Source organism: Schistocerca piceifrons, chromosome 10, assembly GCF_021461385.2.
Source record: "Schistocerca piceifrons isolate TAMUIC-IGC-003096 chromosome 10, iqSchPice1.1, whole genome shotgun sequence".
NCBI lineage: Eukaryota > Metazoa > Arthropoda > Insecta > Orthoptera > Acrididae > Schistocerca > Schistocerca piceifrons.
Window position 1 is genome coordinate 46054908 of NC_060147.1, and position 72089 is coordinate 46126996.

General features: G+C 40.1%; 1 protein-coding gene across 1 annotated transcript; it reads right to left on the reverse strand.

Annotated features, from left to right (window-relative positions):
- Nucleotides 1-15199: 15199 nt before the first annotated feature.
- On the reverse strand, nt 15200-59313 carry LOC124718865 (cyclin-dependent kinase 2-like). Its single transcript, XM_047244499.1, has 5 exons — nt 59042-59313; nt 38529-38724; nt 25004-25276; nt 21087-21290; nt 15200-15543 (listed from the first exon to the last, which is right to left on the reverse strand). Exons 1-5 carry the CDS (start codon nt 59155-59157, stop codon nt 15424-15426), a joined length of 909 nt encoding a protein of 302 aa, XP_047100455.1. The 5' UTR covers nt 59158-59313; the 3' UTR covers nt 15200-15423.
- Nucleotides 59314-72089: the final 12776 nt, after the last annotated feature.

Genomic DNA, 72089 nt, shown 5'->3' on the forward strand with positions numbered 1-72089 from the left:
GACTGTGTACATCACATTTCAGTTAAAACTGATTTTTATTATCAGCAATTATTAGGCCAACACAATGAGAGATGTAACTAAGGGCATAACACACAGAGCTGAGCTTCTAGGTTAGTTTATCCATGTGCTGATTCCATTTTAACTTCTTATTAAGCTGGACCCCAAGAAGTTCAGTGTATGACCAGTAAAGTGTGTTTCCAGTGCTAAAGGTCACTACTGCTTGAGAACGAAGTCTTTTGCCACAGCACTGTTGTACAAAACATTCTCAGGCTTCTTGCAGTGTCAGTTCAGAGTAAAACCTCGAGTTTTCAACGATTACCTCCATCATCGTCATCAGGAGCAACTGACTGTCAAACCTGCAGCTGTGAAGGCCTTCTATAGCCCATAGACAGCTTCTGATCCATCAGCAATTACACAGCGCTGTTGCAGACGATGACAACGTCTATACTGGTGGCGCCACCGCTCCTGCTGTAGCATAAACATTGCGACGAACATCTCTGGGTCTTCTCTGCATCGAAAGCTCGCTTTTGTGCACTGCTAAGTTTACATCTGCTGTCACAGTTGAAGTTCTTGTCTACAGCTTCTTAATTACAGAATCCCAGTGTGTAGGAGCCTGAGACAAAACTTTTATTTCATCAAACAATATTTTGTGTTTGTTTGTGAGGCTGTACTCAGCAACTGTACATTTCTCAATTTTTAATATGCTTTTGATGCTCTGCACATTGGTCAGGAACGGGACAGATGGATTGACTGTGCAATTGCTTCCACACTCGCACAGAATGTTGCAAATCCCAGGGACACTGAGCTGAGTCTGTCCTTAATGGGTTGTATCATGTCATTTATCTTCTTAGGAGGTTGGAAAATAGATCATATAGCTCGTCTTCCCAGGACTCTGCCTGTTTTGCTGAAAGGAAGGAATGCTGTCAGTGGCCATCACATGTATATTCATTTTCACATTTCCTTTCCTTGGAGAACACTGACTTCATATAATGTTACCTGTAGCCGTTCTTTCAGACCATGTTCTTCAGGTGATTAATTTTGGAATCCTCATCAGAAACAGTTTTTGCTCTGTGTATTAGTGTCTTTCAAGCTGATCTCCTCTGAACTCAATGGTAAAAACTCTGGGCATTAAGACAGAAAGGACTGAATTTTGCTCCTACACCATGCACTGCACATATCTTGGAGTTCATTAGTGAAGTGGAACAGGCAGAGCAGCATCTCTCACAGATGACACCGATAAGGTACAACTTACTGCCAATAGCATTTAAGCCTCCGCCAAGCCGCCCAAACCTAATGTCAGCAGAGCAGAGACAGAGGGGCTCTGTGCATTGTAGGATGTCATAAAAATCCTTAGAGCATGAGCTTCTAGAGCGCCTAGGCAGTACAGACTACCCAAAGACCCCGTGAAGGAATTCTATTGAGGCCAATTGTTTGCCCTATTGGTTCTCCTTCCTATAGGCCGGCCAAATATTAAACTAAGTTGACGATTCCGATAGCTGGCTGCTGTGAACATCACATCAAAAACTCTCAGATGTTCGATGAGAAAATGAAACAAGTTAAAGTTGTCCCAAAAAAATATTTTAGTCTGTCTGGATGTGGTCTCAACATTTACAAAAGTTACTGTGAAGGACACATTGAAACTGTTGGGAGAGCATTTTCCACCTGAAACAGTAAAGTTGTTCTTGCATGTTATGACCACCTACTCCATGTATGGGAGAAAATATTATGAAATAACAGAGAGAATGGCTATGGGTTCTCCGTTGTTGCCAGCAGTGGCCAAATTTTTAAGGAACATTTTGAGGAATGTGCATTAAATTTGGCTTCCCTTCATCCACCTACATTTTATCATGACATTGATGACATGTGTATCATCCTGGCCACACAGTGTAGAAGGTCTTGAGCCCTTCTTGAACATATGAGCAGTATACACCCAAACATCCTGTACACCCTAGGGACAGAGAGAGAAGAAAGGCTGTCATTTTTAGATGTTTCAGTACAACAGAAGTTGGATGGACGTCTCAGCCAATCAGTGTACTGCAAGCCAACACACACCAATTTATACCTTAGTGCCTAGAGTTTTCATATCCAGTTCAGAAGAGAGCAGTTTTAAAGATATAAACAGAGAAAAAAAATTGACGAGGACCACTTGGATTCCAAAATTAATCACCTGAAGTATGTATTCCAAAAGAAAGGCTATGGATGAAGTCAAGTGTTCTCCAAGAAACATTCGCGTGGTGAACCACAGACAGCATACCTTTCTTTCTGCAGCACTATGTCCAGCAAAACAGGCAGTCTTGGGTATACGATCTAGTTTCCAACCCCCTATGACATGCTACACCTCGTTTAGGACGTCTTGGCCTCAGAATCTCTGGAATTTATAACATCCCTCGTGAGTGTGGACGCAATTACATCAGTCAGTCCATCTGTACTGTTTCCGACCACTGTGCAGAACATCAATGGCGTTTTAAAAACTGAGAACTGGAGAAATATGCAGTTGCTGAGTACAGCCCCACAAAGAAACACAAAACATTGTTTGATGAAATAGAAGTTTTGTCCCAGGCTCCTGCATACTGGGATTCTGTAATTAATGAGGCTGTAGAAATAAAAAAATGCAAGAATTTCAACCGTGTCAGTGGAGATAATCTTAGCGGTGCTGGGAAGTGAGCTTTCGATGAAGAGAAGACCCAGAGATGTATGAACGCATGCTTTCATGGCAATATCCATTAATAAAACATTCTCCGGTTTCAAGCTGCATCAAGTGGTTTACTGCCCAAGAAGTTTCGGCAGAGATCTCCTCTGCCATTGTCAAATGGACGACTGTCCTGTGGTTGTCATTGCCGTGCTTTTATAGCCGCCGTCGCTCGTGACGTCACTGGTGCTCAGTACCGCACCATATATGGTGCGACCAACGGACCCCCGCTTCAACTCCCTCAACACTGGATTCCACACTGTACCCAGCTGCAATCCACCGTCTCTATTGAAGCTGTTGTCAGAAATTCTAATCTCTATAGCTTCATTTATCATGCTATCCCAGAAGCCATTAGTCCGTTTAGTGAGAGATGTCTCATCGAATTCAATTCGGTGTCCATTTTCCAGCACATGTTCTGCTACAGCTGACTTTTCAGGATTGCACAGACGGTAGCACCTTTCATGTTCTATGTGGCGCTGTTCAATAGTGCGAACAGTCTGGCCGACATAGAACTGCCCACACTCACACAGTATCTTGTAAATTCCTGGCATTCTGAGGCCTACATCATCTTTCATAGATTTATTAGTTGCCGGAGGCCTGAAGATTGTGTCTATTTCACGTCTCTTCAGGAGCCGACTAATCTTCTCTGTTGTTGAACCACAAAACAGTAAGAATGCAACCTGCTTGGTGTCTTCTTCAGAGGTCGTCTTCCTTTGAGGCTTGGATGACACTGCTTGTGAGATCTGTTTGTTGTTGTAACTGTTTTCCTTAAAAACTTTGCGTAAGTGGCTCAATTCGTGGGTTGGGTTGTTTGGGGGGAAGAGACCAAACAGCGAGGTCATTGGTCTCATTGGATTAGGGAAGGACGGGGAAGGAAGTCGGCCGTGCCCTTTGAAAGGAACCATCCCAGCATTTGCCTGGTGCGATTTAGGGAAATCACGGAAAACCTAAATCAGGATGGCCGGACGCGGGATTGAACCGTCGCCCTCCCGAATGCGAGACAGTTTCAGCTCGATGTACGAAGGTCCTCAGAACTGACTCTTTCTGTGCTGGGTGATTGAAGCTGGTGTCGTGCAGATACCGATCTGTATGGGTGGGTTTGCGGTAAACGCTATGACCTGGAGACCCATTGGGAAATCTTCTAAATTTCGATTACACGATAAGTTGCACAAATATGAAGGCTGTAAATTCAAATAAATACTTAGGGATTACAATTACAAATAACTTCAATTGGAATGATCACATAGAAAATGTTGTGGATAGAGCAAACCAAAGACTGATTCAAAGGTGCAACAGGTCTACTAAAGAGACTGCTTACACTACACTTGTTCACCCTATTCTGGAGTACTGCTGTGCGGTGTGTGATCCGCATCAGGTGGGACTGATTGATGACATTGGAAAAGTACAAAGAAGGGCAGCTCGTTTTGTATTATTGTGAAATTGGGGAGATAGTGGCACAGATATGATACATGAACTGGATTGGCAATCATTAAAACAAAGGTGTTTTTTGTTGCAATGGTATCTTCTCATGAAATTTCAATCACCAGTTTTCTCCTCCGATTGCGAAAACATTCTGTTGGCACCCAACTACATAGGGAGAAATGATCATCACTATAAAATAAGAGAAATCAGAGTTTGCACAGAAAAATTTAAGTGCTTGTTTTTCCCGTGCGCCGTTTGAGAGTGGAACGAGTGAATAGCATAGTGATCATGTAGATATAGATGTAAATGAGTATCATGTCCATAGTTCATAGGCCACATTTTTTTTTCTTTTGTTTATTGGGCATGCAGAATTATGACAGCAAGTACTACTTTAAAAATATGCTTTATACTGAAGTTAATGTGGCTGTTGGACAGATATTATTGACAGATTCAACTGAACTTCACATGGACTATTTGCTTCCATCCGAAAAATGAATATTATGAGTAAGCAACTATTCTCATTTAAACTGTTTTATATTTTGACTTTGTATGTTTGTAATTTAAAGAATGTTTTTCTTTTTATAAGTGGAAAATAAAATTTGAAGACAATGCCCCAAACACCAGCACCACCTGTCAGCTAGAACTTACATCTTTGTGTACATTTTGAACCTGTTGTCAGTTGACATTGCAGTTAGGGATAGGTTTTAATATTGCAAGTTTAAATTTTTTTGGTGAATGAATTTCCTAAATATATTTATTAACTTGTTAATTTTTTGTAGCTTGATGTTGCATAACAAATGCCTGCCACTATTTATGTTCCTTTAATCTTAACTGCAGGTATCTCATGATGGCAGGAGACGAAATAGTATAACAAATAATGAACTTATTTAGCGGTCCAGGTTGTTTCACTCACAAAATATTCACAATGATTGCGGACTCGTATAGGAAAACTATTTCCTTTCTTAACAGAAAAAACCAGAAGTTAACATTTGGCAAAGAAAATGGTAATGTTTCTTAAAAGACTTAATAGTCGCCTTTGACTGTATAAATATTTATTATTACGATTGCAATTTTGGCCTTAGTACCATTTTCAAAAATGGTTCAAATGGCTCTGAGCACTATGGGACTCAACTGCTGTGGTCATAAGTCCCCTAGAACTTAGAACTACTTAAACCTAACTAACCTAAGGACAGCACACAACACCCAGCCATCACGAGGCAGAGAAAATCCCTGACCCCGCCGGGAATCGAACCCGGGCGTGGGAAGCGACAACGCTACCGCACGACCACGAGATGCGGGCGGTACCATTTTCAAGTAACACTGCAAACGTTACCCTTTTAGTTCGCTTTGCTGCTGTAGATGTCGTCTTAATTTTGACATTGATATAATTAGGAGTTACATTGTTTGCTTTACATTTCTTATTAAATTTCATATGCTCTATTGTCTTCAGTAGTTTAATCTTGGTGTGTTGGTAATGGTTGGAGCTCATGTTGTCAGGATATGAGATGGAAAACAGTAGCAATTTGCCAGTATACATTTTATATCTTCTCTACTTCGACCAACATCAGTTATTTTGCTCCCCAAATAGCAAAACTCCTTTACTACTTTAAGTGTCTCATTTCCTAATCTAATTCCCTCAGCATCACCTGACTTAATTCGACTACATTGCATTATCCTCATGTTGCTTTTGTTGATGTTCCCGGTGAACTTCAAAGTTTTTATTTCTTCTCCATGGATTTTAATACCTACTCCGAATTTTCCTTTTGTTTCCTTTACTGCTTGCTCAATATACAGATTGAATAACATCGGGGAGAGGCTACAACCCTGTTTCACTCCCTTCCCAACCACTGCTTCCCTTTCGTGCCCCTCGACTCTTGTTAACTGCCATCTCGTTTCTGTACAGATTGTAAATAGCTTTTCGCTCCTGGTATTTTACCCCTGCCACCTTCAGAATTTTATTCCAGTCAACATTTTCAAAAGCTTTCTCTAAGTTTACAAATGCTAGAAACTTAGGTTTGCCTTTCCATAATCTTTCTTCTAAGATAAGTCGTAAGGTCAGTATTGCCTCATGTGTTCCAATATTTCTACAGAATCCAAACTGATCTTCTCCAAGGTCGGCTTCTACCAGTTTTTCCATTCGTCTGTAAAGAATTCGCGTTAGTATTTTGCAGCTGTGACTTATTAAACTGATAGTTTGGTAATTTTCACATCTGTCAACACCTGCTTTGTTTGGGATTGGAATTATTACATTCTTTTTGAAGTCTGAGGGTACTTCGTCTGTCTCATACATCTTGCTCACCAGATGGTAGAGTTTTGTCAGGACTGGCTCTCTTAAGGCCGTCAGTAGTTCTAATGAAATGTTGTCTATTCCCGGGGCCTTGTTTCGACTCAGGTCTTTCAGTGCTCTGTCAAACTCTTCACGCAGTATCGTATCTCCCATTTCATCTTCATCTACATCCTCTTCCATTTCCATAATATTGTCCTCAAGTACATCACCCTTGTATAGACCCTCTCTATATACTCCTTCCACCTTTCTGCTTTCCCTTCTTTGCTTAGAACTGGGTTTCCATCTGAGCTCTTGATATTCATATAAGTAGCTCTCTTTTCTCCAAAGGTCTCTTTAATTTTCCTGTAGGCAGTATCTATCTTACCCCTAGTGAGATAAGCCTCTACATCCTTACATTTGTCCTCTTAGCCATCCCCACTTAGCCATTTTGCACTTCCTGTCGATCTCATTTTTGAGACGTTTGAATTCCTTTCTGCCTGCTTCATTTACTGCATTTTTATATTTTCTTCTTTCATCAATTAAATTCAATATTTATTCTGTTACCCAAATATTTCTACTAGCCCTCATCTTTTTACCTACTTGATCCTCTGCTGCCTTCACTACTACCCTCAGAGCTACCCATTCTTCTTCTACTGTACTTCTTTCCCCATTCCTGTCAATTGTTCCTTATACTCTCCCTGAAACTCTGTACAACCTCTGGTTTAGTCAGTTTATCCAGGTCCCATCTCCATAGGTGAATGGGATGGTAAGAAATCGAAGAAACCGTAATAATTGGTACAATGGGATGCAAGTAGAGGCACAATTTGACTGCTAAAATATTAAGCTTTCGGACAAAATCATCCTTCTGAAATAGAACACACACACACACACACACACACACACACACACACACACGGCCGCTGTCTGGGCACTGGAGACTGACTGTAACTGCATCTGATGTGAGCAGCCATCTGCTGGGGTGAGTAGTGGGGGCAAAGAGGCCAGGGGAGGAAATGGATAGCAGGACAGGGGTAGGGGGAGATGCTGTGCTGCCTGTGGAAGCACGGTGGGGACAGGGTAGGGCTGGTAGACGCAGAGTTCAAAGGCTGCGCTAGGGGTGGGGAGGATGAGAGAAGTGAAAAAGACTAGTAAGAGTGTAGGTGGGAGAGAATGCATGTGTAGTGCTGGAGCGGAAGCAGAGAAGGGTATATGTAGATGGAGGACAGGGACTAGCCAAGGTCAAGATCAGGGGGCTTAGAGGAGCGAAGGATACCTTGTAAGGAGTGTCCCCACCTGTGTACTTCAGAAAAGCTGGTGTTAGTAGGAAGAACACAGCTGGCACAGACTGTGAAACAGTCATCAAAGTGATACAAACAGTGTTGGAAGGCATGTGGAGAAATGGGAGGTCCAGCATTTTCTTGGCCACAGATTGTCAGCAGGGATTCATGCACACGACGGCTTGTTACTTGTCATGCCCATGTAAAAAGAGGCAGTCGTTGCAACAGTTTCTAGATCACGTGGCTGCTTTAACAGGTAGCTTCGTCTTTGATGGGATACGTGATGCTTGTGACTGGTCTCGAGTAGGTGGTGGTGGAACGATGTATGGGACACCGTCTTGCATCTAGGTCTGTTGCATGGGTATGAGCCATGAGGCAAGCTGTTGGGAGCATGAGTGGAGTAGGGACGGGCGACGGTATCGAGTAGGCAGCAGGATACCACATTGGAGGGATAGAATATTCCTCGTTTAAGGGGACGACGAGAGGTTGTCAAAACCCTTATGAAGAATGTGACTCTGTTGCTGCAGTCCTGGGTGGTACTGAGTCTTTAGATGAGTGTCCTTTGTGGCTGGACTGTGGAAAGTGAGAGATGGCTGGTGACTGGAGAGACAAGGCACAGAAGATATGTTTCTGAAGAAGGTTGTGAGGGTAATTTTGGCTTGTTAAGGCCTCAGTGAGATCCGCAGCATATTTGGAGAGGGACTGTATTCACTATAGATGCAATGACCATAGTTGGCTAGACTGTATGGAAGGGACTTCTCAGCATGGAATAAGTGGAGTATCGAATAGGTGGCAGCTGTTGTTAGTGATCGGTAAGTTCGGTGTGGACGGAGGTACTGATGCAGCCATCACTGAGGTGGAGGAAGATAGCTTTTTGTGCTGAGGAGAACCAGGTGAAGTGAATGGGATAGAAGGTGTTGAGGTTTTGGAGGAACGTGGATAGGGTGTCTGCACCCTTGGTCCAGATCACAAAATGTCAACGAACATGAACCAGATGAGATTTTGAACTCTGAGAAAAAGACGAGACATTAGTATTAGCACTAGCAGGCACTTTTTTGGCATTAACCCCTACTCCTAGTAATCATTAATTGGCTGCTAAACAAGGAAGATTTCAGCCCTAAGGCCTTCTTCTGAATTAGGAAAACATACGCATACACATTCACATAAACCCAACTCACACACACACGATGACTGTCGGCTGCCAAAGCCAGACACCCACCTTCAATTAATCTGACACCCAACCAGAGATGGGTGAAAAGCTTGGAAAACATCTCTGCATAAATAAAGCTGTGGAAAAATTGGCTCGGAACTAAGCTATGCAAGTACTGCACTAATGAATATGAACCACTCAAATTCTTTTCCTTGTGTGTTACAAGGAAAGTTTACTTCAGAAAACCACATGAAATTACAAAGGCAGAGACTAGCTGAGTAACAGTTACCTTCACGATGCACAATTCCAATACTAATGAGAAAAATATTTTAGCTGAGAAAGATGTTTCAACCCTCTAACCGCGGGCAATTTTCTGCACAAAATCATGGTGCATTTTTATTCGATAATTAATATAGTTGTCATGCTAAAATTATAGGAATGTGACAATAAAACCATAAACTTACTTTGAAGTTGATTTTTAATTGACATTTAACGTGAATAATGTGGGAAATGCAAAAATTGCATTCAGCGGTATAAAAGCAGAATAAAGGTACTGATAAATTTTCTGAGTGTTAAATACAAGGTGTGATCAAAACGTAAGAATAATTTTTGTTTTTCTTAAAGAAAATTTTTTTATTCATCAATATCAACTTTATACCTTTCAATGTAGTTCTCTTCAGATAGAATATACTTGTGCCAGCGCTTTTTGCAATTTCGGAAGCACTTCTGGAACTCACTTTTCATCATGGTGTTCAGTTTCTAAAGATTCTGTTTTTATATCATCAGTGGTGGCAAAACGACATCCTTTCACGAGTCTCTTTAGCCTCTGGAATAGAAAGGAGTCACAAGGGCCATGTGTGGAAATACAGTGGCTGAGGCAACGATTTTGTTTTTTTTTCCCCCAAAAAATCATGAACTCACGAGGCATGAGCAGGAGCATTATCGTGATGCAATCTCCATGAGTGGTTTTGCCACAATTCTGGTCTTTTCTTTAGACACCTTGAAGCAAACAGCACTTAACTTCCAGGTAGTATTCCTTATTGACCATACGACCAGAAGGCAGGAACTCATGATTCACTATCCCATTATAATCGGAAAAAAACCAGTGCGAGGAACCTACACATGAGATTGAACTTGTTGAATTTTTTTTTCAGTCTTGGGTCTTCAGGCAGTTTCCATTGGCACAATTGGGCCTTGATTTCCACATCGTACCCACGTCATATCCTTCTGGATCATTGTTGAGTTCATTCAGCGATTCCTCAGTGACGTCTATGTGACACTAACAGTGTTCCATAAGGTTAGGCTAAACCCAGTTGGCAGTGGCGTGTTTTTGTCGCTATTAGAAGTAGTTTATCTTGTTGCAAAATTGATGTAGATAGTTCCTGTGAGCTAGTATGGGCAGAGGTCATTCTCGGCAATGAGAATAAAGTAATAATGGGGTCCTTTTACCAACCTTCCAACTCTGATTATACAATTGTGAAAACACTTAACCTCTTAGCAACAAATAATCTTGAGCACATAACAAGCATCCAAATGGAAACAGGGATTAGTGAACGCAGGGTTGTCTTAGTGAGACTGAATATTGTAACTCACAAATACTCTTCCAATAAACGAAAAAATTACCTATTCAAAAAAGCAGATAAAAATTCACTTGACACCTTCCTGAGAGACAATCTCCGCTACCTCAAAATTAACAATGTAAATGTGGGAACCAGTTGTGGCTCGAATTCAGAGAAATAGGATCAAGTGCAATTGATTTATATCAAATAAATTAAACGCTGGAGCTAATCCTCTTTGGTACATAAAATGGGTCAGAACACTGTTCCAGAAACAACGAAGCAAGCACGCCAAATTTAAACAAACACAAAATTTCCAAGATCGGTGATCTTTTACAGAAGACTGAAATTTAGTGTGGACATTAAAGCAACATGCTTATAATAGTTTCCACAGTGAAACTTTGTCTTGAAACATGGCAGAAAATCCAAAGAGATTCTGGTCATAAGTAAAGTACGCTAGCGACAAGACACAATCAATACCTTTTCTGTGCGATATCAACTATCAACAACAGTGCTGCCAAAGCAGAGTTGTTGAACACAGTGTTCCAAAATTCCTTCGCCAAAGAAAACAAAGTAAATATTCCAGAATTTGAATCAAGAACATCTGCTAACATGAATAACTTAGAAGTAGATATCTTCAGAGTAGTGAAGAAACATAAATCACTTAATAAAAGCAAATCTTCCGGTCGAGACTGAATATCATTTAGGTTCCTTTCAGGGTATGCTGATGTAACAGCAATCATGTACAACCATTCGCTTGACGAAAGATCTGTATCCTAAGACTGGAAAGTTGCACAGGTCACACCAATATTCAAGAAAGGTAGTATCAGTAATCCACTAAATTACAGGCCCATATCATTAACATCGATATGCAGTAGGATTTTGGAACATATATTGTGTTCGGACACAAAGAAAGGTCTATTGACACAAAGATTTAGAAAACATCGTCCTGGTGAAACACAACTAGCTCTTTACACACATGAAGTCTTGAGTGCTATTGACAAGGGATTTCAAATTGATTCTGTATTTCTAAATTTCTGTACAACACGATATGCTTGCAGTGAAATTATGTGCTTATGGAATATTGTCTCGGTTATGTGACTGGATTCGTGATTTCCTGTCAGAGAGGTCACAGTTCATCAAGTGAAACAGAAGTCATCTCTGGCGTTCCCCAAGGTAATGTTGTAGGCCCTTTGCTGTTCCTTATCTGTATAAATGATTTACAAGACAATCTGGGCAGCCATCTTAGGCTGTTTGCAGATGAAGCTGTCATTTTATTGTTTAGTACAGTCATCAGATGAACAAAACAAATTGCAGAAAGATTTGGACAAGATATCTGTATGGTGCAAAATTCGACAGTTGATCCTAAATAACAAAAAGTGTGTCATCCATATGAGTGCTAAAAGAAATCTGTTAAACTTCAGTTACACTAGAGATCAATCAAATCTAAAGGCCATAAAATTCAACCAAATACTTACGAATTACAATTATGGACAATTTAATTGGAAAGAACACATGGCAAACCACAGACTGCGTTTTATTGGCGGGACACTTAGAAAATGTAACAGATCTACTAAAAAGACTGCCTACACTACACTTGTCTGTCCTCTTCCAGGTACTTCTGCAGCACATTTTGTATTATATTTTAAAGAAAGATGTTTTTCGTTGCAATGGAATCTATCTTCTCATGAAATTTCAATCACCAACTTTCTGCTCTGAATGCGATATTATTTTGTTGACACTGACCTAGACAGGGAGAACGATCTATATCATAAAATAAGGGAAACCAGAGTTTGCACAGAAAGATATAGGTGTTTGTTTTTTCAGAGTGCTGTTTGAGATGGAAATAATAGAAAATTATCGTGAATGTGCCAAGCACTTAAGTGCGATTTGCAGAGTATCGATGTAGAATTATTATTGGCCGAAATTCAACATTTTCGGAACAAAATTTGTTGTTAGATGTTTCATGCCTAAAAAAATTGCTTGGCATGAGCCAATGGGTATGCTCGCATCATCAACAACCTCTCCGATGATGATCTGGTGGTTTTTCAGAACCAGATTTATTTACTTCTTCCACATTGTCTTCAGTAATTAATGTACTAGGGCATCCAGGGTGGTAGTCATTTTCATCTCATCCCTCTTTGAAATGTTTTTACATCATGTTAACTTTTGTCTTGCTCACAGCAGATTCGCCAAAAGCCACAGTCAACACTTCAAATGTTGTACTGCACTGTTTTTCATCTTTCAAATAAAATTTAATTCAAACCAGCGAACCTGGCAATACTTTGCAATTACTAATTACATATCGAAGTTGGATAAATGTCACGATATCCTTCTTCCCCCTCTCCATCTCTATCCCTCTCGTCTCCTCCTGCCCCGTGGTGAAACTTTGTGAATTGTTGATGTTTCTCTGTGTGATGTATTTGTGTATGGGATGTGTGGTTCAAATGGCTCTGAGCACTATAGGACTTAACATCTGAGGTCATCAGTCCCCTAGACTTAGAACTACTTAAACCTAACTATCATAAGGACATCACACACATCCATGCCCAAGGCAGGATTCGAACCTGCGACTGTGGGGCGTGTGGCGCAGTCAAAAAAGAGATCGGTTAAAACCTCGTTCTTCAATAATACTCTCTCCAAATGATGTCAATTGGAAGGAACTTTTGTATGCCCTGCAAGAAATGCTTCAAATCAAGGTTCTTGGCCGGAAAGCAATGATGCCAGTGCCAGTTGTAGTAGTTTAATGTTACTGCTTGCACAACATAATCCTGGTGGTTCGTATTGAAAATTCAAAGCATTGCATTGCTGACCCACATTATTCATTGTCCTGAAGTCTGTCAATACATCCACGGTTGTTGGATCGTATCTGAACGCCAAACATTCAGTTTGAATTGTCATGTTTGGCCATATGGTTTACTGACATTCCAAATTATTTTGTGCATAAGCTTTAACAGAGCTACTCGAAATCTAATACCTGTTATTCCAGAGTTATAAGGGATTGCATCCATCATAATGGATCACGCTCGAGGCTTTCTTATTCAATTTGCCTCCAAATGCTGTCCATGCTCTTTGTCAGTCTCATTGACTCAACAATAGTGTAGTTGGCCTGCGTTTTGCATACGCTGACCAACATTACAATGCCTCATTGGTGGAAATTTTTCCAAAACATTAACCACAACCTGAATTAAATTTAATGTTTCCATCACACCAAATTACCACGAACTGACAATTCAATCTTTCCAACACACCAAACATATGATCACCATTGATAACACACTGAAATATCGCTTTCAATTGTACTCTTTTTCACAAAATACTAACATTCAATATCAGCCAAATCTGTCAAGGCATTCTCAAGAAGTATATTTCATACATATGGCAATTGTTTTTTGATTCATCTTCTTCAAAAGTAAAAATTCAGCAAGCTCTCGAAAACACGTTTAACCTTTTCGACTGTCAACAATTAAATACTCAAAACAGCTGAAAACACAGTCAGTAACATGCGTACCAACAAGATTAAAAAATAAAAAAAAAAAAAAAAAATAAAAATAAAATTGTAAGTTGGACGTATAAAGTGCACAAAATTAAAAATTTCCTTCACTTTTTGATCACACCTCTGATATTAAATAATAATGCTTATTAAGACAAGTCACTGAAGTGATTTTCTTCGTCTTTTCTTTCTATATTCAAACTTGCGAATATGGGTACAAAATTTTGCCCCAAGACGCTACACGCGTAAGCACGTGAGTGGGACTGCAGAATGCGAAAAACACGACTGATGTTGCAGAACAACAGAAAATGATTTAACAGGAAAACAGCAGCTTACTGTGTTAAAGAGCAACAGAAAAACATTTGATGGGGAAAATCTTGACATCATTTGTGTAGACATAGCAGAAATTACGTGATATGATAACTACATTAAATTGTCAGAGAAGAGCCGAAACCAGATCTGTGGCTGGAGGGTTAAAGCAAAAACACTAATCATTGCTTCTGGTACTCTTACTTCCTTTCTTATTGGGAAAGAGAGGGATCGGTGAAGGTTAGAAAGGAAAGGCAGAGGCAGGTCACCCAAAGCTGTGGGAGTAAGAGGGCCTCACCTGTTGTGAGGACAAAGGGTAACAAATCTTTCTTCCTAATTTCTGTTTTGCAATCACACTACTAAGTTCCAGAATGTGTTGCATTATCTGTAGTTTTAATCCTGACCACATTTCTGATTCATCCTGCATGTGGCCAAAATGTGAATGAAATAGTTAATTGATCTCTTCTGTTGTGCTTATTAAGACAAGTCACTGAAATTATTTTGTTCACTTTTTCCCTTCTAAATTTCTATTTTTGTAATCCTAAACCTCATATGAAACTAAAGAGGTTTTATTTTCCTGAGGAGTAATACTACCTAAATATGCACTAGTACACAACTCGTCTCTCTCTTCTAAATTGAACCATTCAGTCTAACTTTGCAAACTTGATAATTGACAGAGATAGAGGGAAATACCTAATTCTGAAATTAAACAATGCAAAGCTTGCATTGTTGTTAACTTTGAAATTAACATTATCAAAACTTCGTGACTTTTTAATACAGCAGTCAATTTCAATAACAGCTACCAAAGATAGCCAAAGTAAACTGTAGAGTTCATTTTTTAAACAGTGTAGCATTTGAAATTCTTTAACAAAAATTGAACAATTTGTATAATTTTGGAGGACATTAAGAAAGAATTTTATGAATAGTTGTGTGCATGCAGTACTAAATAGAACGTTCAAAAATCGTTTAAATGTGACAAACCAATTCCACAATTACTGAAAACTCATTCTTTGGGAATAAGTGAAAGCTTAATGAAATGAGTAGTTAATAAACATTTATTTAAAATTACATAATATATTAATATCTCAAACATTTCAAAATATAAACAAAAAAATCTTGATTCACGTATGTCCTTGCACACAACAGATCACTCCAAAAGAAATTTAAGTGCCACAAGTGTTCCACTGCACAACAATCACAGAGGCAAAAAATACTGACTCCTCAGACTTCACATGTTTGCACTGACACTGTGTTTCACACATCAGCCTTTACTCTTCACCTTGACTTCTGGTGGAATAACGAGATGCACTCCTCTGAAATATGGGTGCTGCAGAGCCTGTCGAGCAGATATCCTCTTCCGAGGATCGTAAGTCACCAGTTTCTGTGAACAAAAAATGTGTTAACAATTACAATCTGTGACTGTCTGAATACTAATGAGTTACAGTATTATTTGGCAAACATGTTGGGGAAACAGAAAATTGTTACTGTTGTTGTTGTTGTTGTTGTTGTTGTTGTTGGGGTGTAGGCCTATGGTCGAGCAACGGTGAGGAGATTATCAGCAACCTTAGAAATGTTAAAAGAAAAGAATATGGTGAAAAGTGCTAAAAAACATTGGCACACTCACTCACTCCTACCTTATTTGTATTGACCCACACAATCACTCAATATCACAAGCCACAAAACACCGGAGATACAGTGAAAGGTACTAAACATGGGATGAAAACAGAAATAATACAACAGAGGGGTTAAAACCATGGCACAGGGATATGTATCTGGCTGACCATGGGTGAGCCAGTAAACCTGCTAACATTAACAATAACGTCTCCCTAAAATTTTTGGAACAAATCAGACAGATCACAAAACATTAAAAAACTCTTAGTCACATGTGTTTCAGTGTCACTGAGGGCAGATCTGCTGGCAAATCTGCCACTGCCCTCTGGTCCGAAAATAAAACAAAGTCTAGTAAAATGTGGCGCACAGTGATTTTTATGCAACAATCGCCACACATTGCAGGGGCCTCTCACTGGAGCGAGAAGCCAGATGGCTGAAAGGAGATATGCCATGACTGGGTAGTGGGCTTTACTACATGCAGCTTATTGTATGTCACTTCCAGTGGATTGTATCACTAAAACACATCTCCTTTCACAACGCCTGTACTTGGGGCTGAGCATCCTTGATATTCTGGACTACTTTATCCGCTTAGTACAAGTGTTGTAGAGAATGAAGGTTACTCATAAAATCTGAACAGACAAGGAATTTAGCCCTCAAAGCAGATCTCATCTGCTACAGTGCACCCAAGAATCTCATCTGCTACAGTGCACCCAAGATTGCACATAATTCCATGTCAAAGACAGTAAAGTCCTCGAGGACATGACCAGGGAAAACGACTGAGCAACCAACGGAGTCTCCCTGTTTCGACCCAAAGGCACATCTGTAGCTGCATGACTGCTCTGCTGAGAGGCCCAGACACTCACCACTTTGGTGCCTCTGCTGTCACACAACTACACCCACGCCCCTGGCCAGGCTCACAGACAGTGCACTTCTCATACCACACACACCTCAGAATCACATCTTTACACAATATTAACCTTTTGCTGCTACACATGCGCTCCCTGCGTTCCATGCTGAGTGAAGCTTTGTCTTTGCTGTATTGCTCACCAAATAGTGCTATCCTTGCTGAGAGATGGTGTTCCGGCTATAGAAATACTTATCTGATTTCAAGAAAAGTTCTCGGTGAAAAAAATTTGTTTTTGCACACTGTATGGTCTGGTAGCTTTGCTTGATGAAGGAAAATTTCTTTCCTTATCTGTCATAGTCACTGTTCGGCATCAAAGTAAATAATGCACAGCAAAATTTTAAAGATTTTGCAGAGGTAAAAAAAGCATTGTATAAACTATGCCTATGGTTAATTTTAGCACAAACATTGATGTGTATGAAATATACATCAGGTACCAAAATATTATTCAAAATTGAGATCATAAGAATATCTCATTTTGTTCTCGAGATACCAATTTTTATACCCAGTGGACGGGCATGAGAGATGTGGTCATAACAATCGTCACATTTCATAAACAGTTCAACACATCGAACCGAGTTTTTCTGCAAATGATAGCACGCAAAGAGGCAGGTGTGTTGTATGATAAACACTCTGAACTTAATTTTGTTTTGTTAACTGTGATGTGGAAATAACTTGCCTGCCTTAGTGAGGGATCAGCACAAACAGGACATAAAAAAACGTCAATAGCATTCGAAGAATACCCAGGAGCCGAATTGAAACAAGTTCTCCTCACCTAGTGAGTGGTGAGTGTGCTGAGTCAACTCACCCACAGCAGTCAACAAGTTAACAATGATTTAACATGTTATCAGTATGTTTATTATGTTCTCAACTAGCCCTTCAAACTATTCTAGAGACATTCAGCACATCTGCCTTTCACTGTTGCTAATAGATGTGAACAATGCATTCTTAAGTCCTGTAGCCTTTTCTTTTCGAATCACAACTGTGCCTTTTCTTTTCGAATCACAACTGTGCCCTATAAGAAGTGGCCAACTTGTTTATTCATGGTTTTTACTTCCTCTGCCAAATCACTGAAACTGGCTCTTTCCCTTTTGTGATAGGTTTGCAAATAGTGTGCATTGAGCTAAGTGGTGTCTATGAGGAAGGTGACTTGCTAAACTTTACTGATCACTACTGCATCCTGTCAACTGCATTCAATTCTTTCATCTGTTATTAAGCTGCAATTCCCATAAATTTTGAATTTGTCATATCTTACAACAAGGGAAAGGATAATACCTACAATGCTGCATGGAAGGAAGTCTCATTATGGCATACTGTCGCCCTAGGCTTTAAGTGAATTATGTTGGTGATATGCTTTTCATTCTGATGTTAATTCCCTCTACTTTATATTTTGGATTGCCTGATGAGGATCAAGGCATCTTTTTTACATACAGCTTCGGTTTATGAGCAGTAAATGCTTTTGATGGGTAATGTTCAGTTTTATGCATTACAAGTCCTCATTGAAGAAGCCGGAAAAAGTTTTAGGTTGTGTATATCAATTCATAGGCTCAACCACCACCATCCTCCATCATAAAACACATTTTTCCCTAGAAAATCATGTGAAACATCTAGTTGAGGTGATATTTTCTCAGGTGCCAAACTACTTTCATCTTCTCACTGCACATTTTCTTCCTTTCCTGTCTTGGATTTCTTTATTTTTCATTCACTTTCCAGTTGAGTATTTTGAGCAATTACTACTACTATTGAGTGAAACAACTGCCAGAAACTGTGGTTGTGTGTGTGAGTGGTGTTTCCGTGAGTATGTGTGTATGTTGTCTATTTTTGACAAAGGCCTTCTTGACCGAAAGCTAACTTTCCAATTTCCAATAGTCTTTTTTGTTGTGCCTTTCTGTGATTCAGCATCTCCACTATTTGGCGAGTAGCAATTATCCTTTTCATTATTTTGTTACATTCCACCCTGGATTTTTCACTGTTTAATACTTTGACCTGATGTACGCGATAGTTACGTATCTCCCCCCCCCCCCCCCCCCCCCCCCCCCCCCCATTGCAGCTATGGATTCAGATAAATGCTACAGGAAGACACTCTGAAAGAATTACATGTTGTAATGGACAACAAAAAGTGTATTTTAGGTCAAAAGGCTACGAACTTTCATCAATGTACAAAGAATATCGTGTCTGGTGAGCTAGATAATAATATTACCTGACAATAGGGATCTTGTGGAATAAGTTAATGTATTTTTGATCTGAAACAAAATGTAGCTTAGGTTTAGTTTATCAATTACTGGAGAATTATTTCATATGTATGTTTTTATATATAATAAATGTCTAATATTCCATATGAATCTTTGTTTAAATCAAGGCCTACATCATCACACTGCTACTCAAACTGACATATTTTTCATTTCCATTCACAGCATTTCTTGCTCACCACATGAGTCTGAAAAGAACTGTTTGGCTCAGCAGCCACATACTGTAAGTAAATGTGGGATGTTAAGAGCATATCACTAAGTACTAGCATGGCCATAACTCCTTTCATAGCCAACACAATAAGGAATAATGTTGAATGAGAATGGTATTTACCTGCAGGAGGCAATCTGTTTCCTATTGATAATGGGAGGTCTATTAGTTAATGAACAGAATCACGAAACGTGGTATCCCAGGGTTGCTGCACTCAAAACTTTTTTTTTATATAAACAACAGGATTGATAAAAAATCTACTCACCAAGTGGCGGCAGAAAACACTCGTAAAAGGTTGTAATTAGGCAAGCTTATTGAGTATGTGGCTCCTCCTCCAGGCAGAAGGGTTGAAGGGGAAAGAAGAAGAGGGAAGGAAAAGGACTGGAAAGGTCTAGGAAAAGGGATAGACACAAACAACCACAAGTCAGGAGAGACTTACCGCACAGGATGAGAAGAAAGACTGATTGCTGGGGACTGCACCTGACGAGATTTCAAAACACACAAGCTTTAAGGTGGAAGACAGGGTAATATGCAAGACAGAGATTACTGCTTAAACATCATGCATAAGTTAATAAGAGTGACAATCTAAGCACGCTGTACATAACAGAGGCGGAGGGGGGCAATGAAAAACAAGACAGGTAAAACAGTGAAAGTCGCAGAAAACGAAAACGGCAGGAAGACTAGTTACTGTCTGGAAATGCTGAGACAGAAGAAATTAATGTAAATTAAGGACAGGTAGGTTGTGAGAACCAAGGACATGTTGTAGCACTAGTTCCCACCTGCGGAGTTCAAAGAAACCAATGCCTGGGAGAAGAATCCAGATGGGGCGTGTGGTGAAACACGCACGGAGGTCTTGATTGTCGTGTTGTAGAGCACGCTCTGGAACTGGATATTGCGTGTTGTCAGTAAACACCCTCTGCCTATGCCCATTCATCCTAATTGCTAATTTGGTGTAAGTCACGCAGATGTAAAAGGCCGAAGAGTTTACGTAACAGTTGGTATACGACGTGTCGTTTCACAGGTGGCTCTCCCTTGGATAGTAAATGTTTTGCCAGTTACAGGGCTGCTATAGGTGGTGGAAGGGCAAATCTTGCAGCAGGGACAGTCACAGGGGTAGGAACCAGAGGGTAGGGAGATGGGTGCAGAAGGAGCACAGGGTCTGACAAAAATATTGTGGAGATTGGGAGGGTGACGAAAAGCTATTCTAGATGCGATCGGCGGAATTTCAAATAGAATGAATCTCATTTCAGGGCATGGCTGGTGGGGTAATTAAGTGCAGCGAATGCTGAGGTGAGAATGGTGGTGTATTGCTGAAACAGTCTGCAGTGGAACAATTATGTTTGCTATATGGGAGAGAATGTTTGACATGGAAAGGATAGCAATTGTCAAAATGTAAGTACTGTTGTTTGTCGATAGGTTTAATGTGGATGGAAGGGTGTAGCTGTCCTTCGGTGAGGACGAGATCAACATTAAGGAAAGTGCCATGGGATTCGGAATAGGACCATGTGTAATTTAATAGGGAGAAGGTATTTAGAGATTTCAGGAATTTTACCTGGTCAGTCTCACCATGACTCCACATGGTGAAGATATCATCAATTTGTGTGTGTGTGTGTGTGTGTGTGTGTGTGTGTGTGTGTGTGTGTGTGTGTGTGTCCGTCCGTCCAATCTTAGGCGTTTGTGTGTTTGTGCAACAATACAGTGATGTTTCCACAACATCATGGGTTTGTGCTGTGACTGACCAACACAAGCAAACTGAGCAGCCATCATATTGATTTAAGTGTTTGCGAAGCTGACATGTTTTAGTTGGTGGTTCTTATATTTACATTTGTGTATCACAAAAATATGCAGTGTAAGTGTGAGATACTGTGCGTGACTTTACAGTGTGTTTATAGATTGGGAAAAATTAATATAGAACGCTTACACATCATTAATTATTAAGTGAAAGCACTTACTAGGAAAAGCTCTAGTCCATCATTAGGCATTCTAGGTAGGATGTCCTGCAGATCTTGTGGTTCCCACCGTGGAAACAAAGGTTTGTAATCGGGCAACTGTGATACACCTGGCCAACCCTCCTCCGTCGGTGTACCCAAAGTGCGAAATATCCTGAAAAGCTGATCAATCTCTGAATCCCCAGGAAACATTGCTCGCCTTGTCGTCTGAAAGAAACATCAATGTTTAACAGTAATTAATATTACGTCAAGAACTGAAATGGCTGGTACTTCAGTAACAGAGATATTTGCACAGCTACAGGAGAAAATATAAAAACTAAGTTTACTGCAAATTTTGTACAAAAAATGTCGAACACCAAACCATTTAAATTTAAAAGTTTCTGGGTGTGTTGGATACGAGACATTATTCAGAGTGACTGAAAAATTCAGACAATCTCCTGCATTACCAAGCAATTAAACTGAAAATTTTCATTTTTGTCTTTAAAATTACGTATTTCAGCTTCAGGTTTTATCTGTGAGTAACTTCTCAAAACACTGCACTTTGTTGATAACTTTATTGAGCTTTCAAGGGAGTGGTCAAACTTAACATGTCGAAATCTGCCATAATTTTTGGTATTCACAGTTAACACTACATTAAATATAAACCATCTGTATCTGGACACCAACTAGTGGACATTAATGCGGAGTGTGTCCACCCTTTACCTGTAAAACGGCTCGAACTCTGCTGGGAACACTTTCAATAATGCGTTTTATGTCTGTGGAGGAATGACAGCCCATTCTTTCTCAAGAGCCAAAACCAGTAAAGGTACTGCTAATACTACTGAAGTCTAAGGGATGTTTTCATCATAATTCATTCTAAAGGGTCAGGTCAGGACACTGGAGAGGCCAGTCTATTTAAGTAATGTTCTTGACCACAAACCACCCCTTCACATATGCTGCTTCAAGTAATTTCTTGCTGATCAAAGGAATCAATCTCCGAAAAGTCCTTTACTCTACACACTACACAATGCCATAAAATATGTTCATATCCTTCCGCATTTAGTGTTTTCTTACGTGTTACACTCCCATACCATAAAACCATCTCGTCCGTATTTCACTAATGACAATATACGTGAGGACAGGTAACATTCTTCAGGTAATTAGCATACCTAAACACTGCTGTAGTATCGCCACAGGGTATAGTATGATTCATCACAAGTCCTCTACAGTCCAGTGGCTCTCTTCACCACCTCAAATGCCGCTTAGCATTGACTATAGAAATGTGTGGTTCCAAAACTAGAAAATTCTCTGCTGAAAGTGTTTCGTTATTAATTATGTGTTTCGTGTAGTATCTCTAGGTTATCTGTAACTAGAATCTTGTTACATAACAGTGTACTCACGAGCCTATGTAGCACCAATTAATGAGATAACTAAACTAATGGTGAGAAATACAGTGATTCACTTGTCTCAAGCAGCAGAGACCACAACAGTCTAAACTAAAAGTCACCGATATGGTGGCATTAAAGTGACAGCTGCGACTGTCAAATATAAATGGAGGAAAGCCTGATTTGGCAAGTGAAAACCTCTATTTAAAAGTGTAAAATTACAACATTAATAAATTAAATCTGTATGAGCACAGGATTACGAACCAAAAAGGAGCTCATCAAACCATGGCAATATGTGGTGCGAAGGTAGGATAGCAATCATAGCTCTGAACCACATGGTAAACAACTACTGCTCTAGACAATGTATATGGTGAAGCAAGCCCAAAGCCCGCAAGATGCATAATATATTGACCTTCTGAATCCATCCCTTAGCATCCTTGCAAAGTTGGGTGCATGATGGTAGCCAAATGGCCTCTCTGTGGGAAATTGTAGCTCTGGTCTTCATGTTGCGGGGATTGTGAGGGGGGACTGAGAAGGGCTGCATATTGACATATCCCTTTCGAGGTTCCTCGACCAAATGAGCATGCGTCTGGGGATTTTGGGGTTGCTTGCCTACGACTGTGATTCGTGGCTGTGGGCAACTAACCATTTTTCACCCTGCATATTGCCATGGTTTAGCGAGTTCCTTTTTGGTTCCTAATCCGGCACCCACACATATTTCTTCTTACATTAATGTTTTATTTTCACACTTTTAACTTAAAGATTTTCATGTGCCATTTCAGGCTTTCCTATGTTTATATTTGACGACTACGGCTTTCACTTTAACACCATCATATCAATGGCTTTTAAATATGACTATGCAGTTTCCGCTGATTAGGGCAAATGTATCACTTTACTTCTCATCTTTAGCTTAGCTATCTCACTGATCAGTGCTACATAGGTTCACGAATAAAATTATGTAACAAGATTGTTATTACTAATTACAGATAATTTAAACATGCACTAATCGTGAGAAACACATCATTATTAATAAAACACCTGCAGCAGAAACTGTTCTCTATTTTTGGAACACTGAACCACTGTTGCTGCATCAGGCCAAAATGGAGTGGAGTACGCGTTCAGAAGCGTGTGGCTTAAGAGGAGCTCCCTGACCGTTATATCTCATTCTTTTTAAGTCCCTGTGCAGAGTCCTTGTGCTATCTGGACTTCGTCACTTTAGAATCACTGTCCAAACAGCTGACTCCTGTTGAAATATCCATGACAGTTTTGTTACTCACATGACATCAAAGTCCACATCCAAAGTCACTGAACTCACCTGATTGGCCCATTCTGATGGTACTAATTTTCCTCTACTAACCAAGTGATACTTTCCCGCCTCCTTTTATACTGGCACACCTGCTTCTCGACATATTTTGTTCAATTTCACATTACATAAAGGTCTCTATCGGTCCACTATGGCCAGGTGACATTGGCTTGTACATATTTCTCGATTAAAAAAACTTTACCAAAAGCTGTATATTTTGGGTTATTATATATATATATATATAAAATAACCCAAAATATACAGCTGTTGGTAAGGTTTTTTTAAACGAGAATTACATGAAGATGTCTGAATACCTCCGATCACACAGTGTACAAGCCATATGTCAGATACCAATACACTCTGGAAGAGCCAGAGGAGAGAAATTTGTTTCCTGGCTTGGAGAGAGGTGAATAGCCTTGGATATTGCTGCCTGTTGTTACAGCATGCGCACAGCGCACAGCTCAGGATAAGAGAATTGTGGTAGTCATTGTTGGTGTCACACTCACTTAAGAGAAATGTCGTTTCAAGGTTTTGATAAAAACAGAACCTACTCTTTTTTTTTTTCAATACTTTCTTTGGAAAAGTTTCAGTATCACATTGTTCCAACCAAATTTTGTACTTCAAAAATTTATTCTGCATGATCAATCTCAACATGCAAGTGATGGTAACCGAGTGAATGGTTTGCTGCTCGCAATGTAGATATGCAGCAATCGCCTACTGATGCCACTGATAGCAAATGTATGAAGATTATAATTTGGGTAAAATGGTAACTGAACTTTGAGACAACCATTTAAATAGTGTAACAACTACAGCATAGTTTTTGACATATTTTGCTATCAACAGACACTTGTGTGTAGATCATGTTCTTTTATTGTAAATGACAAATTTTCTTTATAATTAAAGTTTAATTTTGGTGTTATTCTTTTGTTTATGCTTTAATGATGTAGTAGTGGGCTAAAGTAAAATTCTTTGTTAGAGTATCAGTTCTTACCAGTCAAAAGCACAACATTTTAACTGGAAACTAAGACAATGAAAAATTCCCAGACTTCCAAAACATTCTCAGGATTTTCCTGGATGAAAAAATTCCCTACTTTTTCCCAGATTTCCCAGGCGTATACGCCCTGTGTGTACGATTTTCAAAATAATGCTGATGTCTACTAAAAATCCACACCAATGCCCACAGAAAAGCAAGAGACTTAATATTATTCTCTAAAACATCTCATTAGAACTGCCAAAAGAAAGATATATCTCACCATCTCGGCAAAGATGCAACCCAGACTCCAAACATCGACAGCTGTCGTGTAGAGCTTGCTGCCCAGCAGAATTTCTGGTGCGCGGTACCACAGGGTGACCACCTCGTGGGTGTACGTGTGCACAGGTATGCCGAACGCCCGCGCCAGTCCAAAGTCCGCCAGCTTGATGTAGCCATGCTGGTCTATCAGCAGGTTCTGAGGCTTCAGGTCCCTGTGAAGAACACAGCAGCCGTGGCAGTAGGCCAGGCCACTGAGCAGCTGGTGGGCATAGCTCTGCAAAAAGAGGTGCTACTCATGTAATAAAACATTACTTTTTTTCACAACTTCATCATATCACAATAAACACATCAATGGAAATTCACTTCAGACAACGTGGTAGTGTAAATAGCCACATACTGTGAAACTTCTAAAGACAGTTAATCAAGAATGGTGAGTATAAACCAAAATTGGTGCATGGTGCGCGCACACACACACACACACACACACACACACACACACACACACACACACACAGAGAGAGAGAGAGAGAGAGAGAGAGAATAGATCATGACTTCGTTGTTTTAACTATTGCTTCTACTGTCCAAGAGGAGTTGAAATTCTAACTTAGCATTTATAATTTTCAACTTGTGTCTGCATTTAAATGACCTAGATATGTATATACATGTTCTAAACAACATATGCATACAAAATTTTTACCTTAAAGTTTTTTCTCTTCTTTTCATTATTCACACTTTTACAAATTAACTAAACATTACACCGTAAAGGTTTAATTAAGAGTATGCAATTCCAGTGATGCCACACCTGGCATAAAAATAAATAAAAAACTTGTAGCATTACTCCTATTTCAGAAAATCTCCTTCAATAATTACAGGGGGTGTGTGTTGCAGTAAAGAATACAGCAGACAAAATTAGCCTTTCCCAAATTCAAGCGACCAACTTGTGTTAGCTACTTTCCTAACAAAATTTTCTGTCCTTAACACAAGAATGCTGTATTTATATACTGACAAGGAATGAAGTGAATAAAGGAGAAGCAAAAGAATTAATAAGTCTCAAATTCAGAAATTCTACACTACTACAATTTCACTTGAAAAAAAGGTATAAAATACACTGTTCAAAATTATCTAGTAAAATTCTGTAAACTGCAGACGGTGATCTACTAATTTATCTCATATTTGACGGGTATAAATACCTCATACTTTGTTTAGTATTCACTTTTCAATTATGTATAATACAGCAGAGACGAATCTCATTTTATCTACTCACTGATAATTTGGGAGTGCAAAAATGTGTGTTGTCTAGCATACATGTAGTTTTTTAAGTATTTGTTTACACTCTTAAATTTTCACTTGTGTCATCTGTATGTGGTGATTTCACATATAACTGCATATATATTAGTATAATAGAAGGAAACATTCCACGTGGGAAGAATTATATATAAAAACAAAGATGAGGTGACTTACCGAACGAAAGCGCTGGCAGGTCGATAGACACACAAACAAACACAAACATACACACAAAATTCAAGCTTTCGCAACAAACTGTTGCCTCATCAGGAACCATTCCCGATGTCCAGGCGGAGCTTCAAGGAATCCTCAGAACCTTAGGCCCCCTGCAAAACCTTTCACCTGACTCCATCAACCTCTTGACCCCACCGACACCCCGCACCCCTACCTTCTTCCTAAAATCCACAAACCCAATCATCCCGGCCGCCCCATTGTAGCTGGTTACCAAGCCCCCACAGAACGTATCTCTGCCTACATAGATCAACACCTTCAACCCATTACATGCAGTCTCCCATCCTTCATCAAAGACACCAACCACTTCCTTGAACGCCTGGAATCCTTACCCAATCTGTTACCCCCGGAAACCATCCTTGTAACCATTGATGCCACGTCCTTATACATAAATATTCCGCACGTCCAGGGCCTCGCTGCGATGGAGCATTTCCTTTCACGCCGATCACCTGCCACCCTACCTAAAACCTCTTTCCTCATTACCTTAGCCAGCTTCATCCTGACCCACAACTTCTTCACTTTTGAAGGCCAGACATACCAACAATTAAAGGGAACAGCCATGGGTACCAGGATGGCCCCCTCGTACGCCAACCTATTCATGGGTCGCTTAGAGGAAGCCTTCTTGGTTACCCAAGTCTGCCAACCCAAAGTTTGGTACAGATTTATTGATGACATCACAGTGAAGAACAACTCCAGAATTTCCTCACCAACCTCAACTCCTTTGGTTCTATCAGATTCACCTGGTCCTACTCCAAATCCCATGCCACTTTCCTTGACGTTGACCTCCACCTGTCCAATGGCCAACTTCACACGTCCGTCCACATCAAACCCACCAACAAGCAACAGTACCTCCATTATGACAGCTGCCACCCATTCCACATCAAACGGTCCCTTCCCTACAGCCTAGGTCTTCGTGGCAAACGAATCTGCTCCAGTCCGGAATCCCTGAACCATTACACCAACAACCTGAAAACAGCTTTCGCATCCCGCAACTACCCTCCCGACCTGGTAGAGAAGCAAATAACCAGAGCCACTTCCTCGTCCCCTCAAACCCAGAATCCCCCACAGAAGAACCACAAAAGTGCCCCACTTGTGACAGGATACTTTCCGGGACTGGACCAGACTCTGAATGTGGCTCTCCAGCAGGGATACGACTTCCTCAAATCCTGCCCTGAAATGAGATCCATCCTTCATGAAATCCTCCCCACTCCACCAAGAGTGTCTTTCCGCCGTCCACCTAACCTTCATAACCTCTTAGTTCATCCCTATGAAATCCTGTAACCCGGAAGGTGTACACGATCAAAGGCAGAGCCACGTGTGTGAAAGCACCCACGTGATTTACCAATTGACCTGCCTACACTGTGAAGCTTTCTATGTGGGAATGACCAGCAACAAACTGTCCATTCGCATGAATGGACACAGGCAGACAGTGTTTGTTGGTAATGAGGATCACCCTGTGGCTAAACATGCCTTGGTGCACAGCCAGCACATCTTGGCACAGTGTTACACCGTCCGGGTTATCTGGATACTTCCCACCAACACCAACCTATCCGAACTCCGGAGATGGGAACTTGCCCTTCAGTATATCCTCTCTTCTCGTCATCCGCCAGGCCTCAATCTCCGCTAATTTCAAGTTGCCGCCACTCATACCTCACCTGTCTTTCAACAACTTCTTTGCCTCTACACTTCTGCCTCGACTGACATCTCTGCCCAAACTCTTTGTCTTTAAATATGTCTGCTTGTGTCTGTATATGTGTGGATGGATATGTGCGTGTGTGCGAGTGTATACCTGTCCTTTTTCCCCCTAAGGTAAGTCTTTCCGCTCCCGGGATTGGAATGACTCCTTACCCTCTCCCATAAAACCCACTTCCTTTCGTCTTCCCCTCTCCTTCCCTCTTTCCTGATGAGGCAACTGTTTGTTGCGAAAGCTTGAATTTTGTGTGTCTATCGACCTGCCAGTGCTTTCGTTCCGTAAGTCACCTCATCTTTGTTTTTGCATATATATTAGAGACAATAAGAGTCCAGTGCCCATACATTAAGGTGTTTTAGCTCTTAAAAGTAATAAATTTTGCCAAAATATACTAATTTTAATAAATTTTGCTAAAATACAGAGATTTTGCATTTCATCACACTTTAAAATCTACTTAAAGCACGACACATTGGAGTAACAATTTTTTACTCTGTAAAACATTTCGCACCACTTATAGTGTAAGCAAATTTTCCATAGCTGTACTGACACCGAACTCTCTCATCGAAAGCATCTGGGAACCTCTAGGTAATGCAGGACTGACTGCTGCATGTCACGAGACAGAAACCCACCAGTGGGCAGTACTACATTTTCAGTGAACAAGCAGTAACAGCAGAGGAGAGCTCAGTAACTCTGAATGTAAATTATACTCCGTTCATCATAAGAATAAACCTGAGGCACACTCATGATGATTGGTCAGACGCCGTAGCAAACCTACACTGGAGGTGTTACGCTCTTGGAAGTAGGTCCTACTTCAGGGTGTATACGTGGACAAGGAAAAAAAATTCCCAGATTTTTCCCGGATATCCCGGTTAAAAATACACTTTCTCCCGGGCGAAAACACACTTTTTCTGTGTTAAGTGACAGTATACGTTCTCTCGGAACTGTAAAATTTATCAATCATTTAAATGGCTATGGTTTTATACAGCGGCACAGTAGAATACGAAACTCAGGGGGAAAAACCACGTTTTGGAAAGTTCTTTGATGTGCAGCAACAAATACGTTGCATATTTTTGTATTACGAAAGTATAAATTCGAATTGCACAAAAAACTGCATGTTACTTTCCGTAGCATTGAAATCGAGATTGCGATGCACTTTTGTAAGCCAGTCACAGCTCATGTCACGTGATTTCGCCAGCTGATGACAGCGGATATTCATAGCATAAGACGTGATGTAGTCAGCCAATAGCAACATCACTGTTAAGTAGCAAAAACACACAAACAGGAAAAGTTAATGGTTTAAATTAAAATACATAGTGTTGCTACAGGAAAAGCAAACATTTCATAGATAATATTTGTCGCGAAGATTAATACGCTACAAGAGAAACTAAGCTTTCACATATAACGTCGACTTCTTTTGCGTGTTTTACACTTTAAGACACATCACACAAATGTGCCAGTAAAATGTTTAATACCAACATAAACCTCTGATCTTCTGGGCTCGAAATTCTTCTAAATGGCTTGTCATCAAAGAGTTGATTTTTAAATGAGAGTCAAACGCTCTGCGATTTAAGAAATTCATCGTACATTCTCGCACATAGTTCATCATGCGCAAAAGGAAATTTATTTTGAAAATAACAATGTTCAAACCACTATTTGTAATACTTTCCCCGAGATCTGTTAGCAATAGATTTGTTCCAGCAGTTGCAAGAGAGTGCCACATAAGAGATGCCCCCGCGCTTGTGCAGCTGTGATGACGTAGGAAGCCCGTATGTTTGTATGTGTAATACATTAAAAGATCTTACACTATGTCATAAAAGCAACAACACATCAGACGATACTCCAAGAGTGTCGGAATTTCTTGAACCATACTGAAATGAATAATTCGTGTTAAAGTGCACATTCATATGTCCAGATTCCCAACGAAGTAGGCTTCGATCTAATATTAAGCTTTTCAGTGTGGTTTTCGAGATGTAAATTTTCTGTAACATCTCATGTTTGGTTCTTTATTATGGCATAAAGCCATACGTGCTAGAAGATGAAAACATGCACTTTAAATGCAGTGAACAGTTGAAACTAGCCAATAGTGGGGAATTAAACACTTCATTTGGAACAAGCTGGCTGCCTCAGCGGAAAAGATAAATAAAAGGCAAATTTCTTCAGCAAAGCGACAAAAATAACTTCTTTGTTCTACAAGACGATTAATGCTTGACTGTCAGAAAGGTGGAAATAAAATAGAATCAGGAACTAACAACATATTGTAGTCTTCCATAATTGCGTGAATCCGCTTCAGCGCCGGATATACGACATTTCGAACTGGGGCAATACTAGATGATGGTGCTAGCCTGGAAATGTACAACTTGCCCCTTCTACTGTAGCGATCTGGCCAAAAATTTTCTGTCAAAATTTCATTTTCTTGGATACACCGAGAAGATAATACGTAATCTTTCTTACCTGTTATTCTTGTTAGTCTTTTATTTCAACTCTGGTAGTCTGAAACTATGGACTTCTTATTATAACAACGCTAATCATTCGCATACCCAATCAATCACATAAACAAACGGCATTCACCCCGTTTGGCTTTATTCCGCTCAGCTCGTGTAGCCGCATCCCCTATTGTCTGCAGAAAATTTTATTTCTAGATGCGGCGAGGATTCCTCTGGCATGGACATCAAGTACACTACGCACGCATTCAAAAATCAACTTATGATTCATTCAGAAATCAACTTAGAATGTGTTCAAAAAGCAACAGGGATGCATTTGAAAATCATTTGAATAATCGATAGACTGACGTGCGCTAGATGCTTTGTGAAACAAGATTTTTCCCCCCTCAAGAATACGAATTTGCCTCCCTCACCACAGAAATTGCCACCCGGTTCAGATGCCCCGGTTTGCTACACAACCAACAGCGACATTTCTGCAGCCAGAAGCGGGAGGAGGTACTACTCATACGCGACTCAACTGCGCATGCGTAACTGCTTGCCTGAATCTAATGTAAATAGTTGTGATGTCATGCTCATAGGAGGTAATTTGTTGTCACGAAGCATTGCATAGTCTTCCTAAACCCTCTGATACATTTTGCTGTTGGCAAACGCTTGTATGAGCACTGTGTTTTTTTAATATAGCGCATTTCCTTTGCAATTTAAGTTTTATACTCTCGTTCATATTTTGTTGCTGCAGTGTTATTCTGCAGTAGCGGGATACAGTAACATCCTTTGTTAAAACTGAAAACTAAAACAATGAAAAATTCCTGGAATTCTAAACAATTCCTGGTTTTTTCCCCGTTTTCTCCCGGATGAAAAAATTCCCGGGTATGTCTCAGATCTCCCGGGTTGTATACACCCTGTACTTATGTATTAGATATATTATTACTAAGTTAAATGAAACTTTAAGACTTTCAAATGTATGAGGGCTGCCTTAACAAAAAACAAACCAACCTCCGATAGGCTACTAATAAAAGACAAGTTCATAGAAAACAATTATTTTATTACCAAAAGTTTTGTACACTTATGGTTACTTTTCAACATAATCACCAAAAAGATTGAGACATTTATCGTACCTGTGGATAAGCTCTTCAAAAAATGTTGCCGCCAATTATGGCAAATGAGCATTGATGTTGTTTTGAAAATCTTCAATGGTTTGAAAGTGCCACCCTCCTAGCCATGTCTTCAGTTCAGGGGAAAGGTGAAAGTCACTGGGTGCCAGGTCAGGAGTGTACAGCGGATGATCGAAAATGTCCCATTGAATTTGTCAAGGAGCTGTTGGGTTGTGCCAGCAGTGTGTGGACGAGCGTGGTCATGGAGCACCATGATTTCTGAAGTCAGCATTCCTCTTTTGTTGTTTTGAATAGCTCTCCGCAAACATACAGTTTCACAATAAGCATGGTAGCCATAACCCTTCTGTTGTTGAATGTTTGATTGTTTAGGTTTGTTTGGTGAATTTGGATGCATCCATTGTTGTGGTTGTCGTTTTGTTTCCGGTGGATTGTACTGGATCCAAGTTTCGTCTCCAGTAACAACTGATTTCAGAAAGTTCTCTCCTTCATTGTGATAACAGCCAAGGAAATTCAAAGCTGACACCATTCGGTGACGTTTGTGGCCGTATATCAATATTTTTGGAACCCAACGAGCACAAAGCTTTTGGTAGCCTAAGTGTTCAGTAATGATATAGTGTGCGATAGAGCCTAAAACTTTCAGAATTTCCATAGATAAAGCAGTTATAGTGAACATACGATTTTCTTTAACCGTTCTGTCAACTCTTTCAACAAGGTCAGCTGTAACGATAGACTTGCGTCCTTGGCCCCTTCATCAAGCATGTCATTTCGGCCATCTTTAAACTTTCAGCACAACTCACTGTCAGTCATGAAGATATCACCGTGCACTCAGCTCATTCACCGATGAATTTCTGCTGCACTATTCCCTTCTGCTTGCAGAAACCGAATTACACTTTGAAATTCACACTTGGCAGGAGCAACGATGATGGCAGCCACGTAAACGTGGCTGCAGTGCAATGCAGAGTGACGTCCTGAGGTTAGCAATGACAGAGTGTGTAGTGAGAGTGTTGCACAGCAGCCTACAGCACATGTCCACTTTCTGCCGCTTGTGTAGGTTCTATACTAAGTGATCGGAGGTTGGGGGAGGGGTATTACGAGCCATCAACATTTTTCTTAATAGTGCTTTAGCTATGCATTTTTATTTCAAAAATCGTGCACAGTCACAGCATCTGCACTGCTTGTCGCGCTGTTAATACGGCAATATGAAAATGTCTGAGGCTGCTTACTGTTCCGTAATGAAATGCGTATGGAACACAGTTAAAAGGTGCAGAGAAATAGGTTGATCTTAAGGTATGTCATAAATATACAGATAATCGGCTTTGAAGTTTTTCTATGGATTGTGTTAGATACAGTTGTTCACAACTGCACATTCGAGATATAGTGGAAGTGGTAGCATAGTAGCTTGTGGCATTTTAGGGTTCACTGGTTGAAGCCTCAATGTGTCAATTTTTTTTTCAATTTGAAACACCTACATCTCGTGAAACTTCCTGGCAGATTAAAACTGTGTGCCCGACCGAGACTCGAACTCGGGACCTTTGCCTTTCGCGGGCAAGTGCTCTACCATCTGAGCTACCGAAGCATGACTCATGCCCGGTACTCACAGCTTTACTTCTGCCAGTATCTCGTCTCCTACCTTCCAAACTTTCTACCTACATCTCGTAATTGTAAAATTAATCATCATTTTTTATGAATAATGCATATCTTGTTTTTAATTACATACTGCATGTGAAATTCCTGTTTTCATTTCAAATATAAATTCTCAATTATCTATATTTTATGAAATATTGTTAATAAAGGTTGTTTAAAATCACAGTATCAAGCACGTCATACAAATGCTGCACTTTTACATTTGCCACACTACCATTACAATACAAACCTAACGGAACTGATCCAGAGGCAAGTTGCGGAATTTGGCCTGAGAAAGAACAAGACCGTTAAGCTGTCAGACATACCGGAATTAACGCACACAGCTTTTTCATATCACTGCCGAATGCTGGTGGGCTACAGAATGGCAAGTCATAAAAGAAGAGGAGAAAATGCAGTGCCTGGGTGGCTTCATGGATTCTGTTGTTGATCCACTCATTATCAACATAGCAGATAGCAGTTTGCGAACTGAAATGTATTTCTCGGATTCAGGTAAGAAAAGAGGTAAGAGATTACCAGATGACTGACTTAACTAATATCTTAAGTGACTTAACGAGAGAATTTTATGCTTTCCATCCGGTCACCTAAGTGCACAGCAGTGTTTGATTTTTGCCGAATATTATTTCACTCTCTTTAAAAATTAAATGACATACGAAGCCATATTGTTTTTTGCCATCTCTTTTTACGTCTGAACTGCAACTGCTCACATCATTGAAGGTTATTTGGACCACTGGTTGGCCAGTGCAGTGCAAGACTAATGCGCCGGTAGAACTGTTGTCCCACACATTCTCGCTTTGTCTATGTGCGTGTAACACTGCATAAATTGTATCCTAATGATCGTACTTGACTGTACTGGTCACAACTTGGCTTCTGCTCCACGTGAAACGAAACCCAACGAGATTCAAGCAAATGCAGAAGACTACATGGTGTAATGTTTACATCAGATTTATTCTTATGATGAACTGAGTATAGTGACTGGATGTCACCTGAGTAACTAATCCATCGGGGACATTTCAATCCTTCTGAAGCTTTCCAAATGTGAAATGGAAACTTGAAGGAACAATCACAGCAAAACCGAGACCTGGCAGATCTTACGTACTGTCAGAGGCCATCGAGTATTGTTCAGGATGGCCGGCGGAGGAGGGGGGGAGAAAAAAGCACAAAATCGGCAAAAGGAACCACTCATGAGTTCCGAACTGTTACGAGCATTCCAGCTGGCACAATGACTTTGCACAGAATGAGGTACAATGGATACACAGTTCTTCTAAGCCATACATTTCTGGGCCAATGCTAAATGACACTTTAAGTGACAAAGAGTAACACCACTGGTTAGCAGAGAACTGGAAATGAGTGATTTGGAGTGATGATTCACTTTATGCCCTGTGGTAACTTGATGGAAGGATTTAGGCTTGGGTTTGACAAATGGTCGGAGAATGTTACGTGCCAACATGTGTAGTGCCAACAGTGAAATACAGAGGTAGTGCTGGCGTTATGGCATGGCTGTGTTTTTTTGCGGTTAGGATATAGTCACCTTATCGTACATTAGAAATTTCTGAGTGCACAATGATACTGACACTTTTTGCAGAATTATGTAATGCGCCAAGTAAGGAAGTTACTGAAATAGACTAGTCTGCCTGAAGTCCCGAACTGAACCCAACTATAACTCTGGTTGGCGTTACACAATACCATACACAATCTGCAGAAAATCCAGCATGTGCAGTCCAGGGGTCACATACCAATATAAATTTCTGGATTGCAGACGTCTACAAGATTACCGTGGATCAGCACCACATATTATTCTTACGACATGTTTCTCACCAATGCAGAGTCAAAGATGAGTTACCTCAGAACATTGTCCCACATGACATTATTGAATGAAAATATGCAAAATATGTCAACTGATTTGCTTATACCCAAGTTTTGCATTGATACTCGCAAGTGCAAATGAAGCTGAACTAAGTTGTGTTAATAGTTCCAAAATGTACTTTTCCCAGTTTAAATTCCACCTTATTTTCTCACCATGTGTTTCACTTATCGTTGGCTGTAGTACCCCCAGATGTGCAAAAAGTGTATATGTCGTGTACCTTAAAAATGGTAAGTGAGACCATCTGCAGAAAACCAGTACACGATATTTTTTACAAATTGTTTACCGTTTCTACTGTTGTTGTATGTATGCTTGGATTGATTACAATGCTAGTGCTTTAAGGCAGGTTATTTCCTGCTCTACCAACTACAAAAAACTTCAGTGCGCCTCTCACCTCTTGGGGTGTTGGGGAAGAGGGGCATGCAGGGGGTCGGGTGGGTTGGGGGGGAGAATTCAAGTTTGGTCTTCATTAGGGCATTTATATTGTTTTTTTTTTTTTTTTTTTTTTTTTTTAAGTTTCTGGGATTCTTCACGGCTCAACAGCTTACTCATTGCTTGTGACAAGATTTCAGCATTTCTGTCATTACTTGAGCCATTACTCCTGCTTATCTTTCAGTATTAACATAGGGCACTGCATTTTTGTAGTCTTCCAAAGATTTGGTAAGTAGCCTTTGGAACTGGTATTGTGACGGCTTTCTTGCTGATAATTCTCTATTGATTTGCCTGATAATTTGGATTAACTTTCTCTTATATTTTGAGGTTGGCGGCACTTTCTTCTGCTTTTTGTTGCAATTTTGCCCATGCATACAGTCTTGCTGCATCAATCTCATAACACCTGTAAGTCTACTGGGCATACAACAATATTATGAAAACGAGATGCCGAGTCACAGATAGACACAACAAAAAGACTGTCACAAAATAAGTTTTCGGTCAACAAGGCCTTTGTCAAAAATAGAGCCCCCCCCCCTCTCTCTCTCTCTCACACACACACACACACACACACACACACACACACACACAAAAGTGCGGGTGACCACTGTCTCTGGCAGCTGAAACCAGACTGAGCAGCAGCAGCAGAGCACGATGGGAGAGGCAACTGGGTGGGGGTAACAAGGCAGCTGGGGGAACAGTATAGGGGTGGGGTGGGGAACAGTGAAGTGCTGCTGGGGAGCGTGCGGGGATAAGGTGGAGAGAGGGTAGTGTAGCTAGGTACAGTCGAGAGGTTAGGCGGAGGGTGGGGCAGAGAGGGTAGTGGAAAAGGAGAGAAGTAAAAAGACTGGGTGCATTGGTGGAATAGAGGGCCGTGTAGTGTTGGATGGGAACAGGGAAGGGGCTAGACAGGCTAGAACGACGACTAACTAAGGCCGAGGCCAGGAGGGTTACGAGAACGTAGGATATATTACAGGGAGAGTTCCCACCTGCACAATTCAGCAAAGCTGGTGGTGGGAAGCATCCACATAGCATAGGCTGTGCAGCAGTCACTGAAATTAAGAACGCTGTGTTTGAGCCACCTCATCCCTGCACGCTCACCTGCAGTACTTCACTGGTCCCCAACCCAGCCTCCTCCTTACTCCCACCCAATTGCCTCTTCCAGCAGGCACTGCTGCTGCTGCTGGTAGTCTGGCTTCAGCTGCCAGAGACAGTGGTCGCATGAGCTTTAGTGTGTGTGTGTGTGTGTGTGTGTGTGTGTGGGGGGGGGGGGGGGGAGGTAGGTCTACTTTTGACAAGGGCCTTGTTGGCAAAAGCTTATTTTGTGACAGTCTTTTTGTTGTGCCTATCTGCGACTCAGCACCTCCTTTTCATAATATTGTTGTATGCCCAGTAGACTTACAGCTGTTGAGATCGATGCAAGACTTAATGCATGGGCAAAATTGCAACAAAAAGCAGAAGAAAGTGCCACCAACCTCAAAAAATACTAGAATGTTAATCTAAATTATCAGGCAAATCAACAGAGAATTATCAGCAAGATACAATCAACTCCAAAGAAAGCTGTCACAATACCAGTTCCAAAGATTATTTACCAAACCTTTGGAAGACAACTACAAAAATACAGCAACAACAACAGCACGGTCCAGTTGTTTCTTGGCCACAGTTTGTCGGAGGCCATTCATGTAGACAAGACAGTTTGTTGGTTGTCATGCCCACATAGAATGCAGCACAGTGGTTGCAGCTTAGCTTGTAGATCACATGCCTGGTTTCACAAATAGCCCTGCTTTTGATGGGATGGGTGATGTTTGTGACCAGATTGGAGCATGTGGTGGTGGAATGTAACAATATTCTGCATAGGATAGTTCTTACTCATCATATAGCAGAGATGCCGAGTCACAGATAGGCACAACAAAAAGACTGTCACAAAATATACTTTTTGCCAGCAAGGCCTACTGGCCATATCTTTAACATGGGTTTAAAGGGGGCTACAATTTCAGCTTTTTTGACAACTGGCATTAGTTGTTCTAAATTGTCTGTTAATTTTCTATTTGTAATTACTTGTTTTAAGCATGAATTTAACTTTGATTATGTTTTGATTTGAACACATATTTCTCATAGTACATTAACATTGCAGATTTCATTGTGAAATGTTTTGGTACACTTCTATTATGCAAAATTACATTACTTACATTTAGGTGTGGCTTGAAACATTTCCAGTATAAGAAAATTAACTTACTGCTACTTTTAAACATTTATTGTAGTTTTATATGGGGTAATGAATGGTGCTAAAATTAAAGTCAGGTGATGCTGAGGGAATGAGAGTGAAAAACCATATGCAGAAAGTAGTTGTGTGCAGAAAAATAACTTGCGGTGGCAGAATGAAGGAAGATATAAAATACAGACTAGCAAACACAGGAGCATCTTTTCTAAAAGTATTTGCCGGGAAAGTAGGAATACATGAAAGTGGAACATGGGTGAAAAAAAGAAATACAGTTCTGCACAAGAATGCCGAAGATTGGTTTAGTAACCGATAATGGGATCTGTTGATCCGAAACATCCTCGGGAATCACAGATTAGTTAAATTAGAGATGGAAGGCAGTGTTGAGGGTACAATTTTAACGGGAGAACAAAGCTCAACTACAATAAGAAGACTCAAATGGATGGATATTGCACTAGTTATACAGCGATGAGAGGCTTGACAGTGTAGCTAAGCATGGAGGGCTGTATAAAAGACATCTTTAAACTGCAGACCGCACTAACAATTTGTTTTACAAAGAAATCAATTACAAGTAAGAATCATCTCTCGTCTAAATTACAATTTTCTTTACACGTACCTTAACAAGATCCAACGGAAGTGGGTCAGTGATGTTGTCAAGAAATTTCTTGAGATCCTGCTGTAGGAACTCGAACACGAGGTAAAGTTTCGCTTCCGAAACCACCACATCCAAAAGAGAAACGACATTCTGGTGCTTGAGTCCTTTCAAGAGTGAAATCTCACGTAATGCTGTTGATGGAACTCCTTCAGTTTCTCTGTGTAGAAGAAACCTGTCATGTACTACAAAAACACACTACTCGTTGTTGCTTACTTACACATGGTGGATAAGCAAATTTAACCTCTTGTCTTATTAATTTTAAATCTGAGCCTCTCAGTTCTTTTTACTAATCAATCCCAATCAAAAAACAAATAACATGTTACAATTTTTAATGAATAAGCAAAAAGAAGCAAATGTCCAGTAATATACATGGTGCGGCAAATAAAAGGGCCCAGAACCGTCGATACAAAGGGGTGTGAATGTATGCATATAACCACACTCCACGACGCGCACACCACATGTACGCCTGCCGCGTGATCCATGCCAGTTGGGAGCGTAGTGCAGGCTATGTCAGTGTGAGTGGAGCAGTGCAAAAGGGACAATGGTACTCACAGTGGAGCAAGGTGGTGTTCGTTGTGGAAATGGTGCGGTCAGTGGTTTGCTAAAAAGTTTAATATCGGCAAAGTGTCAGCAAATAGTGCGGCGCAACACTTAGTCCAAAAATGGCATCAGGCAAGATATGTTCTGAACAAGTCAAGAAACATCCAAAAAAATTGCCTGCACACAGCAAAATGTGGCTGCAGTTCGCAAGAAAATGCTTCAGAGTCCTACCAAATCAAACAGATACCTGTTGCAAGATACCAGCATATCACTTCGATCACGTGGACAAATAATCTGCTGGGCCAGCACATGCATCCCTACCGTGTCTGTTGTTCATGCACTAAAACCAGATTCTCCTCAGCATCTCCACTTTTGTGAATGGCTGTTCACTGAGATAACAATGAATGGCTTGGACACAGATCTGTTCTTTATGTCTGATGTAGCACGATCTCACCTGAGTGGTTATGTCAACCCTCAGAATCACAGGTTCTGGGCAGCAGAGAATCTGCATAACTAACCACTGCAAGATCACATGTTTGGGGTTTGCTGTGCAGTGTCTGCATGTCGCATTACTGGTCCCATCTTTTGTCAGACACTGACTTTGGTGCCAACATTTTGAAACCGGTTGTTGCAGCATTAACACAAACCTTGGAGCACATTTACACAATCTTCAGCCTACCGGAGTCGTTAGCAGAGGTCAGCCTGGTTGCGGCTCTAGCTTGCCACCCAGGTCACATGATGTATCAGTGAGTGATTACTTTCGTTGGGGAGCCCTCAGGTGTCAGGTATATTGCAACAACCCACCTAGTCTTCAAGAAGTGCCAAAAGAACATTTCAGATGGGACTGCAACAATTCCAGCAGTCAAGCTTCAGCCCGCCTTCAGCAACTTGCTGACCAGGGCCCAAAAATGCCAAGAGAAGAATGGTGGTCACTTTCAACATTTGCTATAGTCAAGGTAATACTTTATTTCCTTCCTCTACTGTGTTTGTTTGTACCCTGGAACTCTGTTCTCCAGACCACTTATTTGTCCTCAGTCTGCGTTATACATTTCCTCAGAATTCACCCTCAATATTTCATAATGTGGGCATTTTGAGCAATTCAAAATCTCCTATATTTTTAGTGTAGCAGAATTTGCACAGTTATAGCAATGAAAAAGGGTAAATATATCTTAAACCATTCAAGGAAACCTAATACTTCCAATCGATTGTACAAAACTATTCTGTGGTGTAAACAGGTGGAATGTTTGGTTGCTGGCAGTAAAGAGAATGAATAATTTCTTGAAGACTGCCAGTATCTCAAAATCTGAAGTTAATAACAGTGCAGCAGGTTGGGATATAAAATAATATTTTGCCATCAAGCTGTATTTCAAACTCACTTTACACAAGGGACTTTCTGATAAATTGACTACCCATGGGTGAGCGTAATGTGCTTACATGTAAATCAGCTGCCAACCATGTCTCAAGTGGGACAGTCATGTCAATAATCAACTGACTGTGCCAAGTGTGGAGTTCCGTATCTCGAGTACGGAGCAGACACTGCAGTTGCAGGAACAGGGGGTGGTGGTGCCATCCGCTAACATCGCAGATTAACCTCTACTGGCCTGGCTCACTCCTGTCATAGTAATGGATTTTGTGCTTTCGCGTGTTCATATTCTTTGTCATTTCCTGTTTCCTATGACACAGAGCACAGGTGGCACAAGGGCCCAGGATTTTTCCTAACAGTGATCAACAAGAGCAATGAAATATCTGAAAGCACAGAGGCACCCCTTAGGTTTTACAAAACAAGGAAAAGAAGAAGCCTGGACAAAGTGTAAATAAGAACATAGATAAATGTTTTAGTGAAAATTGGTTAAACTGTAAAAAGGATATATCTAACAATAAAAAAACCATGACATTATTGTTGTGACTCGCCAATCTTTCAAAGTGCTGCCGCGCAGTTACGTGCGTCCTCTACATGCGGCGCTCTGTCTGCCAGCCATGCAGCAGCAGCAGCGCCACGTAAGCGGCCAGCCAGCCAGCCAATGGGTGCTAGACTTGGACTCAGTTATATTTGACCGTTAAAGTGTACACACATCTTACTCTGTTTACTTGATCTGTGACTTTCACATATTGCGTCTTCCTTGAAATATATTTGTTCAACTTGAAGTTATAACAATTACTCAACACTCACAAAGAAAACAAAATACAAAGGATGAAGTAAAAAGGTGTTATTTACTGATATTTTCTGGAGCAGATAAATGTATCCATTTTGAAATGTTTGGACAATATTTTCCCCCCTTCCCTCAGTTCCACACAACCTTAGTCAAGAGTAGCCATTATGAATTTTGCAACTGCCTATGTTTTGTTACTATTATATTATGTAAAAAGGAGGGTTCCTCATAACCAAGTTTTCACCATTCAGGTACTACAGTGCACAGGGGACAATTCTCACAACACATGCAATTTTGGCATGGATATGCAAATGAAAACACGAGAGCTGAGTCAGTACAGGAACAAAACATCAACAGCTTTGCAGAGGACTCACCTGCCACAAGCAGATGATTGAGACAAGGCAGTCAATCGTGTCAAAGAGGCTTTGAAAGAATGATTTTATTATTATTGGCTACCTCTTCACAGTCCTTCATCCATCCATGGATGGATGTGTGTGTGTGTGTGTGTGTGTGTGTGTGTGTGTGTGTGTGTGTGTGTGTGTGTGTGTGTTTGTTTGTGTGTGCGAGTGTATACCCCTTCTTTCCCCCTAAGGTGGGTCTTTCCGCTCCCGAGATTGGAGTGACTCCTTGCCCTCTCCCTTAAAACCCACATCCTTTCGTCTTTCCCTCTCCTTCCCTCTTTCCTGATGAGGCAACAGTTTGCTGCAAAAGCTTGAATTTCATGTGTATGTTTGTGAGTCTATCGACCTGCCAGAACTTTCGTTCGGTAAGTCACATCATCTGTGTTTTTAGATGCAGTAGTTTATAGTTAGACAATACATCAGGGCTCTTGCGTGCATCAATATTTTTAAAATTTTAAACAATAAACCTTTGACCCTCATTCCATGCTTAATGCAAACTGTTACAGTTGCATATTCACAAAAGCTAAACAAAAAATATATATTCAAGGATAAATGTCACTACATCATAATGTAGTACAATAGGTTCAGAATAGTACCACATTTCAAAAGATACAAAATCTTAAGATAAATGCAAACATAAATGAAAAATACTTGAAATCAATTACACATCTTCAGTAATTTAAGCAAATTTATTTAAATGTTTTTAAGCCACCCAGCTCAATTAATTCCCCACCTTCCAATGTGTGGTCAATTGTAACTAGTAATTACGGAAAAGTCAGCCCACAGTATTTTAGATTTCTACACATCATAAAAGATATAGCTAAGTATAATCATTACAAAATAACTACTTCTGCTCACAACCTGTATAACAAATATATGGGCACTGTATTGCAGAAATATGATTAAACAGTTACAGTTTTTGTTAAGGGTGGTTCAAATTATTGCTAAATGGGTCTGCATCTACATCTATACCCTGCAAACCTTTGTGAAGTGGCACGGCTCAATGGATTACTATAGGTCGCAACAATTACAGCATAAAGCAAATACAAGGTTTTAAGTCAAATAAAAACAAAGACTAGTAAAGAAGTACGAATGTAAATGATTCACGAAGAGGTAATCTCGGAATGTGTAAGTGCATCCCAAAAACCACAAATGAAATGAAATTAACTACAAAAATGGTAAAAATGTTGATGTTTCATCAAGTAAATTAATCAAACCATGATACAGCAGCGAGAAGGGTATGTTGAATCTACCGATACTGAACATCAGCTTTGACTTGTGGCTTAATGATGTGCAATTAGTTATTAAGAGCACCTGTGTGCTTTATGTCGCAAACCATTTTCAAGAATCAGTCACATTGCTTCATCCACATTCTAAATGGTTTCAGTAATGTAAAAGTTATGATATTCATGCATATTGACACTACCCTACTTATAGCCAGCCTAAACAAAATCTGTTGGCATTAGTAAGGAACTAATTATTTTAGTATATTAGTCAGTGGTTTTTTAAACCATGTCCTAATGCTGTGACAAACAGTCAATGAACTTGGTGAAAGTGGAAATTGTTTACTGTGAACATACTTTTGAGTTCCATCTGAGGACACATGGTGGAGCTCCCGAGTAGCCTTATGGAAGGTAGCATGCAGGAATGTATTGAGAAACGGAGAGAATAAATTCACATGTGGGTGGATTCAAATGGGGGCTCACTTCAAAGGTAGGCACTAACAAAGTATTGAAGTATAAATTTGCAGCATATCTAGCTCTAATAGCAAACAACTCGAAGGTAATGCAAACAACCACATTTAATGTTATCTACAGAGACCCCTCTCCAGTTCATAGCTAACTTTTCCCTCTGTTAAAGGGACATGTTGCTATTAGTCCAAGAGAGCACAAAGATGGTCCTGTTGGATGATGATGATGTGCTCTAACAGAGAGGACATCACAGGGTGGACCTCTTCGATTTTCTTTGTCCTTAGAAGAGGATTTGAAACTCACTATTCAGACATCAATTTACTAAAGCAATATGACAACATTTTTTAATGTAAATAAATAAGCTTGCGCCTTGGGGAGAAGGAGCACAAAACTTTTCTAATTAGTGAACATCATCAGTTGCCAAGTGTGTGCTGTAGAATTCTTGTAATCGTAAAGTCACCATTTCAAATATTTAATTAGTGCCAGTCATTTTTTTCAAAAATCTTGTTATATTAATACAGATTCAACAATATTACTGATGTATATAATTTTTCTCAGTCATGAACAATGACTTTTTTGCGGTTGTATGCGGTTGACTCACTTTCACCTCTCTAGCACTTCCGCGTAACACTGTGCATTTGAGGTTTTCCCTGGGGGTACAAACTCCTTGTGGATGTTGCCATGGTGATAAAAAAAACCCAGAAGCACAGTTTTTACCTGGGACTTCCTCATCTGAGCCTTCTTTGGGAGAGGATAAGTTTTTATGTGCCATTTGAAATTTGGTGAGGCCACTCTGGAAGTGTCAGGTTTTGTCTCCAGTAACCATTTTATTGCAAAAATGTGGGTTTTCTTGATCACATCTCAGGATTTTCGTTGAAACTGCACACAATTTGTTTTCTGTTCATCAGTCAAGGATCTGGACACGAACTACGCAAATTTTCCCCACCACCAAAACATCAGTATTGACGGTTTGAGTGGTTCTGTAAGAAAGGCTTAACTGCTCACTCATCAGGCTGATTGATAACCAATGATCTGAGTCCACAAGTTGTTGAACTTTTGTCACATTTTTGTTGATCCTTAATGTTGACAGGCGACCAGTGCGTTGGTTATGTGTGACAAGCTCTCTTCCCTCCCAGAACAACTTGTGCAACTCAAAAACAACTGAGCAGTTCAGGGCAGCATCCCCACAGGCCTGCTTGAGCACACTGAAAGTTTTCGTGGCAGTTTTTTAAGTCTGAAGTAAAACTGCATGGCGCAGCACTGCTCGAGATTCCGTTCTATTCTGCACGTGACTACACTGCTTCACAGAGGTTAAATAGAAAGAGCGTGCTCACCCTCCACAGACCCGCACACGACTGCAAAGGGTCGCATTCTGTTCACAAATGACGCCCCCACCCCTAACCAGGCCAAGCCAGTCTCCCCCTACCTCCCACAACAATTTGAAAATCAGTCCTACAACTTCATGGTCACACATTTTACAAAACTTATATCACACAACTTTAGGAACTGATGTCCAGAAACTCAACTTCAAATCCTTGGGAGGGGGGGGGGGGGGGGGGGGGATATCGGAGAAAGCCCTATGTAAGGCCTCCTTGTAAATGCAAAGCTAGGTTCTAATCTTTATGTAACTGGAAGCAATTAACTTTATTCAGAAACCAGTCACAGGGTTAATTTCTGGCGAAACTTTTCCATCAACTCCCACTCCAAGCCCAACCTGGCTGTCGGGGGTCTCTGAACACAAACAGAAGTGCAAGGACACATAGTCAGGTGCCCAAACAAAAGCTTTCGTTTAACATGCTGCTGAAGACGGGAGAACAGTACAACCAAAATCTCACAGAACACGGAAGACACCATCAACTCGGTTGCCTAACAATATTTCAAAATTTCTGTAGTAGTTCGCTGCATCAACTATTTTCCTTCCAACGTAGGATAAAATACTTCAGAACTGTCAAGTGAAATGCACAAGCAGGTAACATGTCAGGTCATGGAACAGCTGCTTACCACAAACTTGCACTCTTTCCCAGTATTAGTTTCTTTTTCTATGGTGTTAACACCTCTACAGGAGCTACACTTATAGCAAATCTGAAGGCTCTGTAGCGTAGTGAAATCGAGTTACAACTTACGGCGGATCTCGGATGAAGAGGTTAATATGGCAAAAGACATAAGCACTACAAAAAGCAGGTAGCAGTAACAGGTAGAGACGAGAATTAAGAAACAAAAGTGCAGAGTAAGTCAAATTGATAAAACAACTAAAATATCCAGTAGAATGTTAATTAATCAATCGTTTAAACAGTTTCAGCATTCTTTTCTATTATAGCAGCCACACACCATTATTAGCATTTGTCATAACCATTCCTAGTTACAACAGCCACGTGCCGTTAGCCAGATGCGTCCCACGAAGTTCTGCAGCTCGCCGTGTCAGAGGCGCACCTTGTCGACTGTGCGGTCCCGAGCTAAGCTGAATCATGTGGTGCTACGACTCGTATACGTTGCAGCACAGACACCACAGAATTCAACTTGTGCTAGGGACCCCTGTCCACATGGCAGTTAGTAATCGCCTCTGCTCACAAAGCAGCGGTCATGCGGTTAGTCCGAAGGGAAAGGTCCGTCCAGTTTTAGTTAAGTGGCCTCCTGCTGTCGACCTGCAACGCTCAGCAACAGCTACTGCTTAACAGCTGTGGTTATGTGGAATGTCAAACATTGGGAGGTGAAGGTAAAGATGTGCCGTGGCAGCCAGGAAAACGGAATTAGTAAAAACTCAATAGAACATAATGTAATTGTATAGAAAAAAAAACCTTCTCTCAAAGAGGCCACAGGAGAACACACACAGAGAGCCAGTGGCTACAAAAGCTTGCACATATAAAACTTGCTGCCTCTTTGTGAGTAGATTTTTTATCTATCCAATTATATTATACTGTCAAAAACTAAATAAACTCAACAGAACAGTATACACGAAAGTACAAACTTATACGCCTAGCGCGACTGAGGAATACAGAAAGTTAACTGAAAAGCAAGAATTATATTGACACATATTCACTCAACATTTTCAAATTTGTCAATCATTGTGTTGTCCCGATAAGAATAAATATTTTTAGGTTCAAGTAAATAATATCAATAAAGCAGAAAAGATCAACACCATGTTAAGGTATTTATGAGCTTATAAATACTGTATAAATGTTGTTCAGCTACTCTCCTTAAAACCTAAAAGGAAATAAATACCACAACCAGGGTTAAAAACGTCGATATTCGATAAATGAGCAATGAGGCACACTGGGTACTAATAACTATACTTTTACCTGTAAGTGACACTAGAATGAAATTTCTTGCTTGTGGCCAGAAGACATGGAATTTCAGTTATCTGGAGGGGGTAGGGTGAGACGAATAAAAATGTTAAGAGTGCTATGTGTTGTGACCCAGCATAAGCATATGGTATTCAATACTGTAATTGCAAAACTTGACACCATGCACATCTGGAATTCACAAGACACTACAAACACACATGAAGTTTTTCTAAATGGAACAAATACGCAATAATTTTGTATCCTTCAATCATGTACCTCTAAAATAGTTTCTAAGCGGTCAAAGATATCCATCAAATACAAAACTGTCACAAATTCACTACCCGAGGTGTAAAAGGGGAGTAAGTTCAATTCCTGTAATTTCAATTTTAGTCCTTATTTCTAAGACCCATAAACTGTTTCATTTGCAGATGAAAGGCTAGTATGTTCTAGCACATGGCTGATTTAGGCAGTCTTAGATGGGCACGCACCAGTCTAATACTGTCTACATTAGCTGTGTTCTACAGCATGACTGGTACCTTCCTTCCACAAATGAATGGTCTTACAAATACGGTCTAAACCTGAAATTGTAGAAACTGTCCATATGTCTCAGATGCGCAACTTATATGGACCATTCCACCAAAAGTGAAACGACACTAAGTTTTCCCCCCTTAATTCTTGATTTTGTAAACAAAATTGTTGCCACAGAGTTGCCTACACTGTATAACACACATGAAACACTGGAATTTTATTACAATTCTGGATGCAAATCTAGGTATCTGCTAATAGGAAAGCAAGCTCTTAAACAATTGTTTCATAATATAAGTTTTCAAAGACAGTTGCTATTAATTTTCTGCGACTGAACTTTTAAATTCTTTCATGCTTCTATTAGTAACATGTAAAACTTAAATGTTTTGCTGTAATGCAAACACACTTTTTAATGAAAATAAAAAATGTATGTTTAACTGTCCCCCCACAAACACAATAAAATAAATAAGTTTGTATTATTACAAAAGTTAATAATATTCTCAATGAAAGTACATTTTATGAGTAGGAAATATAAGGGAAAATTATGCAATATGCAAATAGCCTGCAACTTAAAACTTTAGCCTTCAATTTTTTTAAAATCATTGTCACGTTCTGTCACAGCTTAAAGCCAAAGTTCGAAGACAATCTGAAAAAGGTTTATTTTTGCTGAATTTTAATGAACTTCCAAGTTACTATTTTAATAAACTTGAAAAAATTACATAAATGAGAGGAAGTTATTTGTTTTATATCTTACCTAATGTCTGATATTTATTAGGTTACATACTTTATCAATATTTCTTCGATCCGGAAAGACAATGATGTGGTTGGCAGCAGCAGTGGTGGTGGTAGTGACAGTACATTCAGGACACCCAACACCAAGATCAGCGCCCCTACTCAACTAACTGGTATGAATGCGATTTTGCTGTGTGGAAAATATACTACAGGAGCCAAGTGATAACATCAACACAAGCAAGCACACCTCACAAACACATGACCACTTTCTCCAGCAGCTTGAACAGCAGGAGAAGGCGGTCGTGACTGTGTGAGGTGTGCTTGATTGTGTGATATCTCTCACTCTCTCCTTCTTTCTGTGTGTGTGTTTCCTTTTCTGAAGAAAACTTTGGCCAAAACGTAAGTGTGTAACACACTTTTTGTTATGCCTGTCTGTAATTCAAATGTGTCACCTTTACAATGATTACCAATCTATCCTTTTCCTTATACTATTGATATTCCAACCTAAAGTGAGACCACTTTATATAATATTAGCCTACAACATCATAATAGTAAATTCATGGGAAAGAGTGTTGATAGAGCTGTTGGTGAACTCAAGCAAATTGGGTGGAAAATGTTAGGTTACAAAGGCAGTGTCCTTCTATGAGGTTGCACACGAGAGAGAGCAAGCGAGAAAGAGAAAAAGAGAGAGAGAGAGAGAGAGAGAGAGAGAGAAAGAGAGAGAGAGAGAGAGAGAGAGAGAGGTAACTATTGTGACATCCTGTCCTAAGGATCAAGTTGTACAGTATAAGTCTTCATTTGTTGTAGCTATCCATAATATATAAGTAGTGCCTGACACTCACTGCATCCTGTGTGGAAGCTCTATCTTCTATACAATATTTCATACATGGAAAGTTCCATCCACGATTACTGAGAACACAGTTATTTAAATCAACAGACAAATAAGATTTTAATTAAAAGTTCCTATGGTAAGTTTTTGAGAACAACGCAGACAACTGGGTCAACTGAAGTTACAGATACTGAGTGTCATCTCCATTCCGTAAAGTAGAGACTAGGTGGCACATGTTATCTGATGTGCACAAACAGGAAGAGCATAAAACTGATTATACGCATAAAAGTGGCTATTTGTTTTAAGCCTACGTTAGTTTTTGAAATAAAGGTTCTATGACGGACATGTACGGCATAGCAAGAGTTTGAGGTTATGTTTGAAAGAACTGCCTGATTGTTGTGAGGTAGTGAAGCCAACAAATGCCAATACAAAATCTTAGATGTGGTGATGCAGTCCGCTGTATAAATTAGGTAGACAGACGAGGCTGCGACTCAGCAAGTGGTATCCAATGCTTCAGTTAATCCAACAAATTTAAATTTAAAGCCGATGATAATGCATGGGTATTAAGGTCAGGTGTTCTTCATATGCCTGATACCGACCACTGACAAAGATTTACATCCCTTGGCTTGCACATCAATAATATTCCAGGTGTAACTTCTTTAAAATGAAACACATATTTTTACCCATGTTATGTATGGACAGTTTCCAAGTCCCATTCTATCATTTGATGAAGCAATTTTAATATTACGAAACCACTACCTGGTTGTGGTGGTAGATTGTTCTGCAGATTAGGCAGTTTGGGGTTATGGTTCGGGGGGGGGGGAGGGGGGGGGCGGTGGTACATGCCAATATCACATGATCATCACCATGTTGTTTCTGAAATTTGCTGCATATTTCCTATGCCACTGATCAAAGCTGATGATCGGTATTTAATACTACTCTATCTGAAATGAGTATTCTTCTCATAAGAGGATGTCTACAGAAATGAAACCCATGCCTTTATTACAAAATTGTTCAGCACTGCGTTTCCTGCATTTCAATAATGTAATTCCAGCAACTTTGCATCTTAAGATATTACCTACAAACTGGTCGTGTGTAGGCAAAGGAATTAGACTAACTAACAACAAGGTGAACAGCCTCTGTGTGAAATTTGCAAATTATGTTACACATTAGCTATTATGAAAAAAACTTTTTCATGCGACATGGAATGCTGTCTCAACAAATGTGGCAAAAGGGTGATAGCTACCGCCATAGGCAGGGATCTAGAGATCTCTCTCGTTAGTGAATGCACAAATGAATCTATTACTGTGCTGGGCATCCCTCTACAAGGAAACTAATAAAGTAAATCAACTCCCAAAAAATTTTGTCCAAAAGTAACAAAATAACACAGAATACAATGTAGAAATTCAGACCCATGCAAGTACCAGAAAAGAACAAATTTAATCATTCTGTGCTATATTTAATTCATAAATATAGCAGCATATTGCACTTAAACATAGGCAGCCAACCAGCAGTAATTTTGAACAAGTTATACGAACTGGAAGTACTTTTAGAGAACAAAAATCATGTAAGTTCTATGCTTAAATAAACACTGGCATAAGTGTCAATGTCAACTTCGTAAATTCACTTACAGGCTACAGTTTACTACTGAGTTTTTACAGAGAAAAATTTCATTACGGGATCATGCATTCTAGTCGAGCAATCACTAACCTCTGAAGCTAGACAAATTTCTAATTGCTACAGTGACAAAGTATTATTTGAAGGCCGCTGTATAGAAATGTTGGAATATGGCATATTAATTATTATGGATACATCACATCTCCAACTACTGTCAGATGTGCATTACTAGACAAATTAGAAACTTTGCCAGTAGGTTGTGACCAGAATAGTTGTGTAGAAATATTATTTGCACTGACTTCAACTTAGATTTGCCATTTCCCTAAATGGCTTGCTATCTACAAGAGACCTAATACCAAATTTCAGTGAATACACCAGAGTAACAGAATCCACTGCAACAAGTGTAGATGACATTGTAAGCAGTATCAGTTATGATGCTGCAAAAACATTCATTTTGGAGCTGAGCATCCAGCACTTTTCTCTCAGTGCCAAATTCAGATAATATCCATACAGTTAAAATGGGTCAGGAACTTAAGTCATCAAAACGTGAATGTATTTGTCTCAAAAAGGAATGAAAATTTCCTGTCATTTAGCACCTATTGTTCAGCAGGGCCTAACTACAATGCTTTTGTATCACAATTCATGAGTATTTAAAATGGATGTTTCAATTTCATAACAGTATGTGACACATGGTAAAATATACTCATGGATAACTGAAGGCATCAAGATCTTTAGCATTAAAAAGAGGAAACTCCACATGGAAGCAAAAAACAACATTATGCCGAGTTTGTCTTGTTTGTAAACACATACAAAGCAATATTTCACATTCATTAAAATGGCATACAGTGAATGCATCTTAATGCCTTAAACTAATCAAAAGCTGTAAGACAGATTGTCAATACTGAAGTAGGTGCTGATGAACCTACTCATTTTAACCCCAAATCAGAGATTGAGAGGGAAGCAGTTATGAAATGCAGACCAATTTGTAAAGATTTCAGCAGTTTTACTTTGTAACTTCTCTCCTCCTCACATAAATCCGAATAAAATTAAATACATATCTGCATTAGCTTCAGTTTACTCATGCATCCTGCTTTCAAGTGGCTAACATTGCAAAATCCTTCAAAGATCGTAGCTCTGTTTGCTGGGATGAAAGTCTCACAAAACTGAGATAGAAAATCATCCCCCCCCCCCAAGCACCAATGTTATCAATTTTTTTTCTGATGTATGCAAGGGAAAAGTACATAATCAATTAGAAAACATAAAAAACAAAGTTTTTCTGAATAACCAAATAAGGATTTAGGCAAGGGCAAAGGACCGTGTACACTATAAACAAACGAATCACTAAATTAAGCAAACTCCACAATAACAAGCCGTGTGCATCCAGTTTCTTTTAGGATTTTACTTAAGTATTTGACAAGAGACACCATGAACTGCTGCTCACAAAATCGCTGTTTACAGTTCCCATGGAAAATTTTTAAGTTGATTTCCATCCTGTCTCAAAAATAGAAAACAAAGATAGTTATACAACAAAAAGTGGAGAGTGACTATTCAAGACGAAAGGAAATACAGAAATGAGTATGCCAGGGGTCCATACTAGACCAGACACTACACTTACGTTATATAAAAATAGCCATGTGAGATAACCCCACAAAAATTGTTTGTAGACGATTCAGCAGCAATAGTTTGATGTAAAAACAATACAGAACTAGCACAGAATAGAATTAAAAAAATAAAATAACCCTCTTCAAGCACTTTAAACTTAGATAAATAATAACGCTATGAAACTGAACCTTCCAAAACACAAATTGCACACTTCAGAACCAATAAATGCCAGAGAACATAACACAGTTAAAATACATGGGCAAAAAAGTGACCACCGCAGACTTAAATTTCTTGGAGTTTCTATAAACAAAACAGCAATACTGAAAAGCCCGATTCTGTCTGTCAACTTTGACCTGTGACATCATCAAGACGCTGTACAACCCTATTTGCAATGTATACAATACGGAAATCATTAAGTCACCAAACACACCAATGAACAAAGATATTAAATCATGCAAAATATTTTCACTTCAGTAATATAATGAAACTAATGGGATGGAAAGTAGATGGTCTTGGACATAAACAAGGTAAATACATAGTAAGAATGTTACCATTCTAAAAACCAACAATACTGAAAAATAACAAACATGAAATGCTCGAGAATAAACCAAATAAAAAAAACACCAAAACTCTGGAATTGAGTATTTCATTTTACCTATATTGCTCATAGGAAAACAACGATACTAGGCAACTCCCACTGGCCATCCCCGCCCCCAAACAAAAAAAACCATTACTGAAAACATTACTGCATACATGCATGCCTGGTTTGAGAAGCAGAGACTTAGCTCAATGTGAAACTTCAACACATTCTGCCAAGCAGCCATATAACTGAAGAACTTTAACTACTTATGCCATATTGTCATCCACAGCATCAACCAACCAATGACTAGCGAACTCCACTGATTGGGTTTGTAGATGTTGTGTAATTGTATCTGATGGCGCCCTCTGGTGGAGGATGTTGATGTGCAGAGTTTAATGTGTGGTATTAAATTTGGTTCACTTGAGTTTTTGTTGTCATTGTGTTAATGTGGTTTAGAGACTGGGTAGTTGGTATGGTAACACGGGCTGTGGAAGTGTTTTCACAGAGTTATTAAGGATTTATTTTGTTTATGTGTTTGGCGTTTGTTGTGTGGAACGAAATCTAAATTTTTCCTGCTCTTTTGTTAGGCATGGATATGACAGTGAAGTGATAGGTGATGAGATGATGTTCATCATACAGTTTCTGCAGGTGTTCGGTCTTATTGCTAACATTTGTGGGAACAATGTGAGGTGGTGTGTGTTGTGGCGGCTCAGATCAGGTGTTGTCCGAGTAACAATATCTGGCTCTCGATACATGGTTCAAGAAATCTAGGTCTGCCACAAGAGAGATTGTCTTGCTCATGTATTATTTTTGTTATCAGTCTTCTAAGTTATTGTCTGCATGAAGCTGGTGTGAGTGAGAGAAGTGTTTTGTATGGAAAATGGAAATGAAGTCCCATGTTGCTTGAAAGAACATAAGGGAACGATGCAGGAGACCGGCACTGCTGCACTAGGCAAGGTCCTAATGAGGTGGTTTGCTGTTGCTTTCCTCCAACTGTAATGGGGAAGAATGACGACGATGACGACAGAACACCACCCAGTCATCTCGGGGCAGGTGAAAATCCCTGAACCCGCTGGGAACCGAACCCGGGACCCTATGCTTAGGAAGCGAGAACGCTACTGCCTGTCTACGAGCAACGAATCATAGCCTGGTAAGAGGGAGGGACCATTCTTGGGTTGGTATGTGGGGGCTATTATTTCAGGGGGTGGGTATGCTGATCAAGTTTTTATGGTTTCAGCAGGTTCATAGAGGGAACTAGTGGAGCTGAATAAGGAATATATTGAGGAGGGTAGTACTGTAATGTCTGATGCATTTTCGTCTTATAGGGGTTTGGGGATGAGTGGTAATCATTTACTAGTTAACCATAGCACAGAGTTTAAAGATTGACACTGGAGCTTGTACTAATATGTTTAGAGGAGCTCGAGTTTTGCTGGCGGAAAAGTGGCCTTAGAATTTTTGTGTTACATATAGATAACCAAAAGCTAGGTGTGTGTGTGTGTGTGTGTGTGTGTGTGTATAGAGAGAGAGAGAGAGAGAGAGAGAGAGAGAGAGAGAGAGAGAGAGAGAGAGAGAGAGAGAGAGAGAGAGAGAGCATGCGGCAGCCAAACTAGGCGATACTGCAAGAGGCATATATTGGTACGTAATTTTTCCTTTTCATTTTATTCTATAGCAACGGTGATGTTTGCCTGTCGTATATTTATGGTATGTTGGTCGTGTTTTAATTGGTTGTGAATATGAGGATCTATGGATTTCTGACTTCTTGTAGTTTTGGTTCACTTTTGGAAATTGTACTTATTGTTTATGGAGGTGTCTGATTCAACCCATCTGATATGACCCATGACATCTTAAACATGGCGAAAATAAACAGCTGCAGTTGAGCTATATAGGTCAAGGGAAATGTCCAATTCATGTTAGTTTTGTGGCTGTAGCTGTAATTTGAATTTTTTGGCGGTATTAATTGTTTTTGGGTGGAGGGATGTTTTACAATGTTATATATTTTACCTGTCCCCAACCTAAACCCCAGTTGTCTCATTAGTTTAACTTAATTTTTGGAGTGAGACATTCTTGTATCATTTTCATTTTTGCTCATGTTTATTGGCGTGTGAATGTACTAATATCATCACTGCCATTTTGTATCAATCAGAAGTAGGCATTTTCACCATATTTAAGATGTCATGGGTCAAATCAGGTGGGTTGAACTGGACACTTCCATAATGCCACCCACACAACATCGAGTAACAAGCAGCACTAAGGTCAATAACACACTAACATCACTCACAAACAGTTTAGAAACAATAACCACACTCAGTAGTGCACCACTGCTTACTCCAAACACGCCTTTTGCAAACACAATCCCTTTCTAACACACCGCACCTAAATGACGTTATGAAACACAACACAGTTATGCCATGGGCCAAAGCACACAGGTGAGTTGGGACTAGTGCAGCAGGGGATACAACCCGTCGGCTTTGAACAATGACGTCACAAGTCGCCAGAGAGAATGTATTACAGAGATGAAAGAGCTGAGGAGAATGTTGAGAAACAAAGGAATGCGAGAGAGATAAACATTGATCTTGTCAAAAGCATAAGTGTTTTTTGACTTAAAAAAAAAAAAAAAAATCTCACGAGATAGAATAAACTGATCCTACTTTATTAAGCAATATCTTGTCAAAAGCCGAGAAGCGATTGTTCTTAATGTTGTAGCTCCCTTCAGTACGTAATAAGTGTTTTTTGACTTTTTAAAAAAAAAATCTCACGAGAGAGAATAAACTGATCCTACTTTATTAAGCAGCTCCCTTCAGCACCTAATAAGTGTTTTTTGGCTTTTTTTAAAAAAAAAATCTCACGAGATAGAATAAACTGATCCTACTTTATTAAGCAATATCTTGTCAAAAGCCGAGAAGCGATTCTTCTTAGTGTTCTAGCTCCCTTCAGTACGTAATAAGAGTTTTTTGGCTTTTTTAAAAAAAAATCTCACGAGATAGAATAAGCTGATCCTACTTTATTAAGCAATATCTTGTCAAAAGCCGAGAAGCGATTGTTCTTAATGTTGTAGCTCCCTTCAGTACGTAATAAGTGTTTTTTGACTTTTTTTAAAAAAATCTCACGAGAGAGAATAAACTGATCCTACTTTATTAAGCAGCTCCCTTCAGTACCTAATAAGTGTTTTTTGGCTTTTTTTTAAAAAAAACCTCACGAGATAGAATAAACTGATCCTACTTCATTAAGCAATCAGTAAAGAAACGAAACTGAAACATAACAGCAAAAAACCTTAATATCATTACGAAAAATATTAAGTACCGGCCGAATAAAAAACAAATAATTAAGTTAATTAAGTCACACGTTTAATGATGCACCCAATATCAAGCGATCGCTTTTAGATTTACATTCAATTATTTTAATGATAGTGCTTATTAGAACACAGAACTGCTTTATTATCTATGCCTTGAAGTGAAGACATTACGATCTATGACTAAGGAATGACGTCATTGTTCAAAGCCGACGGGTTGTATCCCCTGCTGCACTAGACCCGGTGAGTTGGACCCTTCCACTGACCCAACAAAACCTTTCCAGGACTGGCTAAGCTTAGTGAAGTGATTCAACAGTTAAGTTCATGCAATGAGAGTTCTAAATAAAATAACCAATTTAGCTCGTAAAAAAACTGTATCATACATATTTCATATCAGTTGTTAAACACTGTATAATTAATTTGGGTGTTGAAAAAGCAAATATGCTTATGAAATAAGACATAGATCGAACCAACTATAAAATATGGACCTAGTTCCAGGAATTAGAAGCAAGAAACTACGGTAAAAAACACTGAGGAACTTGAGAAAGACCAGTATTCTATTCATTTATGACTGTATGTGGCATGTTGTGTGACAAAAATTATGCTCTTAAGAGGGCCCCTGTTCTAAAAGAAAATGGATTTTGGAAGGAAACATGTTAAGGTGTTATGTAAATGTTTCATTCTGTCACATGAAATGATCCATACCTGGAACACAGATCTGGCTGATGTTTTACAACTTCTAATGTACTGTTCTGACAATTACACTAGTAACTATCAAGGACTGATTACACTTTATGTATAGCTACCACCTACGCTCTTCACTTACAAGACGCTACATTTTATCCAAAGAGGAGAAGTAAGTTCAAGTTTAATCTGGCAGATAGACAAATTACACTGCAGAGAGAAAACCACAGCATAGATGGGGAAAAATTGGCCATTCATTCATTTAAGGAGTCATTCTAGTATTTGCCTCAAATGATGTAGCTTAAGAGAACCATGGGACGGGGGGACTAATTTACACTGCTGGGTAGGGATTTGAACACTCCTCTAAAATAAGGATTCAGTGGGGCCTATGTTCAAATCAGTGAGCATCCTCAGAGACAGAAATTTAAAGAGAATCATTTACACATTAAACTGAGCCTGAATACCCGCTATTTCTTAACTACGCAGAGATTCATAGCATCTGACACTAGGTATGTGACCACAAAACAAGTTTTCAAATTTATTAAACCAAAATATTGCACAAAACAGCAGTGTATATTGATACCAAATAACGTGGATGTTTTACTTATGATTCACCCACACCAAGCCTTCTATTCTCTGTGAAAATAACATTGTGATAACTGTATACAAGCCTACATACTATTGGTCATGTGCGGTCACATAGGTGTAACAAATACAGAAGATTTAACTTGCTTTCTTGTCACAAATCTTTAAGTTTTTCATGTATTCTTACTTCCAAAGTTCATACCCCATCCACTGTTACAACATAATGTGTAGGATGTGTGAAAGAAAATATGGCAAATGCGTCAACATCTGTATGTATTAAAACAGCCATTGTTCAACACATTCCATGACTTGAAAATTTAAAAAAAATCAACTTTTATCAGAGGCAAAGAATAATTTTTTATATGGACAGACCTTTAAATGACAATGTTAATACTTTTTTTACCTGCTTCCCACAAATCTCACTGCTATAGTTCAGTAGATTTATTATAATCACAGCTGCAATGTGCACTGATATAACAAAGACAAATGCAAACTAAACTCTTCTGTTGTTGATGTTTCACTTTTTCTGAGTCCAGAAACAAACTTTTGTAGAGAGGAACGTATGAATCATCTGTAGAGTCAAAAAATAATTAAACAGGAAACATTCTCACTTATCAAATTCTGGAGATTGTCAAAGGCACATGTGGGTGCAGGAAATCCCAGTTTGGATGGATGACTGAGTTCAGTCCTGTTACACTTGTGCATTCAGATTCCAAGACAGTGTCCAGTAAGTCATAAGAAAACAATGTCGCTGATTAAATACTGGAAACAGAAGGTACAATGACTTGCAATTTCAGAAAGGTCGGGTAAAACAATTTAAAGTTACACTGTAAATGGTTTTGAAAATAAAGCAAAAATAAAAGTAAACTCAAGAAAATTGCAAAACTGAATAAGGGTATACAAATATTTAAACACAGAACCAAACAGAAGAAAAGAATTCAATGCGGTGATTCACTGTTATTAGCATTTTCATCATCATTAGAATACAAAGGGGGGAAAATCCAGTACAATTCACAATCGCTCACATTAAGTCAGCATAGCAGTTCATAAAATTTTCTGAATTGGTTAACACAGGCATAACATTCAAACATGTGACGAAAAACGAAATGTGGCATACATAATTAATTCATTAAACGTTGGTTCATCATCTAGCTGAAATGTAATTCCCACTTCACTTTCGCCCAAGAGTCATAAAATTTACAGTTGCATGAATATATCTGAAAAATATGAACGTAATATACTACACTTACTTCAATGAAAAGAATTTCCACTTAAGTTCAATGCAACGGAACAGCAATCGCTAGCCATGTTGCATTTCAGTTTCATTGTGTCATATTTACCATGTAACACAACACAAGCAACGAAGTTTTTCTTCTTTGGTAACAGCATGTATCAGCAGCAGTCACATCAAAAAGTGAACTAGGAATCGTTGTTTACCATCAGAATTTTCAATTAAAATACCGATTCTGTTTACATGCACATCCAACAGACGCGCTTACCCAGCTTTATGCCAGGAAACAATGCGACGTTGCCAACTTAACTACGCCTGAAGCAGCATTCATCATGTCGGCCAAGTTACAATAAATTGGAATATAAACATTATGCAAAATCTCATAATGTGTATGCTTTGCTCTGCTGAAAATACGTAACAACGGACTGAACTACACTGTTTGATCATAATCAAACCGCTATCACACAGAGTAGAACATCTCTATTACCTAACTCATAACAGGGTCCACAAGAAACATTTTCACACAAAACAAGAACTTGGCATCAGAAACAGGCTATCACAGACAGATATATCTATGAAATTAATTTTGATAATGCCTATTTTACACCTGCAACTCTTCGATCGTTCATGAGCTGCGAAATTATTAAAACTACGGTAAAAAGTATTATTAAAATAAACAACACTAGCATAGAGATTGCCAAATAAATGCCGAATCTGGATTAAGTATTTACACTTACGTTTCCAAACGAATTTTCTTCAATGCTACAAGTTCTCCGGTATGTTGATTCTTAGCTTTGTATACAACTCCGTATGTACCTTCCCCGATTTTCTCTATTTTCGTGAATGCTTCCATTCTGTCTTCATATAAGCTAAGAGTACTTCCTAATATTTAGTTACACCATGCTTAAACTAGCCAAAATTAGCGTGTTAGTATTTGGTTAGTGACGAACATCGAAACAGAAACTTACTACGCTATTCCCGCGCTTTCAGTCCACCGCTTCCTCGACCACAAGTGCAGCCAATATGGTGCCAACAAGCCAGTGGTAAACAAAATATTGATCGCTTACTATTATTAGCTGCTAACATTGGACAGAAAGAAGCAGTTAGTAACAGAATAATAAGCAATGTAGAATATAGTCTTTTTAATGCAACGTATGTCAAGTAAATTATCCTGCATTTTTCGAAGTAATTGGCGCATTTTTTTGTATTCTTTTTTATCCTCTCTTGCCTCGCGAATTGCTTCAGCAACAAAAGATCAGATGTCAAAGTACGCGGTGAATACAAATAGAAAGCATATGTTGATGTCTGTGAGACCATGTACCGACAGGAAGAATAGATATTGCCCATCTGTAAACAGCTAATCTCTCGTCGTATTCCGAAGATATGACAATAGTCTTGAAGATACAAAGAAATTATCTTCTCGCCCAACTATGGATATGGATTTATTTCGTTGGTGACTTATGTCATTGTGCAAAAAGTCGTAGTATTTATACGTACAGTAAAGTGAAAGTACTTACGTCCACGATACAAGCCTCGATTATACAACACTCCGTAGGATTTGATGTCAGGTGTATAAATTTAAGGGGAAAATCGAAAGAAATAGGCATTACTTGGATTTATAACAACCCTCATCTATGCAAACTTTTGAATGGCCTGGCCTTATAGGTACGAGTGTTGTATCAGAGCTTAGGAGAAGCGTATCACTTTTTATGTTTTACGTCACTACGAAGTAATTTGGTTATGACCACTCATGTTTTTCCCTTAAACCACGGGCGCGGATCCAAGGAGAGAGGAGAAGAGGAGATGCACTGCATGAACCATTGATGTAAACCGATTATTTAAAACATTGAATTTATTATAATTGTTAAAATCCTTGGCATTTCTGGCTCGTAAACTCTGGTGAATTGCAAATTATCGTGTAAGAGAGGGGTGACTGGGGGTGGAGCTGAGACAGAGTTGGGGTCTGTGAACACGTACCATCGCCATACAGAACTGAAACGAGGGTATGTACCTGATAAACAGTGCTGAGAATCGCTACTGGAAGTACAGTTACTCAAATTGAAGTGACATTCTAAGTACTCAAGATAACAAGCCACTGATCAACTTGAATGTAGACGATACACTGCTGTTTGACGAGCAAAACATACAAATAATGAAGTTAAAAAATTTGTAAGTAAAGCACTAAATCATTTTGAAAGTGAAAACTTGAGGGTTAATCTCGTAATAAGCAATGAACTTGGTTTAATTTATTTTGGCCGCAGATCATATTTTATAATAAATTAGACATGGCATGTTGCAAGTTTCAAAAAAGAGGAAACAAATGATAGGCTCTAAAAGCCAGCACCAGTAACATGCTGTGTTCCAGAGCTAAGGACAGTAGACAAGTTATAGCCCACAACAGAAAAATAGTAAGAAGTACTCTGTAAAAAAAAAACACTATTTTACTCACATTTGATGTAATACACAGCAGCAGAATCACAGTGTATATCACATTTTCTGTATCCTCAGCACTGCACTTGGTCTTACTTTCTTGCCTCCTCAGGAAGTTGTGTTTAACATTGTTTACAATTTTAAATTTACCATTGTTTCATGAATTTGCCTGTAAGAATTGCTTTACTTTATACTAACATCCAGAGATGAGATGTTCATTCAATTTACCTTTGAATATACTTGGTTTCTTCACACTAAGTGGCAGTCTGATAAGAAATATGCTTCCTCTGTCATTGTAAGAGTTTTGCTGCAAATATGTTAATTATTTGTAGTTCTTGTATTGTAGTCTTGAAAATCTCAATTTACATCTACATTTATATTCTGCAAACTGCTAAAGTTCATGGCAAGGGGTACCAAATCTATCTCTGTGTGCTATAATTAATCTAATCTTGCCCTCATGATTGATTTGTGAGTGCTAAGTAGAGGGTTGTAGTATATTCCTACAGTCATCATTAAACCTAGTTCTTCAAACTTTGTAAGTAGGCGTTCTTGGGATAGTTTACATCTATCTTCAAGACTGTGGCAGTTCAGTTTCTTCATTATATTTGTGACACTCTCCCATGGTCAAAAACAAACTTGTGGTCAATTGTGCTGCTCTTCACTGTATATGTTCAACATCCCCTATAAGTCCTGTTTGGTATGAGTTCCATACACTTAGACAATATTGTAGAATTGGTCGCAGTGTTGCTGTACAATTTATCATAAAAAGGAGAACTGTCTCTCATGTGTACAATCTAGATACGGTTAATGTTTTAAAGTCTTTAAATTTATTTTTGAGGTGTTAGTTTTTTTGCATCAGATGTTTTTCTTTGGAAGTTTTAAAATTCTGTTAATATGTACATCTGATGCTCCTCCCCGCATTGATATATAGAACAATATGTGTGAGAAGATAAGTCTGTAGTCCAATTTTAGTAAGGTTTGTGACATTTTATTCATTAAGAATATATTTAGACTTACAAAAGTTAGTTTCCAAGCAATAGAAAGTCCAGGATGGAATAACGGCAATATTATGAAAATACAGATTGCTGCTTACCATACAAAGGAGGCACTGAGTCACAGACAGGCACAATGAAGACTTCTATACATTTAAGCTTTCACCTTGCAATTGCTGTGTATGGTTTGGCCACAGCAGCCAAAGGCAGTGGCCATATGTGAGCGTATTGTGTTTGCCTGTATGTCTGTGTTTTTTCTATTTTGGACAAAGGCCTTTTGACTGAAAGCTTAAATGTGTAGAAGCCTTTTCATTATACCTGTCTGCAACTCAGAATCTAGTCTGTATGGTTTTTATGGCATTACGGAAGTGTCTGATTCCACTCGTCTGCTGTGACCCATGACATCATTAGTATGGGAGAAACGCCAACTTCCAGCATATACAAAATGGCAGGGATATAGTCACTGCATACACATGCCAATAAATGCTAACAAAAATAAAAACAACACAAGAATCTCGCTCTAACAATAAAATGAAACTAACTGGACAACTGCGAGAAATAGGAGTTTAGTGCGGTACAAGCTAAATGTATAACAATACAACAAAATGTACCATAAAAAAGTAAGTAAATAAAAATAGAAGAAAACAATGTATAAGATAATGCTACAGCCACAAAACCAACAAGAATCATACGCTTCAATCCTTCAGTTGACCTACATAGCTCAAATCAAGCCCCTGATACAAAAAAAACCAACATTTGCAATTCCGAAAAGCAGAAGCAGACATTCCCCTTGAGATATATGGCTGAAACACAGCTTTCCATACCTAGTGGCAAACCTCAAATAAGAAAAACCACAAACTTCATACAGCCACATAACTCACAAAACACCAGTGAAACCAAAACCAATAAGCCCCATATTCTCTAGATCAATTAAAACACAACTAGAATATCATAAATGTAAAACAGGCAAAACATCAGAATTACTATAGAATAAAACCAAAACAAAAACAAAAACTAATGACACCTAACAAAAATGAGACACACGTAAACAAAAGGGGAAAAAACATAACAACTTCCTGAAAGCAAAGCAAATGTCTCAAAATTCACATTACAGCACTGACTACCCTGTCTCAAATAAACTCACGTTACCTTGGTGATCACCAAGAATCAGATGAACCCAGTACGACACGTTAAACTCAACACGTCAACATCCCACCAGACGGTACCATCAAATACAACAACACAGCATGTGCAAACACAAACTCAACTCAAAAACACCGCACCATACTTATGTCACACACCACAATGCCATTACGTCACAAGTCAAAGCAGACAACTGGAATCGGATACTTCCAATGACCCATTTGTACTTTGTTTGTCAGTGTGGTTTTTCCATGTCTGAAATTTGCCCACTTCTATTTCCAGAAAGCTATTACCGTCCATTTCATTTATGTCAGCTTCACCAATGTATTTGAAATTTTGTGCATGTTTACTTCATGTTGAACACTAGGTCATTTTCCATTAAATATTTTTCTGCCATTTGCGCAGCTCTCATTGGCAGGTCCTTTACTGTATTGCAATGTCCTACTGTAATAAAACGGGGTCGTCAGCATACATGATCACTTTCTTGTATACTGCAGTGAGCAAGTCGTTTATACAAGGTGTGTAAATATAATAATGAAAGTGTTTTTATTTTTCACCTGTTTCATTCCAGTAGATTTACAACTGAACCTTCACAAAGTAATTACCCTGGGAAGCTGCACACCACTGGAGACAGTTCTTCCACTCCTCGTAACTGTTCTGGAACTTGGGTGCTGGAATAGCCTTCAGCTGATCTGTTACACTCATTTGAATGTCACCCAGGGCCCCAAAGTCATGTTGCTTGAGGTATCTTTTCAATCTTAGAAAGAGAAAAAATTCTCAAGGACTCAAGCTGGGCAAGTAAGGTGGCTGATGAGCCACAGGAATATTCGTACTGGTCAAAAAATGGTTTACTGAAATTGCTGTGTTGAAGACGGATCATCGTGATGCAACACCTAATTGTTTTTTATGTTTGGTCACTGACTAACAATGGTGTGAGTCAAATTCAACTCTGCACCAGTCATTCTGACTATCAGCCAATGATCTGCACACAAAAAATCCCAGATTCTGTCAACACTTTCATCAGTTATTGAAACTGATGGCCTTCCACTGTAAGGTTGTCTTCAATTGGCTGTCTTCTTTCTGGAACCTTGACAAAACACTGCTAAAGTTTTGCAAACGGTTCCATTGCACTGTGTTCAACACTGACGCAAAATCTGATCACATATTCTGTTGCTCGAAATTCGTGTCACTCATTATCTGAGTGACACTAGCGTGGTCCACTGCGCAATGATGGTGTATCATAAGTTTACCTGCCTCCACTCAAGTGTGATGTCATCGGCACTGCTGAGTCAAACACAATGCTGTCAGTCTCGTTACTTTGTTGAAATACATCATATAAAAGATTCAGCCCAGAGATCCCAGTACTGAACCACTGAGATATTCTATAACTAGCTTCCAGAAAATCAGAGTAGACTTTTTTTTCAGTATTTCCAAATTTATATTTTATGTCTTCACATTGATGTCTGTTTTCAACAAATGATTTTATAATGTCTTCATCTTTCCATCTTATGTGTAGCAATGTAGTTTTTCTTCAAGAATTTTGTGACAGACACATTCAAGTCGATTGAATTATAAAATTCATATAATACCAGTTGCACGACAAAGCTGACATGAAAAAGTACTTTAAAAATGATCATGTCTTTCTTTTTAGTGTGAATGTATGTGTGTGTGTGTGTGTGTGTGTGTGTGTGTGTGAGAGAGAGAGAGAGAGAGAGAGAGAGAGAGAGAGAGAGAGAGAGGGGGGGGGGGGGGGGGGGGGGATGTTATATGTTTTACGTAACTATTGTCTGAATATCTACATCTGTATCTATACTCTGCAAACCATCGTGCTGGCAGAGAATACGTACCAGTTATTAGGATTTCTTCCTGTTCCATTCACATATGGAGTGCAGAAAGAATGATTGATTGAATGCATCTGTGCGTACAGTAATTATTCTAATCTTACCCTCACAATCCCAGTGTGATCGATATGTAGGGGGTTGTAGTATATTCCTAGACTAATCATTTAAAGCCAGTTCTTGAAACTGTGTTAATAGACTTTCTGGGGATGGTTTACATCTGTCTTCAACAGATTTCAGTTCCTTCAGTATCTCTGTGAAGCTCTCCCACAGATTTAACAAACCTGTGACCATTTGTGCTGCCCTTGTCTGTATACGTTCAATATCCCCTGTTAGTCCTTTCTGGTGTGTGTCCCACACACTTGAACAATATTCTACAAACAGTCGCATGAATGATTTGTAAGCAATCTCCTTTGTAGATTTATTGCACTTCCCCAGTATTCTACCAATAAACCAAAGTCTACCATCTGCTTTACCCACAACTGAGCCTATGTGATGATTCCATATCATATCCCTACAAAGTGTTCCACCCAGGTATTTGTATGAGTTGGCCGATTGCAACAGTGACTCATTGATATTATAGTCATAGGATACTATGTTTTTTTCATTTTGTGAAGCACAAAATTTTGCATTTCTGAACATTTAAAGCAAGTTGCCAATCTCTGCACCACTTTGAAATCTTATCAAGATCAGACTGAATATTTATGCAGCTTCTTTCGAGACAGTATTTCATTATAAATAACTGCATCATCTGAAAAATGCCTGATTTTACTATTAATATTGTTTGCAAGGTCATTAATATACAACATGAACAGCAATGGTCCCAACACACTTCCCTGGAGCACTCCCGAAGTTATTTCTACATCTGACTATGACTCTCCATCCAAGATAACATGCTGCATCCTAAAACTTCCTGGCAGATTAAAACTGTGTGCTGGGCCCAGACTCAAACTCGAGACCTTCGCCTTTCGCGGGCAAGTGTTCTACCAACTGAGCTACCCAAGCACGACTCACGCCCCGTCCTCACAGCTTTACTTCTGCCAGTACCTTGTCTCCTACCTTCCAAACTGTCTACCAAAAGGTCCTCAGTCCACTCACAAATTTCACTTGATACCCCATATGATCATACTTTTGACAATAAGCGTAGGTGTGGTACTGAGTCCCCCACCCTAGGAGCCTCACTGCTCTTTGGCAGGTTCATGCTTGGGTATCATGGGGTCCCAGCGTCTTTTCCCTTCTGTGCTGCATGTCTATCCTCTTGCTGTTCGTTTTCCTCTCCCTTGGGGAACATGTTTGGGATGTTGCTGGAAATGTGCTCTGCACATTCATTCACTAACATCTGAACTGTCTCTCCACTGTCTTTTGTCCCTTCTTTCTTTTTTTCGTTGCCCTTCTCCTATCCTTCCTCTACTTCAGCATTTGAGATTCCTCATTTTTCTTCTACATCCCTGTGTGCTCCTGAAGGCCAGCCTACTCATCTGACGTGTAACAGGTGACTGGGTAATGTGTAATTTCCAGCCCAGTCTGACAGGTAGGGTTCACACGTACCCCCTTGCTAATGGCCAGGCCCAGGGAGGAATGATTGCCTGAGCTGCTACCTTCCTAAATTGCCGATCGGACCCACTGTCAGGTGTTCGGGAGGTGTGAAGAACCACCTAAGATGGGTAAGCCATCTCTGAAGGGGGCCTCCCAGTTGGAAGGAGTGCTGGCAATCATGGGGGATTTTCTCGCAGTGGGTCAATCGTCTTTTTCACGGTCAACATCTACCAAACACAAACAGAATGAGGCTAATGATTCAAAGACCCTCGCAGCTATACCACGGTTCCTTGTGGTTTCACTTATTGAAGATGGTCAGTCCTTCGCTGCAATAAATCCATTTATTATTCAGAAAGGTGATGCTGCAGTTACTGGCCCTGTGAATACCTGCTCTCATTTACAAAATGGTATTTTGCTTTTGGAGACTACTTCTGATTCTCAAGCACAACAACAGCTCGCAGCTTCGCTCCTCCATGGCTATCACGTTCGTGTCGAGGCCCATTGAATGCTGAATTCTTTTTGTGGTTTTATTTACACTAGGCTGCTCTATGGTCTGACAGAGGCAGAAATCCAAACATACCTCTCTGATGAGGATGTCATTCCAGTCCATTGGGCGATGAAAAAAGTAGTGGCATCCTTAGTGCTCACACGTACACTTCTTCTCACTTTTGATAGAGTGGTGCTTCTGTCTAAGATCAAAGCAGGCTTTGAAGTTATCACAGTATCACTGTACATTCTGAACCGAATGCACTGCTACCAGTGTTATTGTTGCAACCAAACTCGAGAGTCCTATTGCCCTCTTGCCTATGGTAGGTACTCTCACAAAGGCAATTGTTCACCTTCCTCTGCCTCCTCTATTAACTTCAATGGTGACCATGCTGCCTCCTACTGAGATTGTCCCGCGTATCTTGATGAGAGGGCTGTCCAGGAGATCTGGCTGATGGAAAAAGTGCCATACCCGGTTGCTCGCAAGTTGTTGGCTAATCGGAAATCCTGCATTCTACCATCTGGCACCTACAGTACTGTTCTTGCTACATCACCCAAAGTTATGGTAATGTCCCCGTCTCCTCCTCCAGCTGTGCAACGAGCCACCAAACTTCTGCCTCACAGGGTGAAGTCACCTGCTACACAAGTGGCAGGCCGAAAAGGACAGAAGGAATACTGCTGCAAAGACCCCCTACACCCCTCCAGTCAACGAACATCTGAGTCTTCCTTTGCCAACCGGAAAGGCTCCAGAAGTCAAACAAATGGAAAGGGTCTTCACCTTCACTGACTCGGAGATCCTCTTTGACAGTATCGCCATGTGATACCCTCGCCTGGCCGACCGTGTCGCCGGTGCGTACCACCAACTGTTTTTCTTCCCAGGACTTCACAGATCAACAGAGGGAGAATGCTGACACCTCTGTAGATCTCACGAAGAAGGATCCTCCAGTCTGCACCCGGTAGCTGTGAGTCTTCGAAGGCTGGCACTTGACAGCCCCAGAGATGACACCTCTTCATATTTTCTCTCCTCCCCTTTCCTTGTTATGACTGTCCTCCAGTGTAATATTCGTGGCCTTCGATCCAACGAAAAGGACTTACGGCTGCTCTTAGAATCACAGCACCCCTTGTACTCTGTCTACAAGAAACAAAATTGTGTCCTCCCGGCCCACTTTTACCTTCCCCCAGAGGACGGCGCTCCATCTCATGGGGGAGTCACACTGCTCATCCAAGATGGTGTTCACAGTCAGTCCATCTCCCTAACTGCCCAGCTCCAAGCTGTTGCAGTCCACATTTTCCGTCCTCACTTGACCTTTTCCTTATTGTGCCATTTACTCCCCTCCGTCATTCGATGTCACCAGGGCAGACTTCCTCCAGCTTATTGGGCAACTCTCTCACCCCTTTCTGCTGCTTGGTGACTTTAATGCTCTCCATCCCCTTTGGGGTTCTCCCAGAACCTGTCTGATAAGTGCCCTCTTGGCTCTCCACATTTTTAACTGTCGTCCTATGAGACAAACTGCATTCATTATGAATAGTTTGCCTGTGCAGTGTTGTCACGTTCTTCAGGATAGCAAAAAAGCTAGGTGGATTTCATTTACTAGTTCTTCTAATAGTTCACTCTCTCTTCCGTCATGTGGGCCAACCTCCAATGGCTCTCTGAGACCAAGATCCATTCCCCAATTTCTGGGCTGACAGTAGCAGATGATGTCATCATGTACCTTGTTGCTATCTCCAACACATTGGGCTGACATTTTGTGGAAGTTTTGAGCTCTTCCCACTATCGCCCCACTTTCCTCCTTTGGAGACCTGCAGAGGAGGCTCAGGCGATACCCTTCTCTTCTCAGAATAGTGAGTGCTACAATGCCACCTTTACTATGAGGGAACTAGATCATGCTCTCAGTCCATCCCGATCCTCCACCGCAGGGGCAGACAATATTCACATTCAGATGTTTCAGTACCTTTCTCTTACAGGCAAGCACTTTCTCCTCATACATACAACCACATCCGGGTAGAGGGCACATTTCCCAGACGCCGGCATGGAGCCACTGTTACACCCATACCCAAGCCTGGCAAGGACAAACACCTTCCTTCTAGCTACCAGTTGTGTTTGCAAGGTGATGAAATGTATGATTCATGCCTGGCTGGTATGGTGGATCGAGCCTTGCACTCTGTCCACCTATGTCACAAATGGTTTTTGGCAGAAATCCCAGATTGTAGCCATGCTTTTTGATTTGGAGAAAGCCTATGACACCTGCTGGAGGACTGGTATCCTCCGTGCTCTATACATGTGGGGCTTCCATGGCTGCATGCCCTGTTTCCTTCAGGAATTTTTAACAGACCGAGTTTTCAAGATATGTGTGAGTTCTGCCAAGTCGGACACCTTTATCCAAGAAAACGGTGTACCTCAGGGTTCGGTCCTGAGTCTTCTCTTTGCTATCGCCATTAACCCTATAATGGCCTGTTTCCCACCGGGCATATCCTGCTCGCTTTTCATTGGTGATTTTGCCATCTATTGCAGTTCTCCATGGAGTTATCTCATTGGACGACGTCTTCAGCGATGTCTCGATTGTCTTTACTCATGGAGCCACAACAGTGGCTTTCGTTTTTCCACTGACAAAACTGTTTATATGAATTTATAGCAGTGCAGTTGAGCCTGTTGCTCTTCCGTTTGTTGTAACTACAAAATTCCTGGGGCTCATACTCGATAGGAAACTTTCTTGGTCCTCCCATGTGTCTTGCTTGCCAGCCCGCTGTATGTGGGTCCTCAGTGTCCTACCTGTCCTCAGTGGTATTTCCTGGGGAGCAGATTGAACCACCCTCTTCCATTTGTACTGATCCCTTGACTATGGGTGTTTTGTTTACGCATCTGAATGTCTGTCCCTCTTAGGCTGTCCCAGTACTATCCACCATCTTTGCATCCGTTTGGCCACTGGCGCATTTTATACCAGCCCGGTTGAGAGTCTGAATGCGGAAGCTGCCAAACTATTGCTGTCCTACTGCCTTGACTTTCTCCTCAGCAGACACCTTTGCCGTTTGTCTGCCATGCGTGGCCACCAATCCTATGCCTCCTTCTTCGATGAGTCCTCTGATTGCCAGTATGGAGTGCGTCCCTTTTCTCTGTTACCTCCTGGAGTTCGCTTTTGGCTCTTCCTACAGCATCTTAACTTTATGCTACCTGCCACTTTCTCGGTGGGCACGAACCCTTCACCACCTCGGCTTCATGCGGCGGCCCGTTGTCACCTTGGCCTTCATTCACTTCCTAAGGACACTACTCCAGCCTTGCTCTATTGCCTTCAGGTTCACGACCTTTGTACGGAACTTTGTGATAGTATCTTTGTGTACACTGATGGTTCTCGGACTGAGCGTGGTGACGGGCGTGCCCTTGTCATTGGTACCAATGTTTTTTGGTTTTGGCTTCCAGAACACTGTTCAGTATTTACAGCAGAGCTCGTCCCCCTGCATCAGGCCACACAATACATCCGTAACACAGGCTTTTCAATGGTGTCATCTGCTCAGACTCTCTTAGCACCCTTCAGAGCCTCTGTGTGTCATACACCGTCCGTCCCTTAGTGCAACTGGTCCAGGAAAGCTGTCATTTGCTCACTCTTGGTGGAGCCACTGTGACATTTATGTGGGCTCCTGGTCATGTCGGTCTGACAGGAAACGAGATTGCTGACATTGATGCCAAGGCTGCAGTCCTGATACCTCAGCCAGCAAGTTCTTCCACCCCCTCCATTGATCTCTGTGTTGCTGTCTGTCTTCAGGTGGTGTCACTTTGGCATCACAACTGGTCCTCCCTTCATGGGAAGAAACTCCGGGTTATGAAGCCTCTCCCAGTGGCTTGGACAACCTCCTCTCGGCCCTCTTGCCATGAGGAGATCATTTTAGCTAGGTTGCGTATTGGGCACTGTCGTTATAGCCATAGCCATTTGTTAAGTGGTGCTCCCCCACCATTTTGTGCTCATTGCTCTCAGCCTTTAAGGGTCCACCATTTCCTGATGGAATGCCCATTTTTAACCACTTACATTCTCATTTGTGTTTGCCGTCTGCATTATCAGCCGTTTTAGTGAATGACAGGTGGGATGCCAACCGCATTTTACTTTTTACCTGTCGTAGCGATATGGCGATGGACATTTAATCTTCAGTTTATTAGCTCTGTTTCTCTACGGCGTATTTTATAGATCTTTCTCCACGTCCCTCTTTTTAGCTGTCTTCTTTTCTGTCGATTGGGATTAACGAGTAGTTGTTTTGTACTCCTCTCTTTGCCTTCATGTACTGCAGTCCTGACATGGGTGCGTATGACTCTAGCTGTTTTTGCATCCTAAAACAAAATAAAACAAGCAGTACTGAGTGATATGCTTTTCGGAAATCGAGAAATACAGCAACTACATGGTACTGTTCTCAACCCTATGGCGCAAGTCCAGGAAGTTGCAGCCTAGCTTGTCACAGAACTTTGGAAGTCTCTGGTTCAGTCCTTCCACGCGACTCAGTTCTGGTGACAATGCTGCAAATTTTTAGCTTCATTGAAACTCCACACGCAAATTCCATACACACACATCTCATGTAATATGGGAAGTTCCCTAGCTCCCAAGCTGGTACTAGTTTCTAGCATCTCTGTAAGCTGAATGGAATTTATGCTGTGAAGTGTCTAGGATGCATTTGAGAACCACCTTGCTGCAAAAATGTGAAGAATGAAAATGTCACATTCATCTTCATCCATGGAAAAGCCAGCAACTTCAGTACATTTATTATTTGCCTCCAACATGTGATAAAACACATACAACCCTAACTTATTATATTTTGCATATAATTCTTTCACACACAAATTAATAGCAGTGTACCCATCTCTCTTCCCTATGGCTCCTACCCCGTGGCCATCCCCGCTGCATGACTTGCCCTATGCACCCTCCCACCACCACCTATAATAGCCCTGTAACTGGCAAAACATGTACAATCAAAGGAAGAGCCAACTGTGAAATGACACATGTCATATACTGACTATTATGTAAACACTCTTCAGCCTTCTACATCTGCATGACTACCACCAAATTATCAAGTAGGATGAATAGGCATGGGCAGAGGGTATATACTGGCAACATGCAATATCCAGTTGCAGAGCATGCTCTACACCACGACATTCGTGACCTCGGCACCTGTTTCACCACACGCACCATCTGGATTCTTCCCCTGGACACCAGTTTCTCAGAGCTCTGCAGGTGGGAACTAGCAGTACAACATGTTCTTCGTTCTCACCACCCACCTGGTCTTAATTTACGTTATTCTTCCATCTCAGGTTTTCTTCTCTGTAACTACTCTTTGTTTCATTCTGTTTTAGTTTTCTACATCTTTCATTGTCTTTACTGTAT

Coding starts and splice junctions, on each gene's coding strand:
- LOC124718865 (XM_047244499.1), bottom strand. CDS start 59,157: ATGGAAGCATTCACGAAAATAGAGAAAATCGGGGAAGGTACATACGGA. Junction 38,725..59,041: donor AAGAAAATTCGTTTGGAAAC/GTAAGTGTAAAT, acceptor TCTTCTACACAG/AGAAACTGAAGGAGTTCCAT. Junction 21,291..25,003: donor GTTGCATCTTTGCCGAGATG/GTGAGATATATC, acceptor TGTTTCTTTCAG/ACGACAAGGCGAGCAATGTT.